At 44.9% G+C, this 65,573-nt stretch overlaps 2 protein-coding genes across 4 annotated transcripts; one reads left to right on the top strand and one right to left on the bottom strand.

The window, feature by feature from the left end:
• The first annotated feature begins 21,360 nt into the window (after positions 1-21,360).
• On the top strand, positions 21,361-22,805 carry LOC112903353. 2 transcript variants are annotated; one of them, XR_003230789.1, is made up of 3 exons: positions 21,361-21,687; positions 22,103-22,196; positions 22,523-22,805. XR_003230789.1 is itself a non-coding variant. In XM_025972597.1 (3 exons), exons 1-3 carry the CDS (start codon positions 21,450-21,452, stop codon positions 22,528-22,530), a joined length of 336 nt encoding a protein of 111 aa, XP_025828382.1. In that variant the 5' UTR covers positions 21,361-21,449; the 3' UTR covers positions 22,531-22,805. The 2 variants fall into 2 exon arrangements, 1 of the variants encoding a protein (XP_025828382.1); XM_025972597.1 differs by having other exon boundaries at positions 21,361-21,683.
• A 2,625-nt stretch (positions 22,806-25,430) lies between these two features.
• Positions 25,431-33,050, bottom strand: LOC112902916 (tropinone reductase homolog At5g06060-like). 2 transcript variants are annotated; one of them, XM_025972111.1, is made up of 5 exons: positions 32,826-33,050; positions 32,508-32,715; positions 30,955-31,171; positions 30,734-30,840; positions 25,431-25,851 (listed from the first exon to the last, which is right to left on the bottom strand). In XM_025972111.1, the coding sequence occupies exons 1-5, from the start codon at positions 32,993-32,995 to the stop codon at positions 25,663-25,665; spliced, it is 891 nt and encodes a 296-aa protein (XP_025827896.1). In that variant the 5' UTR covers positions 32,996-33,050; the 3' UTR covers positions 25,431-25,662. The 2 variants fall into 2 exon arrangements, with proteins under 2 accessions (XP_025827896.1, XP_025827897.1); XM_025972112.1 differs by lacking the exon at positions 25,431-25,851 and adding an exon at positions 30,031-30,072.
• Between the last annotated feature and the right edge of the window lie 32,523 nt (positions 33,051-65,573).

Here is a 65,573-nt window from a genome sequence, read left to right as displayed (position 1 = left end):
GCTCTGCAGTATACTTTCGGGGTATATGTCTTCCCAATCATTGGTATAGAGGACCCGATCCAGCTTGACCAGGGCCGGAGAATCACGTTCATTCGACCAGGTGTAACATCTTTCGAGAAGTGGAATTTCCTTTAGTTCAAAATCATTCACAAACCGGCGAAATCTCCCCATCATTGCACGGTTGACGTTATCGTTGTTTTTATCTTCAGAACAATATATCATTTTAAAGTCACAGCCAACACCCATGGTGCAGGGCAGTTCTCACGTTCTTCTTGCAATCCCTCTAAAAAAGCCACCTTGTCTGCATCAAATTGGGGCCATAAATGCCGGTAAGCCACCAAGCAGGTTCATCCTTACTGCTTAGCAGAACTGAAACTGGAGTGGCGGTGTACCAGTGGTGGTCGACCGAAAAAAACATCCCTCCAAGCTATTAAAATTCCTCCTCTAGTCTGCTGTGCAGGTAAATACACAAACTGTGAAAAATCCAAACCAACAAAGGAGGAAACATCACGTTAAGAGATATGAGCCAGTTTAGTTACCTGGAGGCAAACAACAGAAGGTCGGGATGCCTCAACAACTTTTTGCAGGTTCTCTCTTCTATCCTTGTCATTCAGACCACGAACGTTCCAAATCAAGAAATTGACACTATCCATTGGCAAACAAAGAAGACGACCAGGACCAATAGAAAGAAGAAAAAGCTTAGACCACTGACAAGGGTTTGGTAGCAGCAGCTAGCTCATCCTCGGATGGAACCACCCAGCCAAACAACGCAGAGAGAGCCACTACGTGGTCGCGGTTTGGCATATGGTTGTGCATTTAAGTTGAGGTAGATTCATTTCTTCCTTTTGAACCAGCATATTATTTTGCCTATAATCAAAAGAGATTCAAAGAGACTGAATCATATCCTACCAAACACAGTACATTTTTTCCCTCTATGTGTCACGGCAGTCAAGTAAAATGGCTAGCATTGACACCAACCACACCATGACATTTTAACTGTATAATGGTCTTTTTATATGGATTAGATGATACCATATTTGAATGTTTGCCATGTTGCACATGGATCAAGATAACTTCACTAGAAATGGTTCAAACAAGAAATCTAGCATAAAAGTCAATATTTAGGCTAAGTCATCTGTATGACTGTATTTGTATGTTTCTAAGTTGCAATCTGTATGTCATACTTATGTAGGAGAGATCCCAAATACTGACTGCATCAGGCGACCAAACTCTAAGAATTGCAACAACAATTAGAATAGTTTATTTAGTACGCTATCATGGTTCCTATGAATCATTTGTCTTATGCAAAATCTCACTATGATTGTTTTGTAACAGGTTAGATATGGATTGTGGGGAACAGGAAATGCATTGGTGTCTTTTCAGCACATACTGGAAGCATAAAGTTACTTTCGTGATTGCCATTTTAGTTCTTTGTAGAACTGCCATGTTGCAAATATATTGTAAATCTAGTTTCATGGATTGCTGATCAGTTAGGGTACCCTTTTAGAAAAAAATTCTAAAAAAAGCTTTTTTTTATTTGTAAAGCATCCAGATTATGCTACGCCTACAAAACATAGATATTGTAACACACTCTTGTAACACAATTATCAATGTGATACAAAGAAGTTTACAAATGAAGGTTGTAACACATAGGGTTTGTTTTGAAAAAATATGTTATAAACAACCATTATAGTAACACAAAATTAATGTTACAACCAAGATGTTACAGAATAGTAGTATGTTGTAACACTTGACTGGAACATGTGAAACATGTCACAAATGCATATACTATAGTAACACAAAAAATAATATTACAACAAAAGTGTTACGGAGATCTTCTCCATGAATGCCATGTTTGCGCTATTTCTCCTCCTCCAGCAATGCCGACCTTCTTGAACGAGGTTTACGAGTTAGCAATTCGAGGTTTTTGGATTGGGGTTTACCTATCACATGGGGTCTGTAGAAGTTGATCTAGTATGGCTCATTGGCCTGAGATGGAGACGGCATTGGCGAAGCCTAGTGTAGGCCATACTGGACCCGGCCACCCTTGACTTGGCAAAATTACTGAAGATTTAACAGTACATCTATAGCCATGACCCTCCAGTTCCTTTGAAACACCATCTTATTCTCATTCTTACTCGGTAAACTGCATTAATTATGACCTGATAGTTAATTAGGCCCATTCATTTCAAATCACGCTCCGCCACTGGAGACAGGAGAGATGGTGAGGGAGCAAAGGGAACGAATGGGTCATGAAGAAGAACGTACAATAGGAGAGGAGCAACACCAAAAGAGGTTAGTGTAGGCTAGAGTGAGGTGCGGCACGGAGGGCAGCGATTGTGGCAGAACCGTCTGAATTATTCCGGTTCAAGTGCATTAATCATCATTTACAAAGATCCGATATCTCAAATGCACTTCAAACGGAACAACCCATGGGTCTGTCGGGTCACCGCCCGATACAACCACGGTTACACAGGATCGGAGTAGGTTATACTTATACAAGAAGAATTCCAGTACATAACAACACAAGCTTTATTACAGAGTAAGCAGTAATATTACAAACCAGTTTTTCTCCAGTTCTGTCTGGAGCAAAATAAACAAAGGGTTATTTAAAAACAACGGATAAACACCCGTTGACCAAAGTTATAGCAAAAAGACAACGCGACTAACAACGTCGCCATCAGCAGCACCATGCGTAGCCCAGTCGATGGTGTCACTCCGAGGGGTCAATGCTGGCCGGGACGGATCCCATTCCACGGACCAACCAGGCGGAACAGCAAAGGGGCAGGACGCACTATCAACCTGATTCTCAACCAGCATACCTGAAAGCAGTTTTAGCAAGACTGAGTATACTAATACTCAGCAAGACTTACCCGGTTTGGTATACTTAAGCCCTTAACTAGACTCATGAAGGTGTGGTAAGGTTCTGGGTTTATTTTTCAGGTGAAAAGCAACAAAGAGTATGAATTACTTTCAAGTTTTAGCTTTCATCTTCTAGTTGAGTATTTATTCTAGATTAGCACCTACACTAAGCAAGCAAGGTAGTGATTATCATCCATCAAGATTATCCATCATTAGTTCCACTTCTTACTCAATGTGGTAAAAGGGATAAGCAATCTCAATATTGTGAGAGGCGGACGATCCGGACCGAATTTCAACCTTGCAAGGTAAACCTAACACACACGCTTGGAACATCCAACGATGATTCCGAAGCAATCGTTTGCCTTTCATTCCGGGTCGTGGAACAGGGCCACCACAAGCGACTGCAGGACCATACGCACACCCAATGTGTGCAGGACGTACGGCTGTAGCGCGACTACAAACCCGTACTCCTGGTTGCCCTTGCAACACGTATTCCCACACGTCGAATCGAGTAACAAGAAAAACCAAAATACGAGTGGTGGGAGGTATGTCCACTTGCCGGCCGATCGTTACTAGGCTTACCGCTTACCATATTTCACGGCATGTGGCTATACTTTCAAACGCTTAGCCACTACTACCACACATTTCGACCTTAAAGCTTTTATCAAAATAGACAGGGTAAAGTTCCAGGTCATGATACAACACATGACCCTATCCGTCATCCTTATAGTGGCTGCAGAATTTTAAACAAGCAACTCCTATATCGCGCGAGTGATAGGAAATCACTCGACTTTTACCGGTCCTATTTAGCAGGGCACCTAAGCGATAAGGACTTGGGTATAACACATTGGTTTCCTACGATAGCATGCAACTAGGGTTTCATCTCAACTCTTAGACGTAATGCAAAATATATAACATAATACTGAATTTGTAATAGCTTGAAAATATTGGGATGTGCACCGGGGCTTGCCTTCGGAAGCGAAGCTAGGGTTAGACGAGTTAAAACTTCCGAACGTTGGTTCGGGGCTTCAGTCACTTCTTCAGTAACTTGGACGGAGTCTTCAGATAGCCCGGGTTCGGGTTCCAAGATCAACTCGTAGTCTCCGTCTTCGAGTGTCGGCGAGTCTACATGATATGCAAGGATTGATTTTTAGTGCCAAATATATTAGATTTTTCCTTCACGATAAAGTTGTATTTTAACAAATCAACATACACCCAACATCACAACAAATGACAAGCTCATCAAACAACTAAGTATTTGTCCTTTAACAAGTATCACAAACTAAGGCAAATTATTCCTAAACATAGGTTTAAACATATTTAGCATTTATTATACTCAAATCTTAGTTGTTTTGAACTTATTTTATCCAATCCTGAAATTACTTAATTTACAAACTTGTACTGGTCTTGGACAATTCCTACAGAACTAACACTACTTAAACTAACTAATGACCAAGAATTGCAGGAAATAAACTTAAATCACATAAGTTATAAACAAAAAATCCCTTTTTGAAAACATTTAAATAACTGCAAAACTAACTGATTTAAAACTACACTTTAGTAACCAAAGTTGTAGATCTTATTTTTATGAACACAACAGAACTAGTTTTGCCATTTTTGGATTTTTCTACACTTTCCTATGAATTTTTAAAACTGGCTGGAAGGGAAAATGAAAAGACCCCTGGAAAGTTTTGAAACTAAGCAATCAGGTCCCTGGCCGGTTTTCCTCTCGGGGACAGATCAACGGCGAGCGATTCCGGTGAGATAGCTCGCCGGCGGTGAGGGGAAAGGGAGGGGAAATGCTCAGGGGCTTACAAGGGACTCAGGGGTGACCGGAGTTGGGCCGGAGAGGAGGTGTAATGGCGGCGCGACGGTGGACAGAGGCGGCGGCGGCGGCGGCTGGAAGCTAGGCGGCGGCGTTCCGGTGGTTGGAGGACCGGGGAGTAGTCGAGGAGTGCCTGGAGAGCTTCGTGAGGTTGATGTGGTGCTGTTGCTCCACTTGGCGGGGGTTAGGGGGCGGCGGAGTAGTGGGACGGCGATGGGGCCAAGCTGCGGCGGCGGAGGAGCGGCGGTGTGCTCGTGGGCAGGCGTCTCCGATGGGGGAATTGGAAAATGGCCGGCACGATGAGCTTCAGGAGGATGAGGTTGTGCTGGTGGAGGTCAGGGTCGAGCATGGGAGGCTCTGGAGGAGGCTGCCGACGGCGAGGCCGTACGGCGGCGCAATGGTGGACGGCGGCGAGGCGCGGGAGAAGGAAGTCGGGTGGAGTTGGGCTCAGGGAGGTGGTAAAAGAACTCGAGCAGGAGGCCACGGAGCTACTTATGCACTTGGGGAGGCTTTGGAGGGCGGCGAGCAGGAGCTGGACGCCGGCGACATCGTGGCGGCCGGGAGAGCAGGGGAGCGGCGTGGCGGCTCGGGAAATGGCCACCAGGGCCTGACAAGCGGCGGGACAGGTGCACTGGAGGTGGAGGTGGCACTAGCAAGCGGCGCGGGGCAGGTGGCGGCTGGGGCAGCTCGCCGAAGTTAAGCGGCGGCAGCAGCAGCTCTCGGGCAGAGCAGAGCATAGCAGAGCAGCTGGAGGTCGATGACGAGGACCTAGTTGCAAATACTAAAAAACCTAGGGACTCCACTGCAAAGCCTGAGTAACTTTCAAACCAAAGCTCAAATGAAAATACTCCCAAAACAAAAAGTGTAGAGAATAAAAAGTTCTACAACTTTTCTTTAGGGTTCGACTTCATGAGAATTGAAGATTCAAAGTTATTTTAAAAACCATACAACTAGTCAAATTTCTTTTAAAACCTTTTTAAATTTTACATTTCAAACAACTCCCTGATTTGTTTTCACTTTTACAGTGGTTTAAAAGTAAAAGCATCATTTGCAAAACAGCCCTTCCTATATTTCAAAATTATCCTCCCTCACACCCATTTTGCACATTAAGCCCTATATTTTTCTAAAATTACAGAAAACACCCTAAAATCTTGTCCTTAAACAACACACAAGAGTACATCCTACACGCAATGCACTAAGTCTGGCTCCCATATACCTGAGGTGTCACAACCCTCCCTCCTAAAAAGAATCTCGTCCCGAGATTTCAGAACAAGATAGAGTTGGAGATTTCAAGGTTTAAAAATTATCGTTCAGGAAATGCGGAAAATGTTTTTGGAGATAAGCTTCGGTTTCCCAAGTTGCTTCTTCTTCAGTGTGATGATCCCACTGAATTTTATACATCTTGATCATTGCTCTTCGGGTACTTCTTTCTTTGGTATCTAGGATCTTGATGGGATGCTCGGCATAAGAAAGATCAGGTTCTATAGCGACAGCCTGTAGATCTACGATCTCCATGGGGACTTGGAAACATTTCTTGAGTTGGGAAACATGGAAAACATTATGGACAGCTGCTAGTTGAGGTGGAAGTTCAAGACGATAAGCTACAGGTCCACAGATCTCAAAGATTTTGAAGGGTCCAACGTATCGAGGAGCAAGTTTTCCTTTGATGCCGAAACGTTGAACTCCTCGAGTAGGAGACACCCGAAGATACACAAACTCTCCTACAGAAAATTGTAAGGGCTTCCTACGTTTGTCTGCGTAGCTTTTTTGTCTGGATTGAGCTGCTTTAAGATTGGTTTGAATGTGCTTTAACTTGATTTCAGCCTCTGTGACCAAGTCGGGTCCAAAGATTTTACGTTCACCGACTTGTGACCAACTCAAAGGAGTTCGACACCGGCGACCGTATAGAGCTTCGAATGGAGCCATTTGAAGACTTGATTGGAAGCTGTTGTTGTACGAGAATTCTGCCAATGGTAAGCACTGATCCCAACTTTTTCCATACTGAATGACGCAAGCTCTTAGCATATCCTCTAGGATTTGGTTGACTCTTTCAGTTTGTCCGTCCGTTTGGGGATGATATGCTGAGCTTCAAATAAGTCTAGTCCCTAGAGATGTCTGAAGTTGCTCCCAAAAATGAGCGATGAATTGAGCACCACGATCAGTGATGATCGTCTTAGGTACTCCATGGAGTCGGATAATCTGCTCCATGTAGATTTCGGCATACTTCTTGACGGTAAAGGTAGTATGCACAGGAAGAAAGTGAGCAGTTTTGGTTAATCGATCTACGATTACCCAAATGGAGTCATGTTTCTGGGAGGTGTTGGGCAAACCAACGATGAAATCCATACTGATGTCTTCCCATTTCCAAGAGGGAATGGGCAATGGTTGCATGACACCAGCAGTCTTAAGATGACTGGCTTTGACCCTCTGGCAAATATCGCATCCAGCAACATACTTTGCTATTTCTCTTTTCATGCGAGTCCACCAGAAGTTCTGTCTCAAGTCCTGGTACATTTTAGTACTACCAGGGTGCATAGAAAACTTGGACAAATGTGCTTCATCTAGAATTTGCTTTCGGAGTTGCTGATCTTTAGGTACAACAACCCGTTCCTTGAACCAGAGTACTCCCAAAGGATCTATCCGGAAGCACTTATATTTCTCCTCTCCTTTAATAAGATTTTGCTTAATGATCTTTATCCCATCATCATGTTGTTGGGCCATGATGATACTATTCTTTATTGGAACTTCCTCTAAAAGCTGATTCAAACTACCTTGGGATATAATTTCAAGGTTAAGCTTTCTCATCTCCCAACAGAGGGTTTCATTCAGAGCCTTTACTGATAAACAAGAGCAATGTGCGTTTCGACTCAAGGCATCTGCAACCACGTTGGCCTTGCCTGGATGATAATAGACTTCCAGGTCACAATCTTTGATTAATTCTAGCCAACGGCGTTGTCTCATATTCAAATCTGCTTGGGTGAATATGTATTTGAGGCTCTTGTGATCAGTGTAGATATTACACTTGGTTCCCATAAGATGGTGTCTCCAAATCTTGAGTGCATGAATTACAGCTGCCAGCTCAAGATCATGGGTAGGATAGTTTTGCTCATGGGGCCGGAGTGCTCGAGAAGCATAGGCAATGACGCGGTTGTTTTGCATGAGTACACAACCGAGTCCGATGCCTGAAGCATCGCAATAGACATCGAAGGGTTTAGAGTTGTCCGGTTGAGCCAACACTGGGGCAGTAGTAAGATGGGCTCTTAAGGTGTGAAATGCTTCTTCGCATTTCTTACTCCAGACAAACCTAATTCCCTTTTTCAGTAGCTCGGTCATAGGTTTGGCTATTCTGGAAAAATTAGGAATGAATCGGCGATAATAGCCAGCCAAGCCTAGAAAGCTACGGACCTGATGAACAGAAGTAGGAGGCTCCCAATCCATTACCTCCTGAACCTTGCTAGGTCCACAGATATGCCATCGCTAGAAACAGTGTGGCCTAGAAATTTTACTGTATCAATCCAAAATTCACACTTGGAGAATTTGGCATACAGACGATGATCTCTTAACTTCTGAAGAACTATACGGAGGTGTTTGGCATGATCTTCAGGGTTTTTAGAATAGATGAGGATATCGTCGATGAATACCACGACAAATCTATCTAGCTCCGTCATGAAAACTGAATTCATGGGATACATGAAATAAGCTAGAGCATTGGTAAGACCAAAGGACATAACCAGATATTCATAAAGTCCATATCTGGTAGAGAAGGCTGTTTTTGGAATATCACAAGGTCTTATCTTGATTTGGTGGTATCCAGAGCAAAGGTCAATTTTTGAAAACACCTTGGCTCCGGCTAGCTGATCGAAAAGAATGTCCATGCGGGGCAGTGGATATTTGTTTTTGATTGTCACCGCATTGAAAGGGCGATAGTCTACGCACATTCGTAGGCTATTGTCCTTCTTTTTCACGAATAGAGCTGGGCATCCCCATGGTGAAGCACTTGGGCAGATGTAACCTTTATCAAGAAGATCTTGAAGTTGGGTTTTTAGTTCTGCTAGTTCGTTTGGTGGCATACGGTAGGGCCTTTTGGAGATAGGTGCCGTACCTGGCTGTAACTCGATAATGAACTCAACATCCCTATCTGGAGGCATTCCTGGCAGATCGTCTGGGAAAACATCCGGATATTCACACACAATCGGGATGGCCTCGAGTTTAATCCCTTCTGCCGCATAGGCACAAGAGTTGATACACCCTCTGTGTGATAGATAAAGGGTGGTGGTTCCTTGATACGGTGAGTCTATCTCCACTATTCTAGACGAGATATCTAGTGAGACATGGTGTTCCGACATCCAATTCATACCTAACAAAACATCCATCCCTTCTAGATCCAGCAAAAGCAAATCTGTCTTCACCAGATTGCTGCCCAACTGGATTGGCACATTTCTACATATTTGATTGGATGCCACTCTACCACCCGGGGTTGCAATCAAATAACTTCCATTAACGGGATACAATTCTAAGCCTAGTTTGGCTCCAAATTTTGAACTGATAAAGCTATGAGTTGCACCGGAATCAAAAAGTATAATGGCGGGTTGATAATGAATAGTGAAAGTACCCGTCATTATAGGAGCGCCCTCGGGAAGTTCGAAGACGGCGGTGAAGTTTACCCTGCCTTGGCGAACTTGTACCATCTGTTTCTTCCCTTTGCCCTTATTATTTGCATTGGAGGGCTGACTTTGGAATGATCTCCTAGGTTGCGGACAGTTCTTGATGAAATGCGAGGGGCTGCCACAATTGAAACAACGGTTGCCGTTGTTTCCTTGACCAAAAGGAGGGGAAGTGGGCCTGAGGCCTTGTTGCTGTTGCTGCTGAGGAGGAGCCGACTGTCGGTTAAACTGAGACTGCTGTGGGGGCCTAGCCACCCATCTCCCTGGTAAATTGGCGCGAGGTGGAGGTCGCGTCGTTGACTGTGGCACCAACCTGAACCTCGACTGTTGAGTGCCGGGGGAACCAGGGGTAATCTTCCTCTTCTTCTCAGCCCGATGAGCTGAGATACAGTCCTCTTGAGTGATGGCCATATTGACCAATTCATTGAAGGTGTTGGCTCGGGCTAAGTTCAGTCGTTCCCGGAGCTTGGTGTTGAGACCACGACGAAAACGATCTCTCTTCTTGGCGTCAGTGTCTGCATGATAGCTCGCATATTGGCACAGGTGATTAAATACCTGTGCATATTGCATGACAGTACGAGTGCCCTGGGTTAACGCCAAGAATTCATTGAGCTTGCGCTCAATCAAACCTTCAGGAATATGATGGGCGCGGAATGCGGCCTTGAATTCTTCCCAAGATACCACATGACCATCTGGTTGCATCGCAGAATAGTGGTCCCACCATATACGGGCAGTACCTCGGAGTTGTTGTGCTGCAAAGAGGGCCTTGTTCGCCTCCGAGCATGGGGCCGATAGTAGAGCAAACTTGGACTCCACAGTACGGAGCCATGCGTCTGCATCTAGAGGTTCCTCTGTCTTGTGAAATAATGGGGGCTGGGTACCGAAGAAATCCTGATACCCGGCTGAGGCATTTTCCTCGCGATTTCTGGATTGGTGATGGAAGTGTCCCAGCTGTGCCCTCACTAGCTGGTTCAGTAGTTCAGTTTGCTGGGCCATTACCTCCGCTAGATTGGGTGGTGGAGGTGGCGGTTGTTGCGAACCGCTGGCCTGGTCGGGTCGGAAACCTTCAGGGGTTCCACGTGTTGCTCCAACCATCTGAAACAAAAGGAAAAATCCATCATGTTCACTCACGCTTATTTCCTTTTGTTATCAGGCATACATATCATATGTTCAGTTGGTCCATCACATGCAAATATGGAGACAAAGTATGCAGCAACAGGACATTAAACTTAACTCCATAACTGAACATGCGGTTCAACATATAGTACAACACAACTTCCACAACTCCCAGTACAAGGCACACCACGTTATATTACATCAAAGTGGTTCTTAGTCTCTACAACTGCTTATTCTACCCACCAGATCCTCCTACTGTACACTAGACATATCCATTACAGCGAAGAGAGCGATGAGCTAATAGTCGTCGAGGTTTCCCACCGATGACAGACTTCCGGAAGATGAGTGATTAGATTGGGGATTTGGGGCGGGATCACCGTGCTCGGAGTCAAGACTTGACTCTCCTTCTATTTCCTCTGGATCTTCTTCTTCTTCCTCACTCTCATTTTCTTCTGGCACTACAGGTGGTACAGGCTGCTCATGAAATTCGTTGATATGGTTGACAGCATCATCAAGCTCAATAGTGAGATCTTGAACTTGATCCTGGAGGAACTCAATAATGGTATTGCGCTGGGTAATAACCGTCTCCCTCTCTTGGATCTGGTTCTCCAGGTTGTTGATGATCACATCACGCTGGGCCAACAGATCGACCTGAGCATTCTGAATAGTGTGAAGCTCATTCAGCTCATCAAGCTGCTGGGTGATAGTTCCATGGTGAGCTTGAGCTAAGGTGGACAACTGGTTCATGCCCCTACGTTGCAGTAGCTGATAATGATGCTGCACGTTCATGAACCGAATAAGAGTCTGCAGTGTCTCAAGAGACAGATCTCCCAATAGATGACTGCAGCAAGAGATCCTGAAGGTCCACTCAGGGTCACGAGAGTCTGTGGCTGGGAACAATCCGATCGGGTAGGCTGCCACTTCCTCGGGGTGCTTGTCACAAAAAATGTGAATAGCTTCAAGTGTTGTAGACTCAAAGGTATCCACAAGACGGTGACCAATGGTGCAAATTGTGACAGGTTGCCATAAATAGCGAGAGGGATGCTGCGGAATGGTCATCTTCACCCTACACCGAGGAACACCCGCTTCAACAAACTCATATCCGTCGTAACGTGGGGGTGCGTCATAGCCGAAAATCTGAAGTGACACCCACAAGAGACGGGGAAAACCCTCCCAATGCAAAGCATTGGTATGAGCGTGTCCTTCGCGATCCCAACGAATATTCGGAGTCTCAGCCATCTGAAGCAGGATTTCAATTGGTGAGATACAAGGTACAGCAACATAGAACAAGAATCTAATGAAATGATTGAACTGCTGGAATGCAACTATTTTGCAGAAGACTCTCAAGATAGCTGTACCGTGATAGCTGATTTGGATAACAGTAATGACTGGAAATCAAAAGAACATTCTAGATTTCGAAGATAGATAAATAATGGAAAGGTACTAAACCCGATGACTGTCTGAAGGATTGTGACAAGTTTGTATCTGGGATAAATCACTCTTCAACAGTCCTTAGTCAAGCACTCAGACAAGACATTTAAAATAGGTTTATAATGCATGCACGGTTCTACTCGACCTCATCAACACACAATTGCCAAAGAAGCTTTGGACTTACGAGGTTAATTTTGGTGATATAATCATACGTCTCTCCCTATATAACTAGTCGTTCTTCCTATTTGCATACCTATTACTCGTGGTTAGTGTACCTGCAGAAAACCACAGTAGAATAATGAACCTTTCATGCCAGCACGTCATGAAAGCGTCCCCAAACATTACTGTTCACTATAGAAACAGCATCTGTACAATTACCGCCGTACAGACAACGTTAACATACGTTATTGAATAACGTATTCACGGGGGTACCGCAAAATGCGGGGGTATGAACAGCGATTGCCATACCCTGCGCCGAACCATATACTCCCAATGTAGTCAACCGAAGTTGGTACATTGGCAGCATCTCAAGTAGGCCACTGCTTGAGAAACAGCGTTCGGTTCGCATCACCAACGGGAAGGCCAAGCTCCCTCAGTTGGCTGAGGATCCTTACCTTCTTACCTTACGATCTAAGATGTTGTTATAGAATATAAGGTTGGGTTGTACATGAATTTAAGTTTTTGCAGAAAGTAGTGCTGGAAGTTAGAAACCTAGTATAATAACTAGTAGTCACCTGGTAGTTTCCCCAACCTAACCCTTAGGGCTCTACGAACTAAACATACAGCCTTAGCGAATCCAACGCCTTTTTTTTGTAAATTCCTTTGTTATACCAAATTTTATTCTGAAATCATTTTTAAGCATTGTATTATCCCTGGATTTCTCCTGTATCCTATATAGAGTGTAGGTAAACCTACAGCTCTGATACCAGCTGTGGCAGAACCGTCTGAATTATTCCGGTTCAAGTGCATTAATCATCATTTACAAAGATCCGATGATCTCAAATGCACTTCAAACGGAACAACCCATGGGTCTGTCGGGTCACCGCCCGATACAACCACGGTTACACAGGATCGGAGTAGGTTATACTTATACAAGAAGAATTCCAGGTACATAACAACGCAAGCTTTATTACAGAGTAAGCAGTATTATTACAAACCACTTTTTCTCCAGCTCTGTCTGGAGCAAAATAAACAAAGGGTTATTTAAAAACAACGGATAAACACTAGTTGACCAAAGTTATAGCAAAAAGACAACGCGACTAACAACGTCGCCATCAGCAGCACCATGCGTAGCCCAGTCGATGGTGTCACTCCGAGGGGTCAATGCTGGCCGGGGACGGATCCCATTCCACGGACCAACCAGGCGGAACAGCAAAGGGGCAGGACGCACTATCAACCTGATTCTCAACCAGCATACCTGAAAGCAGTTTTAGCAAGACTGAGTATACTAATACTCAGCAAGACTTACCCGGGTTTGGGTATACTTAAGCCCTTAACTAGACTCATGAAGGTGTGGTAAGGTTCTGGGTTTATTTTTCAGGTGAAAAGCAACAAAGAGTACGAACTACTTTCAAGTTTTAGCTTTCATCTTCTAGTTGAGTATTTATTCTAGATTAGCACCTACACTAAGCAAGCAAGGTAGTGATTATCATCCACCAAGATTATCCATCATTAGTTCCACTTTTTACTCAATGTGGTAAAAGGGATAAGCAATCTCAATACTCGTGAGAGGCGGACGATCCGAACCGAATTTCAACCTTGCAAGGTAAACCTAACACACACGCTTGGAACATCCAACGATCATTCCGAAGCAACCGTTTGCCTTTCATTCCGGGTCGTGGAACAGGGCCACCACAAGCGACTGCAGGACCATACGCCCACCCAATGTGTGCAGGACGTACGGCTGTAGCGCGACTACAAACCCGTACTCCTGGTTGCCCTTGCAACACGTATTCCCACACGTCGAATCGAGTAACAAGAAAAACCAAAATACGAGTGGTGGGAGGTATGTCCACTTGCCGGGCCGATCGGTTACTAGGCTTACCGCTTACCATATTTCACGGCACGTGGCTAGTACTTTCAAACGCTTAGCCACTACTACCACACATTTCGACCTTAAAGCTTTTATCAAAATAGACAGGGTAAAGTTCCAGGTCATGATACAACACATGACCCTGTCCGTCATCCTTATAGTGGCTGCAGAATTTTAAACAAGCAACTCCTATATCGCGCGAGTGACAGGAAATCACTCGACTTTTACCGGTCCTATTTAGCAGGGCACCTAAGCGATAAGGACTTGGGTATAACACATTGGTTTCCTACGATAGCATGCAACTAGGGTTTCATCTCAACTCTTAGACGTAATGCAAAATATATAACATAATACTGAATTTGTAATAGCTTGAAAATATTGGGATGTGCACCGGGGCTTGCCTTCGGAAGCGAAGCTAGGGTTAGACGAGTTAAAAACTTCCGAACGTTGGTTCGGGGCTTCAGTCACTTCTTCAGTAACTTGGACGGAGTCTTCAGATAGCCCGGGTTCGGGTTCCAAGATCAACTCGTAGTCTCCGTCTTCGAGTGTCGGCGAGTCTACATGATATGCAAGGATTGATTTTTAGTGCCAAATATATTAGATCTTTCCTTCACGATAAAGTTGTATTTTAACAAATCAACATACACCCAACATCACAACAAATGACAAGCTCATCAAACAACTAAGTATTTGTCCTTTAACAAGTATCACAAACTAAGGCAAATTATTCCTAAACATAGGTTTAAACATATTTAGCATTTATTATACTCAAATCTTAGTTGTTTTGAACTTATTTTATCCAATCCTGAAATTACTTAATTTACAAACTTGTACTGGTCTTGGACAATTCCTACAGAACTAACACTACTTAAACTAACTAATGACCAAGAATTGCAGGAAATAAACTTAAATCACATAAGTTATAAACAAAAAATCCCTTTTTGAAAACATTTAAATAACTGCAAAACTAACTGATTTCAAACTACACTTTAGTAACCAAAGTTGTAGATCTTATTTTTATGAACACAACAGAACTGGTTTTGCCATTTTTGGATTTTTCTACACCTTCCTATGAATTTTTAAAACTGGCTGGAAGGGAAAATGAAAAAGGCACTGATTCTTCACAAAGAGACCCCTGGAAAGTTTTGAAACTAAGCAATCAGGTCCCTGGCCGGTTTTCCTCTCGGGGACAGATCAACGGCGAGCGATTCCGGCGAGATAGCTCGCCGGTGGTGAGGGGAAAGGGAGGGGAAATGCTCAAGGGCTTACAAGGGACTCAGGGGTGACCGGAGTTGGGCCAGAGAGGAGGTGTAACGGCGGCGCGACGGTGGACAGAGGCGGCGGCGGCTGGAAGCTAGGCGGCGGCGTTCCGGTGGTTGGAGGACCGGGGAGTAGTCGAGGAGTGCCTGGAGAGCTTCGTGAGGTTGATGTGGTGCTGTTGCTCCACTTGGCAGGGGTTAGGGGGCGGCGGAGCAGTGGGACGGCGATGGGACCGAGCTGCGGCGGCGGAGGAGCGGCGGTGTGCTCGTGGGCAGGCGTCTCCGGTGGGGGAATTGGAAAATGGCCGGCACGATGAGCTTCAGGAGGATGAGGTGGTGCTTTTGGAGGTCAGGGTCGAGCGTGGGAGGCTCTGGAGGAGGCTGCCGACGGCGAGGCCGAACGGCGGCGCAATGGTGGACGGCGGCGAGGCGCGGGAGAAGGAAGCCGGGGTGGAGTTGGGCTCGGGGAGGTGGTAAAAGAACTCGAGCAGGAGGCCACGGAGCTACTTATGCACTTGGGGAGGCTTTGGAGGGCGGCGAGCAGGAGCTGGACGCCGGCGACGTCGTGGCGGCCGGGGAGAGCAGGGGAGCGGCGTGGCGGCTCGGGAAGTGGCCACCAGGGCCTGACAAGTGGCGGGACAGGTGCACTGGAGGTGGAGGTGGCACTAGCAAGCGGCGCGGGGGCAGGTGGCGGCCGGGGCAGCTCGCCGAAGTTAAGCGGCGGCGGCAGCAGCTCTCGGGCAGAGCAGAGCAGAGCAGCTGGAGGTGGATGACGAGGACCTAGTTGCAAATACTGAAAAACCCAGGGACTCCACTGCAAAGCCTGAGTAACTTTCAAACCAGAGCTCGAATGAAAATACTCCCAAAACAAAAAGTGTAGAGAATAAAAAGTTCTACAACTTTTCTTTAGGGTTCGACTTCATGAGAGTTGAAGATTCAAAGTTATTTTAAAAACCATACAACTAGTCAAATTTCTTTTAAAACCTTTTTAAATTTTACATTTCAAACAACTCCCTGATTTGTTTTCACTTTTTACATTGGTTTAAAAGTAAAAGCATCATTTGCAAAACAGCCCTTCCTATATTTCAAAATTATCCTCCCTCACACCCATTTTGCACATTAAGCCCTATATTTTTCTAAAATTACAGAAAACACCCTAAAATCTTGTCCTTAAACAACACACAAGAGTACATCCTACACGCAATGCACTAAGTCTGGCTCCCATCCTCAGGTGTCACAGCGATGCTGCTGCCGGCCAGGCACGGGACATGGGGAGAGACGGTTGCAAGGGAGGGGAGGTCGCGAGGTCGGGAGATGGTCGGACGGGTGCGGCTTGTGACCGTGCTCCCGTGTGTTGGTATGGGAAATTGAGGGGAGGGAATAGGAGGGGGCTAGGAGATTGGGAGAGACAGACTGAGAGTTAGAGAGCTAGGGATTGAGAGACAAGTTTTATATGGCAGTGGAATTGGGCTGATTACATGACCGAATTCTATCTAGGCCACGATGTTGGGATGCAACCCTTCGGCTCATTTGGCTTGCGAGACAGCTCGAGTTGCCTCGTTAATGAACTGAACTAAATACTTGGCTCGGCTCACTAACATTTCCTGACAGGACGAGCCGAGCGAGCTAGCGAGACACGAGTTTTTTGTCCAGCCTTATGATGAAGCTATCTCTCTTTTCTATTAAACTATGCACAAGTGGGTACATTTTGGTAATGCTAGATTGCGGAAACCTATCTTCTACGATCACACCTTGATGAATGCCATATTTCTTTTTCTTAAAAATTTGATCCAATGTGCATGATTTCTCTTCTCTTGGATTTATCTTGTAATGTTTCCTACAACGTCATGCTAATTTGATCCAAATATGTATCTATAAAATTATGCTAATTTAATCCAAATATGTATCTATAAAATTTATCGGGTCACCGATTGAAGGAAGGGTGTCATAAAAAAGAGCGGGGATTACAAAATTTATTTGGCATAAAACTAGGTATATTACGCATGCAACTATAGATGTCCAGAAAAGCCCGCAGCCCGGCAGCCCGCCCGAAAGCACGAATTTTTGACCCGGTCCGAACCCGGCCTGGCCCGGCCTTCGTAGTGCCCGCGCTGGCACGGCCCGTTAGATAGTGCCGGGCATGGGCCGCCACCCCAGCACGCCGGGCGGCCCGGCCTGGTATGGAGAATATAGACCAGCCCGCTGGCGGCCTGCTACCCTCCCCAACGGGCCAATGGTCGGGAGCGACTAGCGAGCGGCCTAGCCCAATGGTCCACCGCATAACCTCCCCCAATCCCCCTCCCGGTCCGCCCCCCCCCCCCCCGAACCCTAATCCCAATCCCCACCTTGGCGCCTCCTCACCTCCTCGCCTCTCTCCTCCTCCTCCTCCGCGTGACCTTGCCTTCTCCGCCACCGGTGACTCGCCTCTAGTTCCCTCTCATCTCTGATGAGTAGATGTACATGTAGGCCTCGGCGCCTCATCTCCTCATCGCCTCGCCTTCCTCTATCCTCTTCCTCTCCTCCTCTGGCCCCAAACCCTAATCCCAATCCCCGCCTCCTCACCTCCTCGCCTCTCTCCTTCGCAAGACCTTGCCTTCTCCGCCGCCGGTGACTCGCCTCCGATTCCCCCTCATCTCCGGTGAGTAGAAGTACATGTAGGCCTCGCTGCCTCATCTCCTCGCCGCCTCGCCTTCCTCTGTCCCCTTCCTCTCCTCCTCCCCTAGTCTAGTCCACCGCATGCCCGCACCACATCTCGTCATCGGCCGTCACGTCTCTCTCTACTCCGAGCTCCAGCTGCACAGGTAACAGGCTAACCCTAACCCTAATCCCTAGACCTAGATCTCGAGTTCGTGTTCTTGAACCTTGAGTCTTGACTACCTTTCCCCTTCTTGATTCTTGCCTGCAGGTCTCGTGCTGATGCTGCACGGGGCCGCGCGTCGTTGAGGAACGGAGCCGCGGAGGCCGGCTGCAGCAGGTGGTCATCGTGATGGACGACATGGAAGAGTACACCATCAACAAGGACCTCAGGACCTGTGGGCTCCCCGGTGACGACGAGGATGACCTGGCATCCGGCGGCGAGGCATTGTTCAGTAGCAGTGCTGCTCCGATCAATGTTGATGGCGGTGATGATGCTGGTGTTGCTGGAGGTGCAGGTGCTGGGACTCCTGGGCAGTCGATGATGCCTTCCTCCATGCCATCTATCAATATTGGCACTAGCATTCAGGGGAAGCGTGTGAGGTCTGGTGCCTGGAACGACTTCGAGGAGATCTTTGAGATTTTGCCAACTGACAAGAAGGTGAGAGTTGCTGCTAAGTGCCGTCATTGTTCTCATGTTCTTTCTGGGCGTTCTTCTGCTAGTACTGGGCATTTGCTCTAGCACCAGAAGGTATGTGTTGCTAAAACTAAGCATGATGTTCTAGTTCAGTCTCATTTACAATACAATAGTGATGGTTCTATCCATACATGGGAGTATAAGCCTGATGTTGCTCGTAGAGAGTTGTGTCGTTTAATTGCTAGACTTGATTTGCCTCTCGGTTTTGGTTTCGAAGATGCATTTGAGGAGTACATTCAGCGTGCTCACAATCTTCGTTTTGCTAAAGTCTCTAGGCAAACCACAACTAGAGATCTAGAAAACTATTTCCTTGAGCGTCGACATTCTCTAATTGAATGCTTGAAATCTGTTTCGTCTATTTACATTACATCTGATATTTGGTCTGGCAATGCTAAGAAAGACTATCTTAGTGTTGTTATTCATTTTGTTTCTACTGATTGGGAGTTAGAGAAGAGAATCATTGGTCTTAGGCTCATTGATGTCTCCCATACTAGTGTTAACATTGCTGAACGTGTTGAATCTATTGTTACTGAGTTTGGTTTGAAGGATAAAGTTTTTTCCGTCACACTTGACAATGCTTCTTCAAATGCTTCTACCATGGTTAAACTCATTCCTAAATTTATTGGTTACCTTGGTCCTGACCCTGAACCACTTGACAAAGACAAAGACAAAGAATTGCGTGGTCTCTTGCACCAACGCTGTGCATGTCACATTATAAACCTCATTGTCAAGTCTGGTTTGAAAAGGATCAAGTCTTATCTTGAGGCTTTTAGAACTGCAATTTCTTATTTGAACTCTTCCAACCAACGCATTGCTGAATTTTATAACTTTTGCATTGTTAAGGGGGTTCAACCTCGTAAATTTGGTTTGGATATGGATGTGAGATGGAATTGTACTTATCTCATGCTCAAGCACCTTGTACCATACAGATATACCTTCTCTATCTTTATTGGTGCTAATTATGGTTTGGTTAATGGTGAGCCACTACTCAGTGATGGTCATTGGGTTGTTGCTGAGAAGATTATGGAATTTCTTGAAATATTTTATGAATCAACTGTTGCTTTATCTGGTGTTTACTATCCAACCAGTCCTTTGATGTTGCATCATATTTTTGACATTGCTGGTCATTTACATGCCCAAGAGACTGATCCATTCCTCATGAACATTGTTACTCCTATGAAACTGAAGTTCCTCAAGTACTGGCAGAATATACCTCTGTTGTATTCTTTGCATTTATTTTGGATCCTAAAGCCAAGATGAATTCTTTGCATTTAATTTGGATCCTAAAGCCGAGATGAGAGGTTTTCATAATGTTCTCCAGCTACTTTTTTAGACTATTGGTACTGATTATTCAAGTTACTTCAGTGAGTCTGAAGTAAGAACTGAGTTATATAAACTTTATAACAAATATGAAAACAGGTTTCGTGCTGTTAGGTCTCAGAGGCACTCTCAAGTAGGAGGATCTCCTGGTAAGAAAAAAACAGCATGGGGTAAGATATTTGGGGCTCCTGGTACTTCCATTGGGGCTGGTTCTTCAACTGGTACTGCATCTACATTTGCTCTTGTTATAGCAGCTGTTTCTAAGTTATCTTTTTAGTTATTTTGATGATGACTTCAACATTCTAAATTGGTGGCATGAGCACAAGCTTACATATCTCATTCTGTCCATACTTGCCATAGGCTAAACGTGATGTACTGAAGGGTTTGCTTTCGCTGATCGGCGCCAATCTTTCCTGCTGTGAATTTCCCAGGTCGAGAGTTCCAGTTTCGACTTATTCTTCGGAGTCTTGCTTTAGTCTAACTGGCAGGGTGATCGAGGAGCGCGCCGACGGTTGCTGCCTCATTCGGTGGAGATGTTGACCTGCATCAAAGATTGAGAGTTAGGAGATGTAAGGGCACAACATGAGGTCGAGAAGGAGATGCAAGAGCTGGAGGATGCAGCCAACAAGCTTCTGGAGGATGGAGATGGGCAACCTGGTGATACTCAGTAAGTACTTGGCCTACTGCCCTACTATCAACAAAAATCATATTTTGTTGATCAATATTTGATGATGGTTGACTCTTTGTTTGCTAGGCCTGTCTCCACCACTGGGTCTGCGCCGTCTGTCCAGGGAAGAAGTGATGGCGGCAATTCTTTTGGCGAGCAAGATGTAAGAGTGCAAGTGCATGTGTGGAGTCTGGAGCTAGGAGCTATCTTTTGCATTTGTGTTCTATTCTTATAATTATGTGATATAAATATGTAATGAATATCTAAACTTGAATTATAAATCTGGGCTGTACTCCTTTTTCCTTCCTAGTGTTTCTCACAAGGGTGAGTTTTACCTAGAAAGGTTTTTAATGAGGCAGCCAACACTTGATCTGTGTTAAAATAGATCTATAATTTCTTTTGAAGTGGTGATCTTTTGCTTATTTTGCCTCTTGTGCCTGTTGTGATTTGTGATGTTTGGTTGTGACTTGTGACTTGTGAAATGTGAGAATACGACTTTATAATTTCTGAATGGCTGTTGAATGTTTGTGAAATGAGAATGGTTGTGAAATTTGAAGTTGAGGCAGTGGTGGATGACTTGGCGGGTTGTGGGCTAGCCTGGCCCGCTACTTGTGCTCGTGCTTTACGGATGGGCTCGGCACGAAACATGCCCGTGAGCTCGGGCTTGGGCCATCGATGCAGCCCGTGGGCCAGCACAGCACGGCATGGTGGAGAGTAGTGCCGGGCCTAGCCCACTATGAAGTTGATCGGGCCATGCCGGGCCCGTGCCGGGGCCGGACGGCCCGAATGGACATCTATACATGCAAGTCCACAACCTAGTCAAACAAAAACCGCTGTTGCCTCATGGCTTCGGGTGCTCCGGCCTCCACGCCGTCTGCCTTTGAGATCACGAATCGCGACACTTCCACCTCCTATCGCCGCCGCCGCTTCCTGCGCCTCACGATGTCGCCGCCCATCACTCCTGCCGTCGCGGTGCCTGCCGCTTTCCGTCCCCCGCCGCGCCCGCCCGCCCGCGTGCGTCGCCGCCGCCGCCACGGATCCGTCGCGCCCGCCCACCCTCCCCGCCGATGCCGCGGCTCCTACCGCGCCCAACGCCTCCCTGACGTGCCGACCGCCGATGCCTCCCCGTGCGCAGGGATCGACCATCTTGCATATCGTGGCTGCAAGGGGACAAGTGTAGGTATGTTTTAGCAATTTCTCTTCTCAACTTCATTCTTCAGGATTGATGTATGTCCCCGTTGAACTCTATGTTCATAGAACAAGCATTCTGCTGAATCTTGTCACTTGATGCTTTAAACTTGTTTAGCTCAGATCGGTACCATTGTTCGTTCTGGAGTTCAGAGAAAATCTGTGCTTTAGTTCTAAATTATATATCTTTTGGAGGAATTGTTTCGTACAAATTTTAGATGCAAAACTCGATTCAGAGAAGTTATGCAGTTATGAGATTGGCAATCATTGCAATAGCAACTAATGGCAAACAGTTTGTCATGGACCACTTCCACTTATCTGAAATTTGCCATGTATTTTGGTTGTCAAACTGTACAAATAAGCATGGTTTGTGATTTAACTGATATCTGACAATATACAATCTTCAGGCAATCTTTGATGCTGCTTCTGTTCATTGTCTCGGCATTGGAATGCAATGCCACGATTGCTGCGTCCTGCAGCGCTGCATTGCACATTCGTCAGGTGAGCACAGAGAGAATCTGGTTGTTGCTATTGCTTGCAATGTTGTTTTTGTTACATCTAAGAGGCTACTTTTGTCACCTAGTAATTAATTAGAGTATAACTGTTGTCTTTCAGTTGAATCTCCTTGTTAATCAATCTACCGAAATAAAGTGCAAACTCACTTAAAAAAAGGGCCATGCTATGGCATATTTCTTTCTTCTAGATATTTGGACATTGGCCAACTAGCTGAATCCTATGAACTCAGAATTAGCTGAATAGCTATACTATTTTTTTTCAAGATGCTTCCCTGATCAATTGTTTATTGCTGGTGCCTGTATTGCCTGCAGGTAGATGAAGGCAATTGTGGAGACATAAGCATTGCAGCACAACCATTCCAAATCCAATTTTCAGCCTTCTGATTCAGGCATGCTGCAGAACTAACCTTCAGCTTAGAGCAAGAAGCAATTGAACCTTCAGCCTTCTTATATTGATGCGTACACGAATGGATACAGAAGCAATGAAGCTCAACAATGCTAGATATTTACATTTACATTTTTCTTTCCTGTAGTGTAAACTTGTACTGTTCACTTCTATGTACATTTGTTCTTTAAAATCATATGGTTATATGTAGACTATCACGTGATGTGAACAAGTACTACAATTGAAACGTTCCTACAATCAATGCAAGGCCCTATGGTTTTTGAAATATTTAGTTGGTGCAATATTTTATGTTTACTCTGAATTTCATGTCAACATTATATGCTGCATGCATGTGTGAATAAATATTTATTTTAAATTCTGAATGTGTTACAATAGGTAAGATATGTGTTACGGATCATATGTTCCTTTGTTCCAAATTATATGCTCTACCACAAGGTGGAAGTGTTACTAGAGCTAAAAAAGTGTGTTACATAGACAATTATTGTAACACTTGATAAATGATCCAGTGGATAAATAATTGTGTTACAAAATAGTAACACTTTTTGGGATGTAAATAAATGATCCAGTAGATAAATAATTGTGTTACAAAATAGTAACACTTTTTGGGATGTAAAAGAATATATATCTTGTGTTCTAATAGATCAGACTATAGTAACATTGGAAATAGTAACACAAAAGATGTGTTACTAGGAGAGGCAGTAACACTTCTATTGACCTATAGTAACACAAGTTGGTGTTACTATATCCATGTTCTGTAGTACTGTGCACCAATCAGTAAATTAGTTGCTCCCTTAAAGCAGACTACAATCATATTCCTAACTGCAGGAGTGCATGCATTAACCCTTCGGGTTGGGTCACACGCTCTCTGTAGCTTGAATCCCACTCCCTACAGATAGGAGTGCACCCTGATTTGTTTTGCATGCCTCTGTTTTGTTTGCAGGTACACGGTCTGTCTGATTGGTACCAGGGCAGCAGAGTCTGTTCTTTCTTTCTGGCTGCAATGCAAACTAGGCACCGTGAAGCTTGTGATGTCTCTCATAAACGATTTCCGGGCGTGTTCCAAAAACTTGATGAAGCAAGAACCAAAAACTTGATGAAGCAAGAAACAAGCACGTTACACTACATGAAGCATGGTACGCTACATGACTCCATCCCGAGAGTCAATGCAGGAGTTCATGACTGCATTCTTGGTAACAAAGAAGAGGCGTGCTGCTACGTATCCATCAAATGATCAAAATGAGCTGAGTCACCATACTATCTGGGAGCACATTCCATTTTTTTAAACCAACCAGGCAGGAGAGCTGCTGATTATATTAAAAAAATTAAGCCCAGACTAGGCAATATAACAAATAGAAGAAAAAACACGAGCAAGTTGGATTGTGATATCAACGCATGCTGAACTCAACTCAGCTATTGGTCGGATTGGGATATCGATACGATCCGCAACAACTCTGGCCAGCCGGATTGGGACATCGACATAAGCCACATACCAACACTCCACACAACTCAGACTCAACCATACTAGCCGGTTTTCACCCGAGCGCCAACCCTGCAGTACCCAAACCATCGCCGCCACCACTTGATACCTTCTTTTTTGTATTTTCACTTTTTTAAGAACAATAGAAAAGAGAGAAAGGGAAGAGACGCCTTGGCACAGCTAAGCGACAAAAGCCGAAACTACCACGCTGGAAAATGCCTGATGTCGCCTTGAGGAAGAACATGATGGGGCCAAAGTACGTGCTAGAGATGCCCGACGTCGCCTTCAGGAAGGACATGACGCCAATAGCGCCGTCGACGCTATCCCAAGGAGGGATGCGTTTTCCCGTATCGTCACCAGAATGTAAAGAGACGACTGGCACCTCAAGCACCACCATAGTGGTGCTGGTGCACCTCCACAAGGTGGCAGCAAACAACGCCGCCACGGCGACGTTGGCATACACCCAAAAAAGCCGCCATGGGCCATGCCACTACGGTGTTGCCGACACACCGCTGCACAGACCCGATAGACTCTGCGAACCATCGCGCCAACCGCAATGCCGCCGCCGGCCGCGACGCCACTGCTGCGGCGATTCCGCCACCAAGACGCCGCGGAATCAGAAGTTGAATATAATCTCAAATAGATCTGACGCAAATGATAGAAATGCAGATCAATCTTAAATGATTGGCGTGCTATGATTTGCTAACTAAATGATCATTTTTTCCTTTGTATCATGGGTTATTGAACGTGACTAATTTAAGAAACAGTTTGATATGGTCAGATCTTTAATAAGATGTCGATCAAATTCTTTCAATTTTTTTTACGAAAGTGATTGCATGTTTACAGATGCAAACATGCTCTCTTTCGAAAAATGGTGCTTTCTGCTTTTCTTTATTTCTTTTTATTAATATATTTTTATATATCCATTATAATTATCTGATCCGTATGAATTGTATATCTGAAACATGATAGAGCACGCAAAGCGCGCTAAACGTTCTAGTATGTACGAAAATTGCATGCCTTGCACTTTCAGCAGGAAAGGAATTTTCAACAGGGGAGAATGGGTGTGGATGATTGTCCTTGCGAAGCAAGGGTTAACTGATGCTCTTGAAGAAGCCAGATTGGAAAAGATACCTCTATATATCAAGATCCAGTGAAGCCCACATCTAGCTAGAAATTATTAATCACGAAGTCACCAATAAGCTCAAAAATAAATGATATTTTTGGTTTGTTGACCAATTATAGGAGTATTACAAATGGTATGGATTTCGAGAACATATTACAAAAATGCACCTCCACAAGAATAAAAAATAATAGGAGTATTACTCCACGGTATCTGTCACCACACAAAATTCAACTATTTGCAAGAATAAAAAATAGGAGCAGTCTCTTGTTCAAATTTAGAATTGAAAAGTAGATCATACGGAATACAAATTCTGGTTCTCATGATACAATCGGGTAAAGGCTAGCTATGCGATTGCAAGGGCAGTCCGCAGTCTGACATTCAAGAGCACCATCACCTGCTGTTGCCGTTTCCGTGACAGCATGGGACATATGAGCTTCAGGCAACTAGTCGTATTTCGGATAGAACCCATTAATCGTCATACCTCCATCAACAAGGATCGTTTGGCCAGTAATGTAAGACGAACCAGGCATACAAAGAAAAGCAACCATGGAGGATATGTCCTCCGGTTCTCCAACACGCCTAATTGGGGTTCGCCTCACAATATTATCCTTCAGTTCCTTATCCGAGAAAATCTACACAAAGGAACATTAATATGAGAGTTGGGCACTTTTGTCGATCAAATATCAATCTTACATCAGCAGCAGGAGTATGTGCAGATAAGCTACAAGCTAGAAGCACCCAGCATAGACATTTCGTGGAAAACACAGCATCTTAATTCCATGCGTGGCTGAACTAAATCATTAACAACCAAGAAGCAAACTTAGGCAACAAACAAATAAAATCGCTAGTCCTGCTAGGAGCGGCTACTACTTGTTGGTCGTTATAGTTTTGCAGGAATTATTTTGTTTCTGAAAAAAACTTAACCCTTTCCTTTTGCAGGTTATCTCCTCAGTTATTCATTGGCTCCATTTCATGAATTATACTAAAAAGCTAGCTTTACAGGACTTGGTTGTTGCAGTAGCATCATAACAGTTGGCTCATGTGGTCAAGGAATATTTTACTAAGGCATATGGGTGGCAATCCAGTCTACGGATTGACAGTCGGTCATTAGCATCTCGATCGGTTCATTGCTTTTTCTCTTTCTTTATAGGTTGTGTACTGTGACACCCTAGGTGTCAAAATTGTGTCACGTTAGGTATGAAATGTAATGCATGTGTTGATTTGTACAAGGTTGGATGTATTTGTAGAAGTAAGACCCTATGTGTAATTTTATAAAAACATGAGTCCTTTTGTGCAAAATGCATGAGTTACAAAAGTAATTTTCAAAAGTTACTAGGGGCCAAATTATAAGAATGCAAGTAATCATGACAGCTCTGAAAACTTGCACTTAGGCCTAAGTTGTGTGTAAAATATGTAACAAGGACAAAATCTTTATAAAACTTAAAGTTAGTCCAAAATTTCAAAATAAAGTTGCATACTATGAGTTTTTGAATTCAAACCCTATAACAAAGTTGTAGAGCTTGAAAAGGTTTACAACTTTCATTTTGAACACTTTTCCTTTTGAGCCCTAGCTTAAAAGTTATCGCTGGTTTACATACGGGTCCCTGAAATTTTGGAAAATCACAATTTGGTCCAGTCGTCCCCAACCTTTCTTCTTCCTCTGGCTGCTTCCCCTGTTTTTACTGCTCCTGCGCCGCCGCCGCAATTCCTTGGAATTCAAGCCGGCAGTGCAGCCCCCCCTCGCTCCCCCTCACTCCTAGGCGCCGCTCTAGCCCTGCTCCTTGCCCTAGCCTGCCACCGTGGCCTTTCCTCGCGCCCCTACGTGTCTGCCATTGTCGCCCGAGCTGTTACATGGCCGGTCTCCCCACGCCATCTCCCTCCCGTGCACCTCCCCTTCCACGTCCTGCCCCTGGGCACCGCTCGTCGTTGGTGCTGCAGCCGTTCCTTTTCTTCCCCGGTCCTCCTGCACGGTTCCTGCCTCCTTTCTTTTCCCGTGCACCTTCATCCGCACAGCCGCCTGCCATTTTCTTCCTCCTCCCTGTTGTGCGCCGCCCCTCCGATTCAGGCCGCTCCAACCCTCGCCTCCGGGTCCCTGCACCGCCCCTGCCCTTCCCCAGGACAGAACCGCACCGCCGCCTTGCCCTCCCCGGCCGGAGCAGTCTGCTCCACCGAGCTCCACCTCCCCACCGCCGAGGACCTTCCTTTGGCCCTCCTGCTCACCTGGTGACCCCCAAAATGGGCTCCTGGTGTGCTGCTCGACCCCCCCCCCCCCGGCGACCATCTGGTGAGGCGCCTCCCTGCGCTCTTTCCCCTGTACGGGATTTTCTTTTCCCCCATGGAATCGACCCCAAGCGCCTCTCTGTTTTGTTTGCAGATAAGGGACCTCGTGCAGCAATTAAGGCAAGCTCAGGGGGTTTTCTGCGAAGTCTAGACCCATAGGAACAGTAGAGTTCGAGGACCTGTGTGTAAAGGTGCTTGTTATTTCATGTGAAGTGATGCTGCTGACTTGTAAAATCGATAGAAAATAGTAGAAAATTCTAAAAATTGCAAAATCAGTTTTGTTAGAAACTAGATTTTAAGCTCTACAACTTCTATTAAATTAGTTTGATATGAAACTAAATAGTTTTGAATCTATATTAAATCTAAGATAAGAAAGTGTAATATCCATATCTCCTGCATGGTAACTGTGTTGATCTTGATTTTTGGTATGCAATCCCTATGGATTAAGCATGAATTGATATGGAATTTTCAAACCTAAATTTGTTTTGTAATTTAAATTCTTTTAAGTTGATCAATTCAATTTGTTTTATAGTAGAATTAGCTAAATCCAATCTATTCGGTAAAGCTTATCTAATTAGATCTTTTAGTTAGAATCTGTTAAGTATGCGTTTGATCTGTGTTTAAATTTTTCAAAACTTTATAACCATAATTGTCCAAGCTTCACATTCAAATTTGAATTTAATTTGAATTGAGTATTTTAATTCTGGTTTTCAATTAAATCAATGCGATAGTCATGATTAGTCATGAGTTGAATGTTTAGGATTCAAGGCTTAGGTTTCCCTCTTGTATCGTGAGTTCTTGAGTGTTAACCTTCTGGATTGCAGTTTATCGTAAAATGAAGTAAGAAGACTATACATTCTTTAATTTTATATTCTTGCATATCATATAGATCCGATTGCTTTTGCCGACGGTGCTTACGAGCTGATCGTGGATCGAGCCGTGGAAACTCCTACAGATCCCGGAACCAGAAGAAGGTTGTTCTGAAGACCCCAAGAACTTCGTCAAGGAATCCTCTGAAGGCCCGAACCAAAGTTCGGACGTTATTAACTTGACTAACCCCAGCCCTACCAGTAAAGGCAAGCCCCGGACATAACCCACTATTTTAATTATACTGCAATCTAAATCTATTTACGTATTCTATGCATCAAGTTCTTAAGAATTGCTTGAAACCCTAGTTGCATTTCCCTAGGAACCAATGTGATGAATACTAGCACTTGAGTCCGACTAGCTGCTATGCTAATAGGATCGGTAGAAGTCGGGTGATTTCCTGTCACTCGCGCGACATAGGAGTTGTAATGTTTACATTATTGTTATCACTATAAGGATGCCGGACGGGAGTTTTGTGCGGTATCATGGTTGAGGTGATACCCCGTCTGTGTTGTTGAAATTGATAAGGTCGCGGTGTGTGCCGATCGGGGTTAAGCATTTGAAAGTACTAACCACATACCGCGAAATATGGTAAGCGGTAAGCCTAGTAACCAATCGGCCCGAGGAGTGGACATACCTCCCACCACTCGTTTTGCTTCTTCTGGTTACTTATGTTCGACTGGGGAAATACGTGTTGCAAGGGCAACCAGGAATACGGGTTTTGTAGTCGCGCTACAGACGTATGTCCTGCACACATTGGGTGTGCGTATGTTCCTGCAGTCGCTTGTGGTGGCTCTGATCCACGAGTCGGAATGAAAGGTAAACGGTTGCTTCGGAATGACCCTGTGGTGTTCCAAGCGTGTGTGTTAGGTTTACCTTGCAAGGTTAAATTCGATTCAGAATCGTCCGCCTCTCACGATGATTGAGACTACTTAATCCCTTTATCACACAGAGTAACAAGAGCAACTATACGATGAGTAATACTGATGGTTGAGATTAAGAGCTCTACCTTGCTTGCTTAGTTATAGGTGCTTATCTAGAATGGATAATCACATAGAACTTGAAAGCTAAAAATTGAAAATAAGGATCTACTCTTAGTTGCTTTTCAGCTGATACTAAATCCAGAGCTATTATAAGCCTTCATGAGTCTAGTTATGGGCTAAGTATACCCAATTCCGGGTAAGCCTTGCTGAGTATTAGTATACTCAGCCTTGCCAGTTATATGTTTTGCAGGTAATGTCTGGAAGACCCTACTCTTCCCTTGCCCTGGCCCTGTGTTCTTTCAGAAGGTTGGTCCGTGGAATGGAATCCGTCCCCGGCCAGCACTGGTGATATCGAGCGATGTCGTGCTCGGGCTTAGCATGACATCCGTCTTAACGACGAGTTGAAATCATCGCATATGTTTTCCGCTGCTAAAAACCATAGTTTTAACAGCTTGTAATCTTTTCTCTGAATTTAAATCTTCGTACCTCTTTTGGAAACCCTTGTAACGTAATTTCCTCTGTGATGTAAAATGTGATGGTGATTGTATCTCTGGACTCACCTTCGTGTGAGGTAACCTTATTTGATCCTGTGTATCGGTGGTTTATCGGGACGTTACCCGACAGGCCAAGGGATTATACCGTTTGAAGCACGTTGGAGCCCTCGGAAGTGGACTCGCGTACTTGAGCCGGTATAATTCAGGTTGGTGCTGCCACATGTACATCCTAGTAATGCAAAGGTTGGGAATGTTCACCGAGTTTATATCAACTCCATGTAAAAAACTTGAATTAAATAATTTTGCCTTATTGAAAAAAAAGGCAGTGGAATACAAACTTTACATGGAAAGAGGTACATAGGTTCGAACTGTTTGACATTATAGTGGCATTTTGTCAAGCATACCTTTCCACTTTGGGATTTAGGAGTTAGCTAAAAGCATCTTTGAGACATAAAAACAAAATTCTTGGTGGATCCAGCAAACATTGCTTTAAGAAAATCACATGCAACAAATAATTAAGCATACAATAAAGTAAAGAAATCCGGATGTTAAAATATGGATTTGGTATTGCAACAAACTTATATCTGTTTAGACACTCTTATACAGTAATAACATCACAAAGAAAGTTTGCACAATGTACTTATTGCACTTCAATATCAACGATTTTAATATATTCAAACATATGGCACAATGTTCTGAAGGGGGAACAATAATACATTGAATCAAAATTGATATAATTTTCTGTATGCAGCTCAAATAAATCTCCCAGCTAAGCATGAAAGTGTTACAGCGGACTACAATGCATTAGGATAATGAACCATAGAACATTCTCTAACAGATTGACAAAGTCCAAAAATATAAAGTAATATGATCAATAAGAAATTTCTTACTCGGTCTGTAAGTGAAGTCGAGATGTACCCTGGAGCAACAGAGTTAGTTCTTATGTTGTCCTTCGACCATTCGCATGCCAAGTTCTTTGCTAATTGGTTCAGTGAAGCTAGTATAAAACATCCAAAACGGGTTATATTGCAAGATGTCTAGAACAAACTTATCTTCAATACATGCTTATTGCTAAATAAACAGAAAGAATAACAAATATAGTGGTGTGTACCTTTAGTCATACCATAAATAGGTCCGCTAAACAAGCCAACCACTCCAGCAATTGAAGATATAAAAACAATGCTTCCAGACCCAGATGCTTTCAGAAGAGGATGAGCAAGTAGGCACAAATGATATGCAGATTCAAGATTAGTGGCCATCAAAAATGAGTATTCCTCTGCAGAATGCTCCATAGCTGATTTCCTTATGGCTGTCCCAGCATTGTTTACCTGGTAGAGCAAACAAGAAAGTCGATATAAATCATTCAGGACATTCGTACCTGAGTGAGCAAAACAGTACTATATAGTGTGTGCATCTGTATATTGTAATTTCAACGCCCGCAACCAGCAAAAGGACAGATGCATGAAAACCATATCATGGATGGAATGTGAACCAAGGGCAAGAAAATAGGTCAAATTTCTGGACCAAAGTATTCCTGCAGGTTTGCTGGACCGGATACTTAGTTAATATTTTAATCAAATATTGATTTTTATTAATAAAATTATAGGTGTGATTATTTTTTTTGGAGATAGTGTGATTATCTGCTTTCATATCTATATTTAAAGATGAACCCAGAAGGGGCGGCAGGAGGCGCCGAGCTAGCGACTGTGTGCTTCCCGAGTGTCATCAACAGTTTTATCATGTGGCCAACGGTACATTTTTAAAGATGTATTCCCTCCGTCGCATGAAAAGTGCAATTCTACATTGAAAAATCTCGCAAAAAGTACAATTCTAGAGATTGAATCTCAACTACCTGCCTAATTAAGTGCTCAGATTTAATTTGCATGTCAAAACTAACCATATGTGATCAATTTATAAGGACATGAGAGTCTTTTCATGCTACAACTAATCTGTCTGAAAATGACTAGAATTATACCCTTCATAGGACAGAGAGAGTAGCGCGTATTAAAATACATGATGACTTTAGAGCGCGTTTGGTTGCTGCACCCCTATCTGTCCTGCCAAATTGTGGCCCAGCCAAATTTTGACGCACAATTCGGCCGCCCAAGATTGGGCGGAGAAGGACAGCAAAAATGAACTGCGTGCCTGCATCAGAGCTCGGGCCAGCCAAGTATCGGCCGCCATCCAAACAGCGCGTTTACCCATGGCCAACGGCTAATATTTGGCCTGGCCGGTCCAAACGTACCCTTAATGCCATATAGTGGTCACTAAATCACTATTGCTCCCTCGCAAAAAAAAAGTCACTATTGCAATTACGGACATAGCAACAAACATCACCAACATGTTTAAGTGTCCAAAAGTTCCATGGGGTTGAGGAACATAGATCGTGGAATGTGGTACCCTACTTGAGAAAAGTTTAACAGGGTGCGAATGAGATTGTTCCTAAATGCGGGACGATTTTCCGGGGACAGGGAACACAACGTACCATATGTTCCCCTTAACATTACTTGGCCACTGAATTTCCCAACAGTTTAGAAATTAAGTAGTAGCCGTAACACGAGTGGATGTGTACTTGTGTAGGGCCCCAGAGGCCAAAAAAGAGATTAATGATTGAAACAGATCAAAATAGAAATTAAGAGAGATATTAGTTTAGTTTGTGCTCACGAGGATGTCGAGCCTGCCGCCGAAGTGGTCGGTGACCTCGCGGAGGAGGTGCTCCCGCTGGTCACGCACGGAGACGTCGCAGACGGAGCCTGCAACGGGGAGCTCCATGGCCTGCCACTCCTTGAGGCGCTCGCCGAGCTCCTCCTCCTCCAAGGAGCAGGTGTACACGGCCGCTCCCAGCGCCACCAGCTCCTCCACCACCGCACGCCTGCGAGCACGCCATTGATCAACATGTACGTACGCGTGCAAAGGAATCCTGTTGTCAAACAACTGTACACCTCGAGGCAGGGAGATGGGATGAGAGTCGTACGCACTTACCCGATGCCGCGACTGCCTCCCGTGACCAGGGCCGTCTTGCCACGGAGTGACCATCTCCCCGGCTGCCTTACCTTCTCACGAGGTGAAGCATCCGTCGCGGTTAGCTCCTCATTGCTAGCTCGTGCTCCCGGCTGGTTAGTAGTGTCAACAGCTGATGATTCAACCGACATTCTCTCTCTCTCTCTCTCTCTCTCTCTCTCCGCGTGTTCGCTCTCTCTCTCTCTCTCTGTCTCTGCGTGTTCGGTCAGTTCAGAGATTCTCTCCATGCATGGGGTTTATATACAGGAAGCTGAGGGCAGAAGACACCCTAAAAGAATCTCCTGCTGCTCGAAAATGATGGTACAATTATAAAACAAGGGGAGACAATAATTTTAAAAGTGGAATTATAAAAGTGGAAAATCAAGTAGATGGTATCCCAACGTATCAGATTAGAGATTCTAGCTTGGTAGTGTTCACTGAAAAGGTGGTTAAGGAAGCCGCCTTCCAAATGGAGCATAATAAGCACTTCGATGATTTTCGGGTAGACTACTATCAGGTGGTCTCAAGGTTATAAAAGATGATTTGATGGCGATATTTATGATTTCTTTAAGTGCCTATACAATAGAAAAATAATCTCAAACCTAACCGTATCAAATCGTAATATGGTGGCGTACTGACAGCGCATCTACTCTGACATTAACAACTGCAGATTTCTTGCTTAAGAAAGCACCCACGTGGAAAACGATAGGGGCCCGGAGATATTACAAGGATACTAAGCATGCTAAACAACGTTTACAACAACATCACCGGGCTTGTCTTGAGATGTTTATGGGCCAGATGGGGTGAAAATAAAAGTGTGGCCATCTTGACAAGATCAATGATAACAACAACTACCACAATAATAACATAGTAGTATCTGCATATAATATATCACTGACATATCTACATATAAAATGTCACCAATAAACACTCAAGTTGCATAAAAAGTATTCATCATCTAAAACAATTTGTACATACTGCCTTAGAAGTTTCTTCTAATATTTCTAAATGTGAAATCATTATTGATAAAGATTGACAAAACACTTTTCCTTACTTCAGACATTTTGTACCTCAAATGATTCTTCAATAACTTCAACTTTCAAACAAATATTTGAGTCGATGGCACAGCAATAGAAACATTAGGATAACAATCGGCTTCTTTGATAAACTCAAAATAAATTAGATAAACCAGTTCGATTAATGACCCAACCTCAAATTAACCATCTAGAGAGACCTTTTCACATTTAATGTAACAATATTTTCAAACTCCTTATTAATACATGCTTTCTATATGACATCAGATGCTAAAAATGAAATATAATTAGAAATTGATAATATTTCAAAGCCACAAAGTTACTGCATCAATTCAAGGAAATATTACCAATTATATATCTGTTCATACCAAAATTTGATAAGATTCTTAGAGAGTTCGGTTAAGAAAAGAAAGCAATCATCCAATGAAAGTTTATCCAAAAAGAGACTGAATGAAAGAAGGAATTGTGAAGACCACGGCATCACAGTTTCAATTTATCTATTAATTGGGCTGAGTCGGTTGTTTCCTTTAGGAAAGTTTGTGTCACGTCCAATAAGAACTAGTATCAACCTATAGGTATTGTGGCAGAACCAACCTGAATTATACCGGCTCAAGTACGCGAGTCCACTTCCGAGGGCTCCAACGTGCTTCAAACGGTATAATCCCTTGGCCTGTCGGGTAACGTCCCGATAAACCACCGATACACAGTATCAAATAAGGTTACCTCACACGAAGGTGAGTCCAGAGATACAATCACCATCACATTTTACATCACAGAGAATTACATTACAAGAGTTTCCAAAAGAAGTACGAAGTTTCACATTTAGAGAAAAGATTACAAACTGTTAAAGCTATGGTTTTTTGGCAGCGGAAAACATACGCGATGATTACAGCACGTCGTCAAGACGGATGTTATGCTAAGCCCGGGCACAACATCACTTGATATCACCAATATTGGCCGGGGACGGATCCCATTCCACGGACCAACCTTCTGGAAGAGCACAGGGCCAAGGCAAGGGAAGAGTAGGGTCTTCAAAGACTTTACCTGAAAAACATATAACTAGCAAGGCTGAGTATACTAATACTCAGCAAGGCTTACCCGTTCATGGTATACATAGCCATGTAACTAGACTTATGAAGGCTTATAAAGGTTCTGGGTTTAGTTTCAGCTGAAAAGCAACTGAGAGTAGATCCTTATTTTCAACTTTTAGCTTTCAGGTTCTAGTTGATTATCCATTCTAGATAAGCACCTATATCTACTCAAGCAAGGTAGAGCTCTTTATACCAACCATCAGCATTACTCATTATATAGTTGCTCTTGTTACTCTGTGTGATAAAGGGATCAAGCAGTCTCAATCTTCGTGAGAAGCGGACGATTCTGAATCGAATTTAACCTTGCAAGGTAAACCTAACTCACACGCTTGGAACACCAAAGGGTTGTTCCGAAGCAACCGTTTGCCTTTCATTCCGACTCGTGGATCAGATCCACCACAAGCGACTACAGGACCATACGCACTCCCAAAGTGCAGGACATACGTCTGTAGCGCGACTACAAAACCCGTATTCCTGGTTGCCCTTGCAACACGTATTCCCCAGTCGAACCAAGTAACCAGAAGAACCAAATACATGTGGTGGGAGGTATGTCCACTCCTCGGGCCGATTGGTTACTAGGCTTACCGCTTACCATATTTCGCGGCATGTGGTTAGTACTTTCAAACGCTTAACCCCGATCGGCACACACCGCGACCTTATCAAATTCAACAACACAGACGTGGTATCACCTCAACCATGATACCTTACATTCTTCCCGTCCATCATCCTTATAGTGATTGCAGGAATATAAACATTTCAACTCCTATATCGCGCGAGTGACAGGAAATCACTCGACTTTTACCGGCCCTATTTAGCAGAGCGTCTAATACGATAAGGACTCGGGTTCAATACATTGGTTCCTAAGATTTATGCATCTAGGGTTTCATTACAACTCTTAGACGTAATGCATAAGTATAGATAAATAGACATAGATTGCAGTGTAAATAAAATAGTGGGATATGTCCGGGGCTTGCCTTTACTGGTGGGGCTGAAGTCAGAAATGTCAATATCTTCCGAACTTTGGTTCGGGACTTCAGTTAATCCCTTGGTGACATTTACTTGGTCTTCAGGAAGATCCTCCGCAGACTTTTGGGAGATCTTGTAGGTACCATCTGCGGAAGTAGTCGTATCTACATGCAATGCAGCATTACATTCAAGGGTGCACATAAAACTATCTTACTCCACACTAAAGTTGCAATTCAACACTCATTTAACATACTACTTCATATCAACCAGAAAGACCCGAACTAAACTTAGATAGAGTTTTAAGAGGACAACTAATTAGGATCGGCTACTTGTTGGAGATTACAATAGAGCCGATTGGAACAACAGGGGTTTAGCCGATTGATGAGTGCATCGGGTTCCTAGATGATTGATGAAAGCATTGATCACTTCAGCAGAGGGGTGATTCCTAAAGCAGTTGTCTTAACTGAGATGTGCTTAAGTGTTATTCTAGGTAACTAGGTGTGGTTGTATCGACTCGATTACGTCAGCACAACTATTGAGTGACGTACAGCCGATTGGAGTGTGGTTAAGGGTATATGACCGATAGATATATAGCCGATCTCTCAGTTGATAAATCGGCTGATAGAAGTGTGTGGATAAGGATGGGAAAACTAAGGATTGATTGGCCGTGTTTGACCGATATGGAAAACAACTAGAATCGGCTTAGATCAGCCGATAGCAAGAATCTTAAGATCGTGTGTGCACCTCCGATACATCAACTATGTGCAGCCGATGTAGGACAGAACAAAAGAATTGTATCGGCAGTAGCCGATACTAGAAAGGTAACAACCGTATCAGCTATTCAGCCGATGGTAGAAGCATCGATTGACAGCTGTTACACAGGAACATCATAGACTCAAGGAAACGGATGCTTAGCGGCTGAGCTAATAGCCGCCACTGAAGCATAGCTACAGAGATGTATTAAATAAGCAGCAGATACACATGGACTAACAAGGATCTCCATACGAGAAGAACCTTAAGGAAACGGTAATCAAAATAAGGATAAAGTCTTGATGGTGGGGATATGAGTACTCGGGTGAAAGGATTGGCTGGATATCACATATCTCTACTTGAGATATATGTCCTATGGTTACTTTTCAGCTACCGCACATGCACACCACATAAGATACAAATAAAGCACACATGTCCTAATATTTAACATAGACCGCACTTCAAAGACCTTCAGCTCAGGATCACAACATAAAACTTGTAGGGTTTGACTTAGGGTTTCAAACAAAACTGATTTTATATTTTTATGAACTTCCTACGAAAATCTATGAAATGTAGAAGTTCACTGATTTGAAATAAAGAAAGCTTTGGAAATTTTACAAATAACATCCTAGAACTTTCTAAATCAAAGCAATTAAGTACCTGGTCGGGGAAAACAGATAACAGGAAGATAACGACAATATTCCGGCAAAGGAATCGTCGGCATTAAGAAGATTCAGTAGGTCAGGGCAAACCTTGGTTGTGGAGAAGAACAGACGGAAAGTGAATTCCCGCAGTGAACAGGATCAGCGCTAAGATGAGCTCGATGATGACGAGATTCCGTGGATGACGAAGAAGTTTGCCGGGAAGGGTTGCAGTGGGTAGAGAATGGCTGAAGGAGTAGTCTTCGTGGTGACTCGTGGTGATAGCGGTTGAGCGAGCCACGAGGGATAAGAACTGTTGGATGTCGTGGATCATGGAGTAAGACGATGGAGCCGAACGGGTTCGCTATACCGACTTTTCCGCGAACCCTAGGATTTTCTTGCTCACGAGCTGAGCCGGCCACCGGTAGAACGCTTCCGCTCACACTCGCGAACACGCCGGTTCAGTTCCGCTCGGATCTCTGGGTCCTGTAACTTCGCCGCCCTCTCCACCTGTTGCGACGCCATCCGGTTTGACCTATCATCGCCGCCGGTCATGCGTTGCACGTCAAACCCGCGTCGCGTTGCTCCCGCCTCGACTTCCGGATAGACGAAGGGAGCTCGTCGTGCCTAGCTGCACCGCATCTCCTCTGAGCTCGTCACGCCCGACCACTGCCTTCGCTCCGCGGCTTCTCTTTCCGATTCGCCACGCCATACTCACACCTTCGCCTTCGCGAGGACCGTGGTCTACCTGTATTAGGGCCGTGCCTTCCGCTGCGTTTTCCTTGATGGCCTCTAATGTCCATCACGCGTGACCCTCCTGCACACCAACTCGGTCGCGGCTTGAGCTCGCTCAGCGGGAATACCGTCATGCGCTGCACGCCGCCGCTCTGCACGTCGTTGCCCTGCGTAGCTCCTCCTCCTTCTTCTGTTGCTAGTCACGCGCTCGCTTCGGCCTTGCCGTGCCTTAGCTGTGCGCTACTCTGCTCTACTACCGCTTGCTCGGGGAAAGGTGGCTCTGGTCATTGCTAGCACTGAGCTGCGCACACCGCCAAAAGTTGCGCCCCGGGCTCACCCAACCTGCACGCCGCAGCTCCCGCGCGTCACCGCGCGCATGCTCGCGCCATCCGCTCGGCGCCGCCCATGTTCCGCTCCTGCACTGCCCACGAACCGCCTCAGTGTCCGCTCGCCGCGTGCTGCTTCATCTGCGCGCCCACAACACCAGCCTTCACTTCTGCCCGCGCCGCTCCCGAGCCGCCGCGGTGCCGCACGCGCCCGGCCCGCATCGCTTGCTCCTGCTTCGCGCTGGCGCCACTCCGCTCTCGCGCCCGCGCTACCTGCGCGTCCTGCCTCAGCTCCCACGGCCCGCTTGTGCTGCGCCAGCATACCGCGCCTGAGCTGCTCGCCACGAGCTGCAGCCGCCCGTGCGCCTGTGCCTGCTCCGGCTCCAGCCCGCCGTCGCTAGCCTCCGCGCCCATGCTCCTGCACCTGCCGGTCCCGAGCGCCAGAGCCGAGCCGCTCCCCCCCGCGCTGCCGCCCGAGCGCTCGCTCCTGGGCCCGCCAGCCCGCTCACCCGGCGCCTCCTTGCACCGCGGCCGCCCGCCTCCGTCGCCCACGCGCGCTGCTTGCGCGCCTGGCGAGCCGCACCGAGCCGCAGCTGTCGCCTAAGCCCGGCACCGCCTGGCCGCTGCTCGCCCTGCTCCCGCAGCCCGAGCCGAGCCACGCTGAGCGTCCGCCGCTTCGGCTTCCGCGCTGGCGCCGCCCCGCCTCCGGCGCGCCCGCGCCTGAGCCCGCCGCGGCCCGCGCGCCCCTGTGCGCCAGCTGCGCGCCTGCGCCGGGCCGATCTGCAACCGCCCAGCCGTGTCGCCAGCTCGCTTGCTTGCACCAGCCAAAGGAACCAGAGAGAGGGAGAGAGACAGGAGAAAAGAAGCGCCGCCAGTGGAGGATAAGAAAGAACAGAGAGAGGAAAAACAGAGGAGGAAGGGAACTAGGATTTCCCAAGGACATGCAAAATTTTAGGAAACTGCAGGGATCTGTCTGTAAAACATAAATTTCACATCAATCTAAAATCCTAATGAAGAAATGCCCAAAATGAAAGTTGGAGAGTTTTTCAAACTCTACAACATTGCTTTAGGGCTCAAGTTCAAAAACTCAAAACTTATATTTTTACACGTGAATTTTTGAACAAAAGTCGGATTTGAATTGCTTTTGCCTTAAAGAGCGAAACTTTATAAAATTCAGGACCTAAATGCAAGCATTTATGACACGTCATGATGACGGATAGACTCGTCATAATGGTTGGATAGACATGCCATGATGACTTGCACTTTTACACTTTAGTCCTGAGTAAATTAGAAAGTTACTTTTGTAAATCAAACATTGGCATAAAAGGACTTGTACTTTTATAAAATGACATAAATACCCTTATTTTCACCACTTTATCCAAAATTTTTACACACTTCAACATACACATTTCAAATGAAACTTTTGGATAAATATATATATTTTTACAAGACATAAAGTAAGAAAAACATATTTCACTTATTTTGAAATTACCCTAATCCAACAACCCTAGGTTTTTCCGTAATTACAAAATACCCCGTTTACTTGCACTTTAAATTTTCAAAAGCTTCACATAACACACACAAGCGTTACACTAATAAACACATACTTCACACTAACAAAATATTTGCCTAGCATTACAAATACCTTGATTGTCACAGGTATAAATATGTACATCTTGGCCATTATAAAATTATCATTCTACTTTCTTCTTGGCTCAACACCAAACCCTAGAAGTAGGAGTTATGTAGCTACTCTACGTCTTCTTAGGTGAACAGGGCTACATCGCCTCAACCTCCGTTTCTCTTGCAAGCATCGCCATTCTCAGGTGCTCTAGGCTTTGATTACTAGCGCATCACTGTAATTTTATCTAGTTCATCTACCAGTTATCGATTCCTATCGTATCTTATAAGGCTGCATCGTTCGACCTCTTTCTAGATCTGATAGAATCATAGTTATCTTGACCTTGTTTAGATCTATCAGCTTTATCTATTGAATCTGTTGCTTAGCTGCTAGTAAAAGATTGATGTCATTAATTAAAGCATCAGATTAGTTCTCTTGAGCCGATAGTTTCATGTCTTGGCCTTTACTCAGTCTTTACCAAACTTTTATCTCAACTGCATTTAGATTCATCGGCCGGCTGCCAGCGCTGTCTGGTTAGGTCTGATCCGAGTAGTGGTGATGCTAGATTAGTTATCATCAGCTTGCTGCTCCTATTTATGACGATTTATTTGTTCAGCGATTGCTCAGTCTATTGATTATATTATGGGCCGATGGGTGCCTAAATGTTTAATTATCGCATCGGCCATTGGTCGTTGGCTATGTGTACTGCAATTATATCATATATAGCGGATAGATCTTCATATATTTTATTTATCCACGTGTTGTATCGGCTAAGCATTGTGATTTTATTAACTGGCCGATACAACGTCATTACACACATTATCGGTTGAATGGTCAAACTGACTGGCACACCCGAAACCTCAAGAAGCTAAAGACTTGCACTCGAGCTAAGCAGATCTCCCAGGCCAGAGTGTTGTGCGCAAGGAGTCATCGTTCGATCGATCTTTTGGCGCCAATAATATCATAATTCACAAATCCTAAAATTAGTTATCCCTAACCAATGCATGTGATAATTACCTTTTTAGATGTAGTTAGCAATTGATTTAGTTTATTATTGTTTTATACATGTGATAATATTTTTTAGATGTAGTTAGCAAGTGATTTAGTTTAATTATAATTATTATATTAATTGTTATACATGTGATAATTATCTTTTTTAAGATGTAGTTAGTAATTGATTTAGTTTATTCTTGTTTTATAAATGTGATAATTTTTTTAGATGTAGTTAGCAAGTAATTTAGCTTATTATTTTTATAATAATTGTTACACATGTGAGATAGTGTATTCAATTTTAGTTCTAATTTTATATTCTAAATAAATTATTTTGACACTCTAATGATATATATAATGGACCCCTTGCAAAGCTGTGAACCCTGCTTGTTCAAGGATAATGGACTAATTGTGAATGTGACAACTCATTCTGAATTAATCCCATATTCTTGAACGGTCAAGGTTCTCTGAAAGTCTAAACAAACTAAAGAGTGTAAAAATAATTCTATTGACTTGTGTATTCAATTATTGGTTAATGAGTAATTAATGTTTAAGCTATAGAAATGACTTTGCGACATGATGCATTAGAGCGTCGTGCGTCCGCTTGAGGCATCGGTACACAATCATTTGAAATGCACCAGACATTCCCTTGACTTCCGCCCTAAAGAGCGTCTTGGACTTGTTAGCGGTTGTATTTGTCGTTGAATTAAGAAAGCATCCGGTTGCCTCACATACTATAACACACACATATACATACACACATACTAACACACACACTCTCTCTCTCTCACTCTCACACTCACACTGACACGCGCACACACACTCTCTCACTCTCTCCCACTGTCTCACTAACACACACACACACATAAATGGATGCACTAACACACACACATTCTCATTCAATAACACACGCTCACACTCACACATAAACATACAATCATACTCTCTCTCTCTATAACACTTTCTTCTTGGCTCAACACCAAACCCTAGAAGTAGGAGTGATGTAGCTACTCTACGTCTTCTTAGGTGAACAGGGCTGCATCGCCTCAACCTCCGTTTCGCTTGCAAGCATCGCCATTCTCAGGTGCTCTAGGCTTTGATTACCAGCGCATCGCTGTAATTTTATCTTGTTCATCTACCAGTTATCGATTCCTATAGTATCTTATAAGGCTGCATCGTTCGACCTCTTTCTAAATTTGATAGAATCATAGTTATCTTGACCTTGTTTACATCTATCAGCTTTATCTATTGAATCTGTTGCTTAGCTGCTAGTAAAAGATTGATGTCATTAATTAAAGCATCAGATTAGTTCTCATGAGCTGATAGTTTCTTGTCCTGGCCTTTACTGAGTCTTTACCAAACTTTTATCTCGTCGCATTTAGATTCATCGGCTGGCTGCCCGCGCTGTCTGGGTTAGGTCTGATCCAACTGGTGGTGATGCTAGATTAATTATCATCAGCTGGCTGCTCCTATTTATGACGATTTATTTGTTCGGCGATTGCTCAGTCTATTGATTATATTACGGGCCGATGGGTGCCTAAATGTTTAATTATCGCATCGGCCATTGGTCATTGGCTATGTGTACTTCAATTATATCATATATATCCGATAGATCTTCATATATTTTATTTATCCACGTGTTGTATCGGCTCAGCATTGCGATTTTATTAACTGGCCGATACGATGTCATTACACACGTTATCAGTTGAATGGTCAAACTGACTGGCACACCCCGAACCTCAAGAAGCTAAAGACTTGCACTCGAGCTAAGCAGATCTCCCAGGCCAGAGTGTTGTGTGCGAGGAGTCATCGTCGATCAATCTTTTGGCGCCAATAATATCACAATTCACAAATTCTAAAATTAGTTATCCCTAGCCAATGCATGTGATAATTACTTTTTAAATGTATTTAGCAATTGATTTAGTTTATTATTGTTTTATACATGGGATAATATTTTTTGGATGTAGTTAGCAAGTGATTTAGTTTAATTATAATTATTATATTAATTGTTATACATGTGATAATTATCTTTTTTATGATGTTGTTAGTAATTGATTTAGTTTATTCTTGTTTTCTAAATGTGATAATTTTTTTAGATGTAGTTAGCATGTAATTTAGCTTATTGTTTTTATAATAACTGTTACACATGTGAGATAGTGTATTCAGTTTTAGTTCTAATTTTGTATTCTAAATAAATTATTTTGACACTCTAATGATATATATAATGGACCCCTTGCAAAGCTGTGAACCCTGCGTGTTCAAGGATAAGGGACTAATTGTGAATGTGACAACTCATTCTGAATTAATCCCTTATTCTTGAACGGTCAAGGTTCTCTGAAAGTGTAAACAAACTAAAGAGTGTAAAAATAATTCTATTGACTTGTGTATTAAATTATTAGTTAATGAGTAATTAATGTTTAAGCTATAGAAATGGCTTTGCAATATGATGCATTACAGCGCCGTGCGTCCGCTCGGGGCATGGGTACACAATCATTTGAAATGCACCAGAACTTCCCTTGACTTCCGCACTGAAGAGCGTCTTGAACTTGTTAGCGGTTGTATTCGTCGTTGGATTAAGAAAGCATCTAATTGCCTCACATACTATAACACACACATATACATACACACATACTAACACACACACTCTCTCTCTCTCACTCTCACACTCACACTCACAGGCGCGCACACACTCTCTCACTCTCTCACTAAGACACACACATACACGCATTCACTAACACACACACACACACATTCTCATTCAATAACACACACTCACACTCACACATAAACATACACTCATACTCTCTATCTAACACTTTAATACAATATAATATTTTCCCTAATTTGATATAAATAATACAATATTCACAGTTTTTTAGTGAATTTTATACATATTTGATTTTTTGTAGAATTAAAATACTTTCTGAAAACAAAAAACAAAATAAAAAAAATAAAAGGAAAAAAGAAACGGCGGGACGGAATCCCTTTTGGTACCGGATGGTGATAATTGTAACATTCAGGTAATTAGAAATATAGATACAAGGTATTAGTGAGTTGTATGTATGCTATGGTGTATATGAGTTGTACAAAGAACTAGGGGCATATTTGTAAATTATGAATTTTATAAGTTCCTATGTGCAAGTGTGTGGAAAATGCTCTTAAATGTCAAGTTCAAATGACTATAGAAAAGAAAAGTACAAATATTAGGTTAAAACCTAAAAAGAAATAGACTTTGTATGAAACTAAGGGCTTATGTGTAATTAACACAATATAAGGGTTACATATGAAATGGTTAGAATATAAAAGTCAAATTCAAATTTACTTAAGGGTTAATGTGTAAAAAATACAAGTAATCATGACAGGTCAGAAAATTTATAAACATGCCCAAAATTTGATCAAATTTAGGTGGGCAAAGGTAAATTTAACTTAAATTCCATCTTGTTTCAAAATGTAATCCAAATAGTTGTAAACCTTGATTTTCTGAACCCAAGCCCTACAGCAATGTTGTAGAGTTTGAAAAACTCTACAACTTTCATGTTGAACATTTTCTCATTTGACCTTTGTAGCAGTGAGAAATTTTAGATTACAGAGGGGTCTCTGAACTTTTTGGAAATCACGAACAAGTCCTTCTGACTCCTGCCTGCTTCGTCTTCCTCTGGCACCACCGCTTCCCCCTCTGCTCCGCTCTGCCTCCGCCGCTGACCGCCGGCACAGGACCCCGAGCTCCACCTCCAGCTGCTACACATGCCCACGCGTCGCCCCTTGCTTCCCCCGCCGCTGTTTCCCTCCCTTTCTGGCCTCGCACGCGCGTGCCATGATGACCCGAGCGGTTCGCCGGCCGCCACGTCGTCGCCGCCGTTTCCACGTCCCGTGCTTATCCCTCCGTTCCCTTTCTTCTACTCAACGTGACCAGGAGAGCGTAGAGAGTTCATTTGCACTCTTTTTCCCTTACCATTCCTGAGCCGCAACCCACATTCCGCGTTGCTCTTCTCTCCCAACTCCGGCCGCGCTCGGCACCGCCGTGGGCAGCCCATCCCAAGCCGTTTCACGCCACCACCGTGCTCTAGCCTGCACCACATCACCCCTACGACGCTCCCCGACCTATCAATTGGGTTCCTAAGGCCTTACATTGGCTTCCCGACGAGCTCCCCGAGCTTTCCCGTCACCGCCGTGTCTGTCCACCAGGGAGCTCCCTCTTCCGGCCTTTCCTAGCTCAAATTGACGCCGGCTTGAGCTCCACCACATTCCCAGGCAGCTTCCCGACCGCTCTACCGTCGTCCAAGGGCACTGGAGTACCGCCCCCAATGCTCCACCTCGCCGCCGGCCGCAAGCCTCCGTCGCGCCACCGCCCCAAGCCATCTTCCTTCAATTCCGAGCTCGCACAGGTGCGCAAGGGACCCTAGTTGCTTCCCCGCCCCTCTGCCCTCACCACCGGCGCTCGCCGTCGCCGGAGCAAGCCGGTCAACACCGGGCTTCTACCTTGACCGGGGGGGAATTGGGGGAAGGACTGTGGATTAGAAGAAATAGAAGTTTAGGGGGTTTTGTGCAAAGGAGTAGACTCAGGGAAATAGTAACCGAAGGACCTCTTGTGTAAATTGTGCTGCCAACTTAGAAATGCTATATCTATTCGGGGAAAAATCATAAAAATACAAACTAAATTTTTCTGGAATCCTTAGATAAAGATCTACAACTTCACTTAAGGGATGAACTTCAGTTTCTGAATGTTTGATGATCTAATTTAAATATTAAGTTTAGTTGCTTATAAGCTTAGGAAATGCATAGTAATTCATAGAAAAATAATAAAATGGTGAAACCAGTGGTGTTAATTTTCTTTTAACATAAAGAATTGAATAAAAATAATTATTCCCATATTTAAGTACTATTTTCTTACTGTACAAGTTTAAATTAGAAATGTGGTATAGTTCATCTTATATAATTAAATTGTATATATTATAATTGCTCAAAAATCATGAAAATATTTTAGGGTACTGTTCCTTAATAGTATAACATGTGATTAAATTTACAATCATGAGTTAGATGTCAAACGAATTGGACATAATTTAATTAGTCCATAATATAATAGTAATATATAAAGGACATGTAAATAATTGGTGTAGTCAATGTATAAAGCTCTTTAATATAGTTGTTAGGAACCACCCAACCTGTTGCCCTATGCCACTAGTTAGATAATTAGTGTAATCAACCCCGTTGTCTAATGGGTTTAGATAAAATAATTAATACTCGATAAATGACTGCCCAGTGCAGGATAGTCAGGTTATTTGTTGTAATGTAATATTCTGTTAATTGGATTGCAACTTTATCGTGAATTGAAATGAAAGTGTATGCATCCATTAAACTTCATCTTGCATATCATGACTCTCGCTGACGGGGATTATCAGCTGATTCCGGAACAAGAAGGAGGTTATTCTGAAGACCCCGGGAATCTCGTCGCGGATTTCTCTGAAGCCCCGAACCAAGATTCGGAGGATATTAATTTGACTAACCCCAATCCCACTAGCGAAGGCAAGCCCCGGACATAACCCCTACTTTATTACACTGCAACCTATACTATTTATATATATCTTTATGCATTAAGTTCTTAGGAGTTGTTTGAAAACCTTAGTTGCATAATTCCAGGAACCAATGTATTGTACACTAGAGCTTGAGTCCGACTAGCTGCTATGCTTATAGGACCGGTAGAAGTCGAGTGATTTCCTGTCACTCGCGCGATATAGGAATTGTGATGTTTACATTCCTGTTATCATTATAAGGATGACGGACGGGATTTTGTGAGGTATCATATTGAGATGATGCCCATCTGTGTATGGAATTTGATAAGGTCGCAGTGTGTGGTAGCGGTGGTTAAGCGTTTGAAAGTACTAGCCACATGTCGTGAAATATGGTAAGCGGTAAGCCTAGTAACCGATCGGCCCGAGGAGTGGACATACCCCCCACCACATGTATTTGCTTCTTTTGGTTACTTTGTTCGACGTGTAGGTATACGTGTTGCTAGGCAACCAGGAGTACGGGTTTTGTAGTCGCGCTACAGACGTACGTCCTGCACTTTGGAAGTGCGTATGTCCTGTAGTCGCTTGAGGTGGATCTGATCCACGAGTCGGAATGAAAGGCAAACGGTTGCTTCGGAACGACCCTTTGGTGTTCCAAGCGTGTGTGTTAGGTTTACCCTTGCAAGGTTTTGAATTTCGATTCAGGAATCGTCCGCCTCTCACGATGATTGAGACTGCTTACCCCTTTGCCATATAGAGTAACAAGAGCAACTTTGTGATTATCAAAGATGATGTTTGATTAAAGACTCTACCATGTTTGAATAGTTATAGATGCTTACCTAGAATAGTTAATCCACTAGAACCTGAAAGCTAAAAGTTGAAAATAAGGATCTACTCTTTGTTGCTTTTCAGCTGAAAACTCTACCTAAAGCTAAAAGCCTTCATGAGTCTAGTTATGGGCTAAGGTATACCCAATTCCGGGTAAGTCTTGCTGAGTATTAGTATACTCAGCCTTGCTTTTGTTGATTTAATCCAGGTAATCTCCCTGATGAGCCAGCTTTCATTACACCATGGCCCTACCCCCTACCTGATGGTTGGTCCGTGGAGTGGGATCCGTCCCCGGCCAACACAGAATCCGCCGAGTGATGTCGTGCCAGGGCTAGCATGACATCTGTAATAACGACATGTACAATGTTTACGCTTTTCAAACTCCGCTGCTTTATCTTAAAACTTAAACCTGTTTTGTAATAATCTCCTTAGTGGGAACAAATGATGCTTTGTATACTTTTATAATATTTCTGCCTGTGATGTAAAATGTATGGGCTTTTATATCTCTGGACTCACCTTCGTGTGAGGTACCTTGTTGGATCCTGCGTTCGGTGGTTTATCGGGACGTTACCCGACAGGCCAAAGAATTATACCGTTTGAAGCACGAGGTAGCCCTCAAGAGAGGACTCGCGTACTTGAGCCGGTGTAATTCAGGTTGGTTCTGCCACAGCTGGTATCAGAGCTAACAAGTGTACACTGGAGATATAAAGTGCCTTAAAAATACTTTCGGTATAAAATTTGACCAACAAAGTATTTTGCAAAAGGTACGTTGAATTCGTTAAGGTTTATGTATAGTACGTAAAGCCCTAGGGTAATGTAATAAGGGAATTAGAGGTGGCTATAACATATATATATAACTCTAACTTCCAGCATTACTTTTCTGTTGAAACTTAAATTTATGCACAACCCAACCTTACTTTCTGTAACGACATCTTCGATCGTGAGGTAAGAAGGTAAGGATCCTCAGCCAACTGAGGGAGCTTGGCCTTCTTGTCGGTGATGCGAACCGAACGCTGTTTCTCAAGCAGTGGCTTACTTGAGATGCTGCCAATGTACCAACTTTGGTTGACTACATTAGGAGTAGATGGTTCGGCGCAGGGTATGGCGATCGCTGTTCATACCCCCGCATTTTGCGGTACCCCCGTGAATACGTTGTTTCGACGACGTATGTTAACGTTGTCTGTACGGCGGTAATTGTACAGATGTTGTTTCTATAGTGAGCAGTAATGAATAGGGACGCTTTCATGACATGCTGGCATGAAAGGTTCATTGGATATATATATATATATATGTATTGTGGTTTTCTGCAGGTACACTAACCACGAGTACGAAACTAGGATGGATAAGGCTTATCGACTAGTTATTACAGGGAGCGACGTATGTATTATGCCACCGAAACTAACCACGTAAGACCAAGATTACTTGGCAGTTATTTTTGGTTGTGAGATCAAGTAGTACGTGCATGCATAACACACTAATCAACAAAACGAATGCTTAATTTTAATGCTTTCTAAGAAATAAGTAACATGTTGGTATTTCTTAGTTGGGGTAGATAGCAATCTTTAGCTCTTAAGTATCCATCTGATTTCCAGCCTTTGCTGTTATCAGAATCAACTATCTTAATCAGTTTACCTTGTGAGCTTTCCGCAGGGTAAATATATCTTACCATTTGCATTGTTGTCGCAGATGGCTGCTCCTTCCAATGCCTTTTGGGATCAGGAAGGGCACTTCCACACCAATGCTTTACATTGGGAAGGGTTTCCTCATCTCTTGTGGGAATCCTTAAGTCTGTTTCATTATACAGAGCCTCCTCAATACGATGGGGTAGAATATCGTGAAGAAGGAGTTCCTCGATGCTGGGTTAAGATGATAATTCCTCAACACCCTTTCCACTCCTCATGGCATCCCATAGAAGTGGAAGTGGTTGGATATCGTCTGGTTGATACCCTTGAAACTGCTGCCTTGGAAGCTATCAAACTTTTCTGCAATCAACATCCGATGGAAGTTGCCGCATATCCTATTGGTTTATTTCCTACCATTGACCCTGATAATTCGGAATGGAATTTTCGGACAGAGCATCTTGGTCATATGCTAGGAGATCTGGCTGAAGAAACCGTCCGTATCATTACCAGGTTTATGGATGTGCAACATCATTACCAGATGCTACTGCGTCATGGTGTGAGTCAGTTAACTGGAGTGGCTCAAAGCCACTATCGGAATGCTGACCATCAAGTAACCCAAATAGAAGAATTACAAACCTTGGTGACTCAAAAGGATGAAATCATCGCAGCAAGGGATGAGACAATCCTTCATCGAGAAGATCAGATCAATGAGAGTGATCATATTATCACTCAGCGCGATACTGTTATTGAGTTTCTACAGGCACAAATTCATGATCTGATACTTGAAGCTGATGATGCCCAGGCACATATTGAGGAACTGCAGCAGCAACCGATACTTACCGCTATACCCATAGTACCTGAAGAAGAAGAAGAAGATCCAGAAGAGATTGAGGGTGTTTCAGAGATTGACTCTGAGCATGGGGATCCTGTTCTTAGTCCCTATCACTCTCCCTCTGGCAGTCAGTCATCGATAGGCAATTTCGATGATTTTTAGTTTAGCAAATCATCAACCATTAGGTGTAACCTATGGGAGTGTAATAACTTAGGTAGTATGTAACTTAGCTAGATCTTATGCCATTTGTTGTAACATAGATGGCCTGCGTAAGGATCTTTCGGACGTGTGATGCGGAGAATAATCAGAACCATGTTGTAATATAAGTTTCCTATTTTATCATCCTGTTCATTATCCTTATGATTCTGAAATGAGATGATTGAATGGAGTATGTGCATTGTTTATATCTTCTGAAATTGGGAGTAAGGCTATATGGTTAATGATGGACATCTCCTTTGTTTCAGATGGTTGGAGCCACTCGCGGAACCCCGGAAGGTTTCCGGGCAGATCAGGCTAGCGGTTCCCAACAACCGCCACCACCCCCTCCCAACCTTGCCGAAGTTATGGCTCGGCAAACTGAACTGCTTAATTTGCTGGTTCAAGCACAACAGAATCAGCAACATCAACAGTTCCGCGGGGGTCGTGATGACCGCAATCCTCCCGTGGCCAGTTATTAGGACTTCATCAGTACCCAGCCTCCCTTTTTCAGTAAAGTTGAAGAACCCTTGGATGCCGATGCTTGGCTCCATATTATTGAATCGAAGTTCGCTTTATTGACAATACCTTGTGCGGACTCAAGCAAAGCTTCCTTTGCCGCCCAGCAACTTCGAGGTGCTGCTCGGATCTGGTGGGACAATTTCTATGCCATGCAACCTGCAGGGCATGTTATCACATGGGATGAATTTTGGGCAGCCTTTAGAGCACATTACATTCCGGAGGGATTGCTGGAGCGAAAGCTGAATGAATTCCTGGCACTTACTCAAGGCACCAGTACAGTCCTGCAGTATGCACAGAACTTCAATCATCTGTGTCAATATGCAGGATATCATGCGGATAACGATGCTAAGAAACAAGATCGTTTCCGTCGAGGCCTTAGTACCAAGCTCAAGGAACGCCTAAATCTTGTGAAGGCTAATACTTTCAGCGAGCTAGTTAATATGGCTTTAACTCAAGAAGATTGCATCATGGCACATTATGCTGAGAAGAAAAGGAAGACCCCTGCTGGATCCTCGAGTGCTCAACCACCGAGGTATCGGGTTGTTTCTAACGCACCGCCCAGAGCACCGCAGCGGAATGCCCCAACTGGTAGACTAGTTTTCAGGCCGCCCAAACAGCAGGGAAGGTACAGACCTCCTGTTCCTCCGCAACAACCGCAACAATCTGGCCCACGGCCAAATGTTCAACAAGTACCACAGAGAGGCAGCAATTATCGCTGTTTCAATTGTGGGAGTGCGGATCATTTTATCCGCGATTGTCCACGGCCCAAGAAACCAAATCCTGGGCAGAGTTCCACCCAGGGTAACCAGAACAAGGGCAAGAAGCCGGTGATGCAAGTCCGGCAAGGACGGATTAACTTCACCACTCTGGCAGAACTTCCAGATGGAGCTTCCGTCATGTCGGGTACATTTTCTATTCACCACAAACCAGTTGTTACTTTATTTGATTATGGAGCAACACATAGCTTTATTAGTAACAACTGTGGTACCCGGATAGGACTTGATCCTTATTTCACTCAAGCGTCATATATGATCTCTACCCCTGGAGGAAAAATCACCTCTAACCAAATGGTTAAAAGTGTGCCAATTCAGTTTGGTAGTACAGAAATCAAAACTGATTTGGTTTTACTAAGTTTGGAGGGTATTGATATTATACTTGGGACAGACTGGATGACTAAACATCGAGTCCGGCTAGATATTTCTTTCCGAGTTGTTGAAATTGATTCACTATACTATGGGATCACCACCCTTTATCTGCCTCAGCCGAAATGTTTGCATCCTTGCACCTATACCATCACAAATATCCTAGTCAAGGATATTCCTATAGTATGTGAATACCCTGATGTCTTTCCAGACGATTTGCCTGGAATGCCACCAGATAGAGACATCGAGTTTATCATTGAACTTCAACCGGGCACTGCTCCGATTTCAAAGAGGCCGTATCGCATGCCTCCAAATGAATTAGCAGAACTGAAAATCCAGCTCCAAGATCTTCTTGATAAGGGTTATATACGCCCAAGTGCTTCACCTTGGGGTTGCTCTGCTCTCTTTGTCAAGAAGAAAGACGATAGCCTAAGGCTATGTGTCGATTACCGTCCACTCAATGCGGTTACTATAAAAAATAAGTACCCTCTTCCCCGCATTGACATTTTGTTCGATCAGCTAGCCAGAGCTAAGGTCTTCTCTAAAATTGACTTACGCTCTGGTTATCATCAGATCAAGATTAGGCCTTGTGACATTCCAAAAACGGCCTTCTCGACCAGATATGGACTTTATGAATATCTGGTTATGTCATTTGGACTTACTAATGCACCGGCATACTTCATGTATCTCATGAATTCAGTATTCATGCCGGAATTAGACAAGTTCGTCGTGGTCTTCATTGATGACATTCTAATATACTCCAAAACTAAAGAAGACCATGCCAGTCATCTACGTATCGTTCTTCAACGATTACGTGATCATCGCCTTTATGCCAAATTCTCGAAATGTGAATTCTGGCTAGATAGTGTGAAATTTTTGGGACATACTATATCTAGTCAAGGCATATCGGTTGATCCAACCAAAGTCCAAGAGGTTATGGACTGGAAACCTCCAATTTCAGTCCCTCAAATTCGAAGTTTCCTTGGATTGGCGGGATATTATCGCCGATTCATTCCAGACTTCTCCAAGATAGCCAAACCAATGACTGAGTTGCTTAAGAAAGAAGTTAAGTTCCGCTAGGATGATAAGTGCGATGAAGCATTTCATACCTTGAGAAAGCTTCTGACAACTGCTCCAGTGTTAGCTCAGCCAGACAACACTCAGCCTTTTGATGTCTATTGTGATGCTTCTGGAATTGGCCTTGGTTGTGTTCTTATGCAAGACAACCGAGTTATTGCTTATGCATCCCGAGCACTTCGGACTCATGAGCAAAATTATCCAACACATGATCTTGAATTGGCAGCAGTTATCCACGCTCTCAAGATCTGGAGACATCATCTTATGGGTGCTAAGTGTAATATTTACAATGACCATAAGAGCCTCAAGTATATTTTCACTCAAGCTGATCTAAATATGAGGCAAAGGCGTTGGTTAGAGTTGATCAAAGACTATGACCTTGAGGTACATTACCATCCTGGCAAAGCCAATGTGGTTGCGGATGCACTTAGCCGCAAAGCACACTGTCATTGTTTATCTGTAGCAACTTTCAGTGACACTCTCTGCCACCAGATGAGAAAGCTCAATTTAGAGATCATACCTCAGGGTAGTCTGAATCTGCTATCTATTGAGTCTACTCTTCGAGATAGAATCATCATGTCGCAACTACATGATGAGGGTATCAAAATCATCAAATCAAAGCTATCTCAGGGAGAAGCTAAATATAGGTGTTTTCACACTGATCATCAAGGAGTCCTGTGGTTCAATGATCGAATTGTTGTGCCTAAGGATCACCCACTTCGCAAACAAATCCTTGATGAGGCACATTTATCCAAGTTCTCTATTCATCCTGGTAGCACCAAAATGTATCAAGATCTACGGCAATATTTTTGGTGGACCAGAATGAAGAGAGAAATTGCTAAATATGTGTCCGAGTGTGATACCTGCTAGAGAGTCAAAGCCAGCCACTTAAAAGCCTCTGGTACACTTCAGCCATTACCCATTCCGTCATGGAAATGGGAAGACATTAGCATGGATTTTATTGTCGGTCTTCCCAACACATCTCAAAAGCATGACTCCATATGGGTGATCATTGATAGACTCACAAAAACAGCTCATTTCCTTCCTATGCATACCACTTACTCTGCTAAGAAGTATGCCGAAGTCTATCTGGACCAAATTGTTCGATTACATAGGGTTCCAAAAACCATCATCTCTGATCGAGGGCCCCAATTTATTGCACGATTTTGGGAGCAATTGCAATCAACTCTAGGAACCAAATTGATTCGAAGCTCTGCGTATCATCCCCAGACGGATGGACAGACTGAGCGAGTTAACCAAATCCTTGAAGACATGCTCCGAGCTTGTATTATTCACTATGGTACAAGATGGGACAAGTGCCTTGCTCTAGCTGAATTCTCTTATAACAACAGTTATCAAGCTAGTCTTCAAATGGCTCCTTTTGAAGCGTTATACGGTCGCAGATGTAGAACTCCTTTGAGTTGGTCTGAGACCGGTGAACGCAAAGTCTTCGGACCAGACTTAGTCATTGAAGCCGAAGATAAGGTTAAGGTTATTCATTCTAATCTTAAAACCACTCAGTCCAGACAGAAGAGCTATGCAGATAAGAGGAGGAAACCTCTACAATTCCAAGTAGGAGATTTTGTCTATCTCCGAGTATCTCCTACTAAAGGTGTCCAACGATTTGGCATAAAGGGGAAGTTAGCACCTCGATACGTCGGACCCTTCAAAATTCTCAATGTTTGTGGCCCAGTGGCTTACAAGCTCCGCCTTCCATCTCAATTGGCTGCTATTCACAATGTCTTCCATGTCTCTCAACTTAAAAAGTGTGTCAAAGTACCCACGGAAATCGTTGAGACATGTGCCATCGAAATTGAACCCGATCTATCATACATCGAACAACCTCTTAGAATCCTGGATACTAAGGAAAGACTTACCAGAAGAAGGGCAGTTAAGATGTACAAAATCTTATGGGATCTATCCCCGGCCAACACAGAATCCGCCGAGTGATGTCGTGCCAGGGCTAGCATGACATCTGTAATAACGACGTGTACAATGTTTACACTTTTCAAACTCCGCTGCTTTATCTTAAAACTTAAACCTGTTTTGTAATAATCTCCTTAGTGGGAACAAATGATGCTTTATATACTTTTATAATATTTCTGCCTGTGATGTAAAATGTATGGGCTTTTATATCTCTGGACTCACCTTCATGTGAGGTACCTTGTTGGATCCTGCGTTCGGTGGTTTATCGGGACTTTACCCGACAGGCCAAAGAATTATACCGTTTGAAGCACGAGGTAGCCCTCAAGAGAGGACTCGCGTACTTGAGCCGGTGTAATTCAGGTTGGTTCTGCCACAATAATCACCCGGTGCCAAAAGGGGGGGGGAATTCCGTTCCCGCCATTTGGCCCCTCATGGGTACCGGGTGGTTGATACACCCGTTACCTAATGTCTTGCTGTCAGCGCCACAGGACAGGGTCCACCAGCTCTAAACAAACCAAGGATAGGTGGGCAAAAGGACCCTCTTGGCCCATTAGCAGTAATGAGCCAAACTAAGGCACCTCGTAGAGGTCCCAAGGTTATAAAAGATGATTTGATGGCGATGTTTACGATTTCTTTAAGTGCCTATTAAATAGAAAAATGATCTCAAACCTAACCGTAGCAAATCCTAATATGGTGGCATAACAGCGCATCTACTCTGACATTAACAACTGCAGATTTCTTGCTTAAGAAAGCACCCACGTGGAAAACGATTGGGGCCCGGAGATATTACAATGATAATAAGCATGCTGAACAATGTTTACAACAACATAACCGGGCTTGTCTTGAGATGTTTATGGGCCAGCTAGGGTGAAATTAAAATTGTGGCCATCTTGACAAGATCAATGATAACAGCAACTACCACAATAATAACATAGTAATATCTGCATATAATATGTCACTGACATATCTACATATAAAATGTCACCAATAAACACTCAAGTTGCATAAAAAAGTATTCATCATCTAAAACAATTTGTACATACTGCCTTAGAAGTTTCTTCTAATATTTCTAAATGTGAAATCATTATTGATAAAGATTGACAAAACACTTTTCCTTACTTCAGACATTTTGTACCTCAAATGATTCTTCAATAACTTCAACTTTCAAACAAATATTTGAGTTGATGGCACAGCAATAGAAACATTAGGATAACAATCGGCTTCTTTGATAAACTCAAAATAAATTAGACAAACCAGTTCGATTAATGACCCAACCTGAAATTAACCATCTAGAGAGACCTTTTGCACATTTAATGTAATAATATTTTCAAACTCCTTATTAATACATGCTTTCTATATGACATCAGATGTAAAAATTAAATATAATTAGAAATTGATAATATTTCAAAGCCACAAAATTACTGCATCAGTTCAAGGAAATATTACCAATTATATATCCGTTGATACCAAAATTTGATAAGATTCCTAGAGAGTTCGGTTAAGGAAAGAAAGCAATCAGCCAATGGAAGTTTATCCAAAAAGAGACCGAATTAAAGAAGGAATTGTGAAGACCACGGCATCGCAGTTTCAATTTATCTTTTAATTGGGCTGAGTTGTTTGTTTTTCCTTTTATCTTTAGAAAAGTTTGTGTCACGTCCAATAATGGAGCGTCCCCCCATCAGGGAAGACTTAAAAGCGTTAATTTATCAGTCCCAGGAGGCTGATAACACTTTTATTACAACAGGTGGTACATCACCGTACAACTCTTCGCGGTAATGGGCAGTGAAGCGCCACTATCGCGAGGATTACAACTAAAACCCACACCACTACACTAGTCACGAAAAGGGGATCATCAGAGTCTTGCGCCATGCGGAATCCAACGGTGGCCTCAACCACAGGCAAGACTGGGTGCAGGACGAAACCCTACTCGTTGTCTTCGGGGACGTAGTCTGGGTCTTCCACTGTAAAAGTAAGAATGGGGTGAGTACAAACGTACTCAGCAAGTCCAATCATACCCACGGAAGGGGGGGGGGGTATAATAGAATTTAATGCACAGGATAATCCAAGGATAAGGTTACGGTTCATTTGCGGAAAACACAGTTATATGCAGGGGTTCGTTTTGAAAGCACTTTTCAAAACAGGTTTTCTTATACCAAGGAGCACACAGTGTTGATCCACACAGGATCCAAGTTTGAAAATGCTACCGGACTCCCCGTCCGCCGTAGCTCACGGCACAACTGCCGGACACCTTCCAAACGACTCACACCAGCCCAATCATTCCCAGAGAGAAACACTAGTTATGTGACCACACCATAACTTGCCCAATACCGTGGGCACGGCTATTCGAATAGATTTTAACTCTGCAGAGGTGTGCAACTTTACCCACAGGTGGGGTACCACAGCACGAACACCTTAGTGCCGGTGCAGATCCCATCAAAGCCCTTACCCACCTTAGCTAGACCTGACTAGCCACCACGGGATCTATCAAGGGGTCATTCGACCTATCACCGAGGTTTAACCGGGGCATAAGTCACACAGAGCTTATCCCGTCTCCTTGATCACCCGTTGCTCCCAGCTCTCCTGGTGGCTATCAGACCAACTAGTGGGGTTAGGCCAAGCCGTTGCCCATACAACGGTCAAGTGGTTTGCACGACAGGAAGCTAGGTGAGACGACACATCAACTCGGTCCTTAGGGGTGACAAGATGGATATCTCCCCTCCACGCTCAACCACACAGGTACGAGCACACCAACGGCAATTCACACAGAAATGCCATCCATCCCGTCCGACTCGTTTCTCAAATCCACATTTTACCCTTTCCCACACACACGCATTTTCTTTATAAAATCAGGTGGTCAAGGTATGGTTGTCACAACAAGGGTGGCTATCCTACCATGGTTACGGCACGCAAAACCATGCAATTTTATAAAACAGGCCATCGGGTTGTGTTTATAAAAACTAGGACAAAAACATGCATCAAAGGGCGGAATTGAACTTGCCATCGTCAAACCCTTGCGGGAGGTCCTGATCGAAGCACTGTCCTTCGGGTTCAGGGTCGCAGAACTGGTCCTCGGTTGCTTGGTCGCAGTCGGGAACCTCGTCGTTCACTCCGTGTCCTACGACGCAAACAAACAGACACACAATCAAGCGGAAGGACTAAAAGCTTTTATCGTTGGACTTGAATCGGAAATAATTTAGCTACGGAGTTAGGGGTAATATTTTTGGGTGGTTTCTTAATGGCGTGGTTACAACTGTACTAGAAATAGCGTGGTCAAGTTTCGGGTCGATCGGAGGTCGTTTCGCGCATAAAATGACGCGCTAAAGAGGGTTTTAGGGCTTAAACGGGGTCCAGGGACCTATTCGTAAACAGTTAGGCTATAGAAGGGGCTCGATTATAATTTTCCAGAACTATCTTGGGTATGTTAGAAAGGTGTAGGGGTTTACTTGATATTAGGTTTGCACAGCTGGGGTCGTTTTCCTAATTAACTAGGAGTAAAAGGGTCTGTAGCTAAAAGTAGTACAGGGGGGTGTTCCTTTTGGAAATACAGGAAAGGGAGGGGGTTTTGGGCAAAAAGGCCCTTTCTTCCTCCTCCCTCCCGCACAGAACAGAGGAGGGGTGGGGGAGGGCGCCGGCGGTGGCCGTGCCGGCCGGTCGGGGCTCGGTGGCGGCCCGGGAGTGGGGGAAAAGGGAGAGGGGCGCGTGGGGATCCCATCCCCGGCCTCACCTCGGGCCGGGATGGCGTGTGCAGGCGGGGCGACGAAGGCCGGCGGCGGCGGACGCAGGGGCTCGGCGCGGCAGCGTTGAGGGCTAGGAGGGGGGAGGCCAGGTGTGCGGCGGCGGTGGTGGGGAGTTGGGGGTGCCCCTCGGCCCCTTTTATAGGCGGCCGAGGCAGTGAGCGGCGGTGCCCGGTGAGGGGGAGCCGGCGAGCGGTGCGGGGCGCCGTAATGGCGTTCGTCCGCTTGCTCTTGTCGTGGCGCGGCGTGCGGGGCGGGTACAGGATGGCGGCGGTGTGCGGCAGCAGCGGGCGGCGCGTCGGAACGGGTGCGGCAGCGGCGGGCGGCGCGGCGTCACGGGGTCGGGGCAGGCGCGTGCGCGCGCGGTGCGGCGAGGCGCGGGCCAGAGCGGGGCGCGGGCACGGCGCGGCGCACGGCGTGGCGCGCGGCCACGCGGGGCACGCGGAGCACGCAGGGCGGGCGCGTGCGCGTGGCACGGCCGGGGCGGCGCAGGCGCGCGGCCTGGGCGGCGAGACCAGGAGCTCGGGAGCAGGGGAAAAAAAAGGGGAAAAAAATAGGAAGGAAAGAAGGAGAAAGGAAAGGGAGGGAAGGAAGAAAAAGGGAAAAGAAAGAAAAAGGGAAGGGGAGGAAAAAGAAAAGGAAAAAGGGAAAGGAAAAGAAATAGGGGGAAAAAAAAGAGAGAAAAGAAAAAGAGGGAGGGAGAAGTGCCGGCGCCGGTCGCAGCGGTGACCGCGGCCGGTCGGCCACGCGCGGGGGAGTGCGCAGCGCGAGGAGAAAAAGGGGTTGCGTCGGCGTTGATCGCGGAAAGTGGTCGCGCGCGAGCGGTGCGGGATGGGACGGCGGTCAAGCCCGTTGTCGGTCGAAAAGGGTTAGGGTTAGGGTTCGCGCGTGAGCGGTGCGGGATGGAACGGCGGTCAAGCCCGCTGTCGGTCGAAAAGGGTTAGGGTTAGGGTTTTGACGGCGAATGACTTTTAAACAACGCACTCTAGCGCGTGATTTATTTTGGTGTATTTTCAGGGCGTCACAAACCTACCCCACTTAAATGAATCTCATCCTCGAGATTCGGCTGGCTCGTAAATAGGTGGGGAAACTCCTTCTTTAGCGCCTCTTCGCGTTCCCATGTTGCTTCTTCTGCTCCGTGTCTGCTCCATTGAACTCTGCATATCCGTACTTCGGAGTTTCTTGTCCTCCTAGTGACAGTGTCCAGAATTTTGACCGGTACTTCCTGGTATCGCAAATCCGGCTGTAGGTCTATTGTTTCCACCGGCACATGTTCTCCCTCGGGTACTCTCAAACACCTTCTTAGCTGCGAGACATGAAATACTGGGTGTATATCCGACATTTCTTCTGGTAACTCTAGTCGGTATGCCACTGCTCCGACTCTCTTCAGAACTCGATACGGCCCAATGTATCGAGGGGCTAATTTTCCTTGTACCTAAAACCTTCGTGTTCCTCGAATTGGTGAGACCTTGAGATAAACAAAATCTCCCGGATTGAAACTTATTTCCCGCCTCTTCTTGTCTGCATAGCTCTTCTGTCGGGATTGAGCCGCTTTCAGCTTTTCGCGGATCTCCGCTACTTTTTCTTCTGCTTCCTTTATAAGTGCGGGTCCAACTAGGGCACGTTCCCCAACTTCCGACCACATCAGAGGAGTTTTGCACTTTCTTCCGTAGAGAGCTTCGAATGGCGACATGCCCAAGCTGGCTTGGTGACTATTGTTGTACGAGAATTCCGCATAGGGCAGACTCTGTTCCCAGTCCTTCCCGTAGGTCAGGGCACACGCTCTCAACATATCTTCCATAATCTGATTTACCCTTTCGGTTTGACCATCCGTCTGTGGGTGATATGCAGAACTGAAATCTAACTTGGTGCCCATGGCTTGATGCAGGCTTTTCCATAACCTCGAGGTAAATTGGGTTCCTCTATCTGAGACAATTCTGCTAGGTACTCCGTGTAGCTTTACTATGTTTTCCACATAGAGTTTTGCCAGCTTCTCTCCACCGTAGTTAGTTCGTACGGGGATGAAATGTGCTGATTTAGTGAGTCGATCCACTATTACCCATATGGAATCGTGTCCCTTCTGTGTTCGGGGTAGACCCACTACAAAGTCCATTCCTACCTCATCCCACTTCCAGACCGGAATGGGCAAGGGTTGCAGTAATCCGGCTGGTTTTTGATGTTCGGCCTTGATCCTTTGGCAAGTATCACAATGAGCCACAAATCGTGCAATATCCGCCTTCATTCCATTCCACCAATATTTTTGCCTTATGTCCTTATACATTTTGGTGGATCCCGGGTGGATGGAGTAGGCCGAGTTGTGGCCTTCGTCCATGATTATTTGCCGGAAGTCTCCATTCCGGGGCACGCAAATCCTATCCTCGTACCATAATGTCCCCTTATCGTCTACTCTGAAACCCGGCGCTTTGTTTTCTCCAGTTTGTTTGCAGATCTTCATTAACTCTTGATCCGACCGTTGGGCCTCTCTAATTCCATCTTCTAGTGTTGATTGGACGCTTAGCACATGGCTGGAACCTCGAGGCACAATGTGCACATTTAATCGTGCCATTTCCTCGCGCAGATTGTCATCCTTGGGTCCATAGGATTTCCGGCTTAAGGCATCGGCTACCACGTTCGCCTTTCCGGGGTGATACTGAATTTCTAGATTATAGTCCTTGACCAACTCCAACCATCTTCTCTGCCTTAAATTTAAATCCGGCTGGGTAAAGATATACTTCAGACTCTTGTGGTCGGTGTAAACCTCACACTTATTTCCGATCAGGTAATGTCTCCAAATTTTAAGGGCATGCACTACGGCTGCTAGTTCCAAATCATGGGTCGGGTAATTCTGCTCATGAGTCTTGAGTTGGCGGGAGGCATATGCAACGACTTTCCCGTCTTGCATCAGTATGCACCCTAAACCTTGTCGGGATGCGTCACAATAAATGACAAAGTCCCGATGAATATCCGGTAGGGTCAGCACTGGGGCGGTTGTCAACCTTTGCTTCAATTCTTGAAAACTTCTCTCACAGGATTCTGTCCAAGCGAACTTTTTCTCCTTCTTAAGAAGTTCCGTCATGGGTCGGGCTATCTTAGAGAATCCCTCGACAAATCTCCGATAGTACCCAGCTAACCCAAGGAAGCTCCTGATTTCACTGACGTTAGTTGGTCGCTGCCAGTTGGAAACCGCTTCGACCTTCTTTGGGTCCACAGCTACGCCTTCCGCGGTCAGGATGTGACCAAGGAAAGCTACTCTCTCCAGCCAAAATTCACACTTGCTGAATTTGGCATATAACCTATGTGCCCTCAGCTTTTCCAATACTACCCACAGATGTTGCTCATGTTCCTGAATACTCTTGGAGTAGATAAGTATGTCGTCGATAAAGACTACGACAAACTTATCCAGCTCGTCCATAAATATTTTGTTCATGAGGTTCATAAAATAGGCAGGGGCATTGGTTAGTCCGAAGGACATTACGGTGAACTCGAACTGCCCGTAGCGGGTGACAAAGGCTGTCTTAGGGATGTCACTTTCTCTAATTTTGAGCTGAAAATATCCTGACCTTAGATCGATCTTGGAAAAATACTTAGCTCCTTTTAGCTGATCGAAAAGGTCATCAATTCTGGGGAGGGGGTACTTATTCTTAATGGTAACCTCGTTCAGTGCCCGGTAATCTACACACAACCTCATACTCCCATCTTTCTTCTTGACAAACAGGACTGGGGCTCCCCATGGCGACGAGCTTGGTCTAATAAAGCCAATTCGTTGCAGTTCTTCTAGTTGCTTCTTTAATTCTGTCAACTCAGAGGCCGCCATCCTATAGGGTCTCTTGGCTATAGGGGATGTTCTGGGGATAAGGTCTATGACGAACTCTATATCCCTATCTGGCGGCATACCGGGAAGCTCTTCGGGGAACACATCTGGGTATTCGTTTACTACCGGGACTCCTTCTAAGGGCTTGGCTTCCATGCTAAACATCATTGGGTCAAACTTACTATCCCGGGTATGGCAGATCACTTGTATTCCTTCGGGGTTTGTTAGGTGTACCACTTTGTCAGTGCAGCCTATGAGACCATTGTGTCGGCTTAACCAATCCATCCCAAGGATCACGTCTATTCCCCCGGACTTAAGTACTACCAAATCTGCTAGGAAGTCTACCCCACTTAAATTGATCCTTACCCGTGGACAACCTAATTGGCAATTGATGTCGCCTCCAGGCGTCCGGGTTAATAGGGGTGTTTTTAGTAGTACTGTAGGTATTTTGTGTTTCTCCACATAGCTCGAGGATATAAACGAGTGTGATGCTCCAGAATCAAATAATACTGTTGCCAGAGCCGAGTTGACTAGGTACTCACCGAGCACTACGCCTTGGGCCTCTTGAGCCTCCTGCGCGTCGATGTGATTGACGTGGGCTCGTCCAAATGATTGCTGCTTCACCTGCTGGCTGTTGTCGTTGTTGCGGACGGGCACTCGGTTGGCGCCGGTCAGGGCTGGTCTGGGCCCATTCACCGTGTTGGAGAAGGCCGATGTAGCCGGCTTGCTCTTGGCATAAGGGCAATTGGCGATGAAATGCCCTGTCTCACGGCAGTTGAAACAGGCCCTAACATTGTTGTTGTCGGAGGCGACCAGGCTTGTGTTGCTCTGCGGGGCCCTCATGGTATTCTGACTCTTAAGCTGTGCTTCAGGGGCTCGTGATCCTGTCACTTGGGACTAAGTCCTATACTGCATGGGGGCCTGAGATCTTGGTGCAGTGTAGTTGGAGTTCCTCGGCTTTTGGAAGCGGTCCTGTTGGCGGGCCTTACTTTCCAGGAATTTGCGTTTATTATCCTTTCTCTCTTCAGCTTTGGCCCTTTCTGTGAGGATAGCCTTGTTCATCAGGGTGTTAAAGTCCGGATAGATCTGTGGGGTAAGCAAGGTCCGGAGTTCTGGGCTTAATCCCTTCTTGAACATGTCCTGCTTTTTATCGTCGTCGTTCACTTCTTCCGGCGCGTACCGGGCCAATTCTATGAACCGGTGGGTGTATTCTTCCACCGTCATGCTTCCTTGTTGTAGTGCGCGGAATTCATCCGCCTTGCGCTTCATGGTGGCCGAAGGAATGTGATAGCGGCGGAACTCCCTTACGAATTCTGCCCAGGTGATGGTTGAGGCGTCCTCGGCTGCGGCACAATAGTTTTCCCACCAGGATAATGCTGTTCCGGTGAGCTGGTGGGCTGCCAAAAGGACTTTATCCCGGTCCTGGCATTCGAATGGTTCGAGCTTCCTCTGAATCACTCGCAACCAGTCGTCAGCATCCAACGGGTTGCAGGACCCGGCAAAAGTGGGTGGCTTGGTTCTTAGGAAGGCCGTCAGCTTGTCGTTCATATTCTGCCCTCGTGGCTGCCGGTTAATGAGGGCATTGGCCAGAGTCTCCAGTATGAGGGTCTGGTTGTGAATTATCTGCGCCAGGTCTCCGAGAGGTGGGGGTGGTGGTAGTTGCTCTCCTCCCTGATTTTCTCCTCGGTTCTGGCTTACTTCTTGTTCTGCCTGAGGAGGATTTTGTCCAGCAGGCTGTGCTCCGGCACCAGCGGCTGCGGGGTTCCGGCTACGGGAGGCCCTCGTGACGCTCCGGGGAACCATCTGTTGATTGGGCAGAGTGGGGTTACGATTAGGTGATGTTTAAGTTGTTTAATTCGTATATAAGGCAGAATCTACCTCCTGCCAGTAGTTATATAAGCAAGCAACACACAACACACCATCACACAATATCACAAACAACAAGCACAAACCATTTTATTACTACAAAGGGGGTATAACTTGGGGTACGACCAGGTCTCGTGCTACTCGGCCAGAGATCAGGCACAACAACAAAAGTGGCTGGGGACACATTACTAGGGTGGCGTCGGTCATTTCACTCGCGGGGCAGGCCTTCTTCTGGGGCGGGAAGCGTGAGTGATCCTTGCTCGCCGTCCTCTGGGTTCCTATCCGTCAAGGGTCGCGCCGCAGCATCCACTTCGATGGCGGTAGCAGAACTTTCAGGGTTCTCGGGTGGGGCTTGCGTGTTTCGAAAAAGGGGTCCCCATCCTATGATGGGCGTCCCGAGTAAAACATGGTCCTCCCCAATTGCCGGGACTGGTGTCCCACTTCGGGTCCAATCTTGCATGCGCCGGTCTCGGGCTTGCCTGAGGCTTTCTTGGGCGACTGCCTCGCTACTGACCGTGGCTGCGGCCCTCGCCTCGGCGTGGGCGGCTCGGATCTGCTGTAATCTCACTGCGAGCTCCGCTTGCTCGGCTCGATGGGTCTGCTCCCTTAGAAGGTTGGCTTGCTCATCAAAGAGTTGGTCCAGGGCGGCTAGGTAAGTAACCACTTGGTACAGGGGGCCTTCTTCGTGGCGACGTCGTTCTAGGTTTCTCATGCGCGCTTCCCAGACTGGGGTTCTGATGGCCGGCGGAAAGAACTTCGCTGGTGTAGGGGCGAGGTGTTCTTCAAAATTCTGGCACAAATAACGGAGTGCTTTTCTGATGGCCAAGGGGTAGGTGTCTTGGTGTCTAAACCCTGTGGCGGTTGCCCGCCAGGGCTGGATGTCGGGGTAGCGGTTGCTCCTGGCGATGACCAGGATCACCCTGCAGCGGAGGGTACCATGGTGCTCGTACTCTCGGCTGTAGTACCTTGGGCGTTCTGTAACGCCAAGGCCTTCCAGGGTGTTGATCAAGAGGCTGGGGAATCCAGGTGCAGCTTGGCAATCGCCCTGGGTCCATCCTTCCTCAGCCATCTGAAACAGAAACAGGGTAAACAACCTGGTACAGGTGCAAACGGGAGTAGATGATATTTATTATTACAATAAGGGTGGTACAGTTTTCATGGATACGTGGTTATTAGGGTAGGGTTTTTGCTAGAGGTGCTAATCCTATCATGGGGATTCTTCCTCGGTCCTGATAGAGCGCTTCTTTATTGGAAGGAACCGATCCATCTCGTTTTCGGTCTGAGTACCCTTATCCCAATGGGTTTCCATGGGTTCTTCTTCTTCTTCCTCGATCCATCCACCTATTCCGTTGCGGTTCTCGTATTCTTGCATCTGGGCTTGGAGGGCGGCTAAGGAATACTCGGCGCTTGCGGCTCTTGTTCGTTGTTCCTCCAGCTCCTGGGTTATCTTTTCAATCCCATGGATTAGCTGCTTCAGTTGCGCCGCCTGTTCGCGGTAGAGTGCATCCAAGCCA

This window comes from Panicum hallii, chromosome 8 (assembly GCF_002211085.1).
Source record: "Panicum hallii strain FIL2 chromosome 8, PHallii_v3.1, whole genome shotgun sequence".
Taxonomy (NCBI): Eukaryota; Viridiplantae; Streptophyta; class Magnoliopsida; order Poales; family Poaceae; genus Panicum; species Panicum hallii.
This window is presented reverse-complemented; position numbering and strand designations above follow the sequence as displayed.

Excerpts from the sequence above, each read along its gene's own strand:
- LOC112902916 (XM_025972111.1), bottom strand. The coding sequence starts at position 32,995 with ATGTCGGTTGAATCATCAGCTGTTGACACTACTAACCAGCCGGGAGCA. Across the intron at positions 31,172-32,507 it reads GCGGCAGGCTCGACATCCTC|GTAAACAATGCTGGGACAGC; the intron begins GTGAGCACAAAC and ends TTGCTCTACCAG. Across the intron at positions 25,852-30,733 it reads CGACTTCACTTACAGACCGA|ATTTTCTCGGATAAGGAACT; the intron begins GTAAGAAATTTC and ends TCCTTTGTGTAG.
- LOC112903353 (XM_025972597.1), top strand. The coding sequence starts at position 21,450 with ATGTCGCCGCCCATCACTCCTGCCGTCGCGGTGCCTGCCGCTTTCCGT. Across the intron at positions 21,684-22,102 it reads GTGGCTGCAAGGGGACAAGT|GCAATCTTTGATGCTGCTTC; the intron begins GTAGGTATGTTT and ends TACAATCTTCAG.